Source organism: Oncorhynchus nerka, linkage group LG2 (genome assembly GCF_034236695.1).
Source record: "Oncorhynchus nerka isolate Pitt River linkage group LG2, Oner_Uvic_2.0, whole genome shotgun sequence".
Taxonomy (NCBI): Eukaryota; Metazoa; Chordata; class Actinopteri; order Salmoniformes; family Salmonidae; genus Oncorhynchus; species Oncorhynchus nerka.
Genome location: NC_088397.1, coordinates 536,337 through 597,459, shown reverse-complemented (window position 1 = coordinate 597,459; position 61,123 = coordinate 536,337). Strand labels below are relative to the sequence as shown.

Sequence of the window (61,123 nt, the reverse complement as noted above, 5' to 3'; positions counted from 1 at the left end):
TCCTGACATTGAGAGCTCTCATGGGGTGGATCTGTGCAACAGGTGCTCAGGACGTTTTAGGGGGGGCGACACCACTTCCTCCCATCCCAGCAATGCACTCTGTGATCTGTAGTAGTATACATATACATATTATGAATGCATTTTTTTCCCCTCCTTCCAATGTTCAAATGTATTTTTGTATAATTTATTAAGGGACATTGTCCACCCCAACTGGTGATTAAATAAAAGCCTTGTAGGCTGGGTGTTTGTAAAATAATATGTAGGCTCTGCTGAGGGGGATGTTGTTATATAGTATTGCCATCATTTTGACTCCACTATTAAAATATTCTTCCTATTGGTGTGATTTAGTCATTTTATGGTAAAAAAAAGTGATCTATTATCATTCTGTTGTAGTACTCATGGTTGTCCAGTTGGTGGCGCACTCGAGTCAGATACAAAAAAAAGTCTCTCTCCGTCGTCCTGACAACACCGTGTAAACTCCCAGTGCTTTCTGAGGGACCAAAACAACACACACTGGCATGTTGTCACAAGAGAAATGACTGAAAACATCAACATGTCGTCGGGTTGACTGGTTATGACTGAGTTTCGAAAAACGTTTGATATTTGAAGAAGAAAGAAAAAGAGTTTGAAGAATCGTACATAAGTATCTCTTACAGGTAAAGAGAAGATACATTGCACATAATGCTGCCGGAAGTAGATAGCTAACGTTTGATAGCTTAGCTATCGTTTCTTTTCAATGAGATTATAAGCACATTGAGTACATCCCATTAAACCCAGTTCAGTCAACTCAAAGCTGGTCAAGCTACGTTTTGGTAAACTAGGTCCAAGGATGAAGGTTTAACTAAAATAGCTAGCTAGTCACGCTGCTAACTATCTAACCAGATGGCTAGCTAAGATTCATTTGCTAATGTATTAACAGCTAGCTATCATAACATGTTACGCTAACTAACTAGCCAGCTACATCAGAAAAAGGGTGTATCAACCACATTATCTTTCGTTGTTGCTGGCGCATTAGCTACGAATTAAAACGAGACCCTCAACTAGCCTTAAATGTGATGATCTAGAAGAAGAAAACATATTGCTACGTGTGGCGCTTGTTGTAGCTATTGTAAATGCTAAGTTAGCTAGCTAGCGGCTAAACCCTCTTCTTCTTCTTCGTGTGTTTCCGGCAGACTAGACGCTGTGTTCCGTATTGTTGCCTTTTGCAGGTCAGAGTTGCGGATTGAACATTTAGGTTAAAAGGGGGGGGGGGCGAAAATTATAAATTGCATCACCATCTAACCCTGCACCAGTGGAAGCTGCTGAGGGGAGAACTGCTCATAATCAATGGCTGCAATATAGTATAATAGATGGAATGGAGTGTAATAGATGGAATGGAGTGAATGGTATCAAACCCATGAAAAACCATGTTTCTGATACCATTCCATTTACTCCATTCCAGCCATTATTATGAACCGTTCTCCCCTCAGCAGCCTCCAATGCCATACACCTATACACAGCCCCCCCCACTACTTTGTCTCTAAATGATCCTACGTCAGGCTGTTGGCCTGGGAGGATGGGCCTCCTTCTCTCAACTTCCTGTAGATCTTCAGCACTAATATTTCTCTGCTGCTGCAACGACCTCATTTATCTTCTGTGATTTCCTCTCCGTCAGTGCAGTGGATCACCATGGTAATAAAACGCAAGATATTCAACCTACCTGGATCTCTCTCTCTGTTCAGACCTCCTCACTGGGTGCAGTGCAGTGGATCACCATGGTAATAAAACGCAAGATATTCAACCTACCTGGATCTCTCTCTCTCTTCAGACCTCCTCACTGGGGTGGGCTCCCAGTCGAATCACTCGAACTTTGCCCCACTGAACCTCTCTCCCACAGTTAATAGAGCCCCAGCTGCATGGATACTCCCACAATGCTTTTCTCTGTCTCTACTTTACACTCTCTCTGACTATGCCCTCCTGCACTTTTCTTACATTGTGGAGATCTCCCTTCTACACACTGCTGCAATATGGCAGAATCCTTGGCACCTAAAGCACCGTAACGGGTTCGGAACATAGGCCCTCACAGATGAGCAAATATAACCTAACCTGACTTTATCAGATATGAAATTCTGTGCCAAAGCTCAACAAGACGGACATGGTATTCTCAGTCTCGCCCCCGGGTCTACATCTGACCAAACGGCGCGCGTCAAAAACACCAGGAATATGATGTATCGTTTGATCCGCCCCTACGCCACCCCACTGATCCTTTGAGAGGCGCCCTGCTTCGGGGGGCAAAGCACGACACAGGTTGAGCTCACTTCTTCCCTCTTCCAGCCAAGCTCCGTTCTTATGCCTTCGCGTCATCTCTCTTCTGTCTTCCAGCCAAGCGCCGTTCTTATGCCTTCGCGTCATCTCACTTCTTCCCTCTTCCAGCCAAACGCCGTTCTTATGCCTTCGCGTCATCTCTCTTCCCTCTTCCAGCCAAGCAGACAGAACCAAGCATCTCTCACCCCTTCCCTCTTCCAGCCAAGCAGATAGAGCTAAGCATCTCTCACCCCTTCTCTCTTCCAGCCAAGCAGATAGAGATAAGCATCTCTCACCCCTTCCCTCTTCCAGCCAAGCAGATAGAGATAAGCATCTCTCACCCCTTCCCTCTTCCAGCCAAGCAGATAGAGCTAAGCATCTCTCACCCCTTCCCTCTTCCAGCCAAGCAGATAGAGATAAGCATCTCTCACCCCTTCCCTCTTCCAGCCAAGCAGATAGAGATAAGCATCTCTCACCCCTTCCCTCTTCCAGCCAAGCAGATAGAGATAAGCATCTCTCACCCCTTCCCTCTTCCAGCCAAGCAGATAGAGATAAGCATCTCTCACCCCTTCCCTCTTCCAGCCAAGCAGATAGAGCTAAGCATCTCTCACCCCTTCCCTCTTCCAGCCATGCAGATAGAGCTAAGCATCTCTCACCCCTTCCCTCTTCCAGCCAAGCAGATAGAACCAAGCATCTCTCACCCCTTCCCTCTTCCAGCCAAGCAGATAGAGCTAAGCATCTCTCACCCCTTCCCTCTTCCAGCCAAGCAGATAGAGCTAAGCATCTCTCACCCCTTCCCTCTTCCAGCCAAGCAGATAGAGCTAAGCATCTCTCACCCCTTCCCTCTTCCAGCCAAGCAGATAGAGCTAAGCATCTCTCACCCCTTCCCTCTTCCAGCCAAGCAGATAGAGCTCAGCATCTCTCATCATGCTATGTGGATGTCTGTGGATACATACCTGGGGGCGTATTCATTATGTCGAATCTGTTGCAAAACGTTTCTTAAAACGGAAGCTAAAAATCAAATCACATTTTATTGGTCGCATACACATATTTATCAGATGTGATTGGTCCATATTTATCAGATGTGATTGGTCCATATTTAACAGATGTGATTGGTCCATATTTATCAGATGTGATTGGTCCATATTTATCAGATGTTATTGGTCCATATTTATCAGATGTGATTGGTCCATATTTATCAGATGTGATTGGTCCATATTTAACAGATGTGATTGGTCCATATTTATCAGATGTGATTGGTCCATATTTATCAGATGTGATTGGTCCATATTTAACAGATGTGATTGGTCCATATTTATCAGATGTGATTGGTCCATATTTAACAGATGTGATTGGTCCATATTTATCAGATGTGATTGGTCCATATTTATCAGATGTGATTGGTCCATATTTAACAGATGTGATTGGTCCATATTTATCAGATGTGATTGGTCCATATTTAACAGATGTGATTGGTCCATATTTATCAGATGTGATTGGTCCATATTTAACAGATGTGATTGGTCCATATTTATCAGATGTGATTGGTCCATATTTATCAGATGTTATTGGTCCATATTTATCAGATGTGATTGGTCCATATTTAACAGATGTGATTGGTCCATATTTATCAGATGTGATTGGTCCATACACATATTTATCAGATGTGATTGGTCCATATTTATCAGATGTTATTGGTCCATATTTATCAGATGTTATTGGTCCATATTTATCAGATGTGATTGGTCCATATTTAACAGATGTTATTGGTCCATATTTATCAGATGTGATTGGTCCATATTTATCAGATGTTATTGGTCCATATTTAACAGATGTGATTGGTCCATATTTATCAGATGTGATTGGTCCATATTTAACAGATGTGATTGGTCCATATTTATCAGATGTGATTGGTCCATATTTAACAGATGTGATTGGTCCATATTTATCAGATGTGATTGGTCCATATTTATCAGATGTGATTGGTCCATATTTAACAGATGTGATTGGTCCATACACATATTTATCAGATGTTATTGGTCCATATTTAACAGATGTTATTGGTCCATATTTATCAGATGTTATTGGTCCATATTTAACAGATGTGATTGGTCCATATTTATCAGATGTGATTGGTCCATATTTATCAGATGTGATTGGTCCATACACATATTTATCAGATGTTATTGGTCCATATTTAACAGATGTTATTGGTCCATATTTATCAGATGTTATTGGTCCATATTTATCAGATGTGATTGGTCCATATTTAACAGATGTTATTGGTCCATATTTATCAGATGTTATTGGTCCATATTTATCAGATGTTATTGGTTCATATTTATCAGATGTTATTGGTCCATATTTATCAGATGTTATTGGTCCATATTTATCAGATGTTATTGGTCCATATTTATCAGATGTTATTGGTCCATATTTAACAGATGTTATTGGTCCATATTTATCAGATGTGATTGGTCCATATTTATCAGATGTTATTGGTCCATATTTATCAGATGTGATTGGTCCATATTTAACAGATGTGATTGGTCCATATTTATCAGATGTGATTGGTCCATATTTATCAGATGTGATTGGTCCATATTTAACAGATGTGATTGGTCCATATTTATCAGATGTGATTGGTCCATATTTATCAGATGTGATTGGTCCATACACATATTTATCAGATGTTATTGGTCCATATTTATCAGATGTGATTGGTCCATATTTATCAGATGTGATTGGTCCATACACATATTTATCAGATGTTATTGGTCCATATTTATCAGATGTGATTGGTCCATATTTATCAGATGTGATTGGTCCATATTTATCAGATGTGATTGGTCCATACACATATTTATCAGATGTTATTGGTCCATATTTATCAGATGTTATTGGTCCATATTTATCAGATGTGATTGGTCCATACACATATTTATCAGATGTTATTGGTCCATATTTAACAGATGTTATTGGTCCATATTTAACAGATGTTATTGGTCCATATTTATCAGATGTTATTGGTCCATATTTATCAGATGTTATTGGTCCATATTTAACAGATGTTATTGGTCCATATTTATCAGATGTTATTGGTCCATATTTATCATATGTGATTGGTCCATATTTATCAGATGTGATTGGTCCATATTTATCAGATGTGATTGGTCCATATTTATCAGATGTGATTGCCGGTGTAGTGAAATAGATTTGTTCCGAGCTCCAGCAGTGCAGTAGTATCTAACAATACACACTCATCTAAAACGTAAAAAAGAAGGGAATTATGAAATATGGAAGAATTAGAACGAACAATGGCGGAGTCCTACCTGAATTGGTCCAATAGAAACACCCCAGGTTGTAGACTAATGACTAGGCCCTACAGCCCAGGTTGTAGACTAATGATTAGGCCCTACAGCCCAGGTTGTAGACTAATGACTAGGCCCTACACCCCAGGTTGTAGACTAATGACTAGGCCCTACACCCCAGGTTGTAGACTAATGACTAGGCCCTACACCCCAGGTTGTAGACTAATGACTAGGCCCTACACCCCAGGTTGTAGACTAATGACTAGGCCCTACACCCCAGGTTGTAGACTAATGACTAGGCCCTACACCCCAGGTTGTAGACTAATGATTAGGTCCTACACCCCAGGTAGTAGACTAATGACTAGGTCCTACACCCCAGGTAGTAGACTAATGACTAGGCCCTACACCCCAGGTAGTAGACTAATGACTAGGTCCTACACCCCAGGTTGTAGACTAATGACTAGGCCCTACACCCCAGGTTGTAGACTAATGACTAGGTCCTACACCCCAGGTAGTAGACTAATGACTAGGTCCTACACCCCAGGTAGTAGACTCATGACTAGGTCCTACACCCCAGGTTGTAGACTAATGACTAGGCCCTACACCCCAGGTTGTAGACTAATGACTAGGCCCTACACCCCAGGTTGTAGACTGATGACTAGGCCCTACACCCCAGGTTGTAGACTAATGACTAGGCCCTACACCCCAGGTTGTAGACTAATGACTAGGCCCTACACCCCAGGTTGTAGACTAATGACTAGGTCCTACACCCCAGGTTGTAGACTAATGACTAGGCCCTACACCCCAGGTTGTAGACTAATGATTAGGTCCTACACCCCAGGTAGTAGACTAATGACTAGGCCCTACACCCCAGGTAGTAGACTAATGACTAGGTCCTACACCCCAGGTAGTAGACTAATGACTAGGCCCTACACCCCAGGTAGTAGACTAATGACTAGGTCCTACACCCCAGGTTGTAGACTAATGACTAGGCCCTACACCCCAGGTTGTAGACTAATGACTAGGTCCTACACCCCAGGTAGTAGACTAATGACTAGGTCCTACACCCCAGGTAGTAGACTAATGACTAGGTCCTACACCCCAGGTTGTAGACTAATGACTAGGCCCTACACCCCAGGTTGTAGACTAATGACTAGGCCCTACACCCCAGGTTGTAGACTAATGACTAGGTCCTACACCCCAGGTTGTAGACTAATGATTAGGCCCTACACCCCAGGTTGTAGACTAATGACTAGGCCCTACACCCCAGGTTGTAGACTAATGACTAGGCCCTACACCCCAGGTTGTAGACTAATGACTAGGTCCTACACCCCAGGTTGTAGACTAATGATTAGGCCCTAAACCCCAGGTTGTAGACTAATGACTAGGTCCTACACCCCAGGTTGTAGACTAATGACTAGGCCCTACACCCCAGGTTGTAGACTAATGACTAGGTCCTACACCCCAGGTTGTAGACTAATGATTAGGCCCTAAACCCCAGGTTGTAGACTAATGACTAGGCCCTACACCCCAGGTTGTAGACTAATGACTAGGCCCTACACCCCAGGTTGTAGACTAATGATTAGGCCCTACAGCCCAGGTTGTAGACTAATGATTAGGCCCTACACCCCAGGTTTGCAGTGCACATTCAGTTGTCACACTTTTATTTCTTTGTGATGGTCTTAGCTACTATAATATATATTATATATAATATATATATTTTTATTCAACAGAGACACCCCCCCCCCCCCCCGGGAATAAGACAGAACGACAATGGGTCTGTTTGATAAACTAGCTGGCTGGTTGGGGCTGAAGAAGAAGGAAGTGAATGTTCTGTGTCTGGGATTGGACAACAGCGGCAAGACCACCATCATCAACCAACTGAAACCATCCAATGTAAGTCTACACTGGTAGCCTGGATCAATTAAGCCTACTTACTTAATGATGAGTTAGTGGTTTGCTGTGATATAGACACTTTATGATTAGAGTAAGTCAGTATAGTAACTGGTTTTCAGAGGATAAGGATTCCATCTCCTGAAGAGGGATGGTGGAGAGAGGAACAAGGAGACACCGCAGGGAGAGAGGTAGAGAGGAGGAGGAGATGGAGAGAGGTAGAGAAGAGAAGCAGGAGAGAGAGAGGAGGAGATGGAGGGAGAGAGAGGAGGAGATGGAGAGAGAGAGGATGAGATGGAGGGAGAGAGAGAGAGAGAGAGGAGGAGCTGGAGAGAAAGAGGAGGGATGGAGGGAGAGAGAGAGGTGGAGATGGGAGAGAGGAGGAGATGGAGAGAGGAGGAGATGGAGGGAGAGAGGAGGAGATGGAGGGAGAGAGAGGAGGAGATGGAGAGAGAGAGGATGAGATGGAGGGAGAGAGAGAGAGGAGGAGATGGAGGGAGAGAGAGAGGATGAGATGGAGGAGAGAGAGAGAGGAGGAGATGGAGGGAGGGAGAGAGGAGGAGATGGGGAGATGGAGGGAGAGAGGAGATGGAGGGAGAGAGGAGGAGATGGAGGAGAGAGAGATGAGGAGATGGAGAGAGAGAGGAGGAGATGGAGAGAGAGGAGGAGATGGAGAGAGAGAGGAGGAGATGGAGAGAGAGAGAGAGGAGGAGATGGAGGGAGAGAGGAGGAGATGGAGGGAGAGAGGAGGAGATGGAGAGAGAGATGAGGAGATGGAGAGAGAGGAGGAGATGGAGAGAGAGAGGAGGGAGATGGAGGGAGAGAGGAGGTGGAGATGGAGGGAGGGAGGGAGAGGATGGAGGTGGAGATAAAGGTGGAGATGAAGAAATGTTGCTACAGGAAGTGAGGTCATGGATGGAGGATCTGTAAGAGGCCATGCAACAAAGACCCGAACACACAACTTTCAATTCATTATTGAATTGTTGATTCACATTTGCTGTCCTGCTCTTCTTGTTAATTAGCTCAACTTGTCTTCCTAAAGCCTGTCTGAAGACAGTTTCAAATGGCCCTCTCTACTGTTGTATTACAAAGGTACAGGTGGTGGACCAATGAACAGAATCACCTGGATGAATGAAGGTCAACAGTATGACGATGCTCCGGTCCTAACTGCAGGAGGAGTCGCCCAATAGTCTTCTTCTATTCCCTATTCCCTAACTTGTTAGCATGTTTATCTACCCCTGTCTATCCCTGATGTCCCTCAACGCTGGTCTTCTTCTTCTTCTCTCTCTGCATCAACCACTTCCTGTCCACTCCAAACGTCTTGGAGGTCATCTATCCCTGATATCCCTCAACCCTGGTCTTCTTCTTCTTCTCTCTCTGCATCAACCACTTCCTGTCCACTCCAAACGTCTTGGAGGTCATCTATCCCTGATATCCCTCAACCCTGGTCTTCTTCTTCTTCTCTCTCTGCATCAACCACTTCCTGTCCACTCCAAATGTCTTGGAGGTCATCTATCTCTGATATCCCTCAACCCTGGTCTTCTTCTCTCTCTCTGCATCAACCACTTCCTGTCCACTCCAAATGTCTTGGAGGTCATCTATCTCTGATATCCCTCAACCCTGGTCTTCTTCTCTCTCTCTCTGCACCAACCACTTCCTGTCCACTCCAAATGTCTTGGAGGTCATCTATCCCTGATATCCCTCAACCCTGGTCTTCTTCTCTCTCTCTGCATCAACCACTTCCTGTCCACTCCAAACGTCTTGGAGGTCATCTATCCCTGATATCCCTCATCCCTGGTCTTCTTCTCTCTCTCTGCATCAACCACTTCCTGTCCACTCCAAATGTCTTGGAGGTCATCTATCTCTGATATCCCTCAACCCTGGTCTTCTTCTCTCTCTCTGCACCAACCACTTCCTGTCCACTCCAAACGTCTTGGAGACAGTCCAGAGGTTCCTAGTTGTTCCTGATGGTTTCTGATCTTGGTAAAGGCACCATGGCTCGATACACAACTGTAGTTTTTAAATATGAACCAAAAAAAACGATGTGTAACAATGGAAGGTGAATTTAACAGTAAAATAAAACATTTATTTAATAATTCCTGAAATCTATTATCTTGTTGTAGGTCACTAAGTTATGTTGCCGCTTTGGAAATTGGCCACTGGTGGGAACTGACACATAATTGTCAATAACATAATAATACTTAATAACTTAATAATACTTAATAACTTAATAATACTCAATAACTTTTTAATAATACTTAATAACTTAATAATACTCAATAACTTAATAATACTTAATAACTTAATAATACTCAATAACTTAATAATACTTAACTTAATAATACTCAATAACTTAATAATACTTAATAACTTAATAATACTCAATAACTTAATAATACTCAATAACTTAATAATACTTAATAACTTAATAATACTTAATAACTTAATAATTCTCAATAACTTAATAATACTCAATAACTTAATAATACTTAAACGTAATGGTGTACAATCAGCTACGGAACGACCAGATTAATTAATAGAAACATTAAACAGCAGAAATTGTTTTTTTTCCCTCTTGAACTGAAGTGGCCTTAATCAGTACGGTTACCCCAATCTATTCCTGTGTAATTAACCACTCCTAATCTATTCCTGTGTAATTAACCACTACTAATCTATTCCTGTGTAATTAACCACTACTAATCTATTCCTGTGTAATTAACCACTACTAATTAACGACTACTAATCTATTCCTGTGTAATTAACCACTACTAATCTATTCCTGTGTAATTAACCACTACTAATCTATTCCTGTGTAATTAACCACTACTAATCTATTCCTCTGTAATTAACCACTACTTTTTATTCATTTATTAATATATATTTTTATTTAACCAGATCGGCCAGTTGAGAACAAGTTCTCATTTACAATTGCGACCCTGACCGAGATAAAGCAAAGCAAGGCACCAGATACAACACAGAGTTACACATGGAATAAAACAAACATACAGTCAATAATACAGTAGAAAAAAATCTATATACAGTGTGTGCAAATGTAGTAAGATTAGAGAGGTAAGGCAATAAATAGGCCATAGTGGCGAAGTAATTACAATTTAGCAATTAAACACTGGACTGAATGGTAAATGTGCAAGTAGAGATACTGGGGTGCAAAGGAGCAACAACAAAAAAACAATATGGGGATGAGGTATTTGGATGAGGTATTTACAGATGGGCTATGTACAGGTACAGTGATCTGTAAGCTGCTCTGACAGCTGATGGTTAAAGTTAGTGAGGGAGATGTGAGTCTCCAACTTCAGTGATTTTTGCAATTCGTTCCAGTCATTGGCACCAGAGAACTGGAAGGAAAGGTGACCAAAGGAGGAATTGGCTTTGGGGGCGGCCAGTGAGATATACCTGCTGGGAGCACGTGCTACGGGTGGGTGTTGTTATGGTGACCAGTGAGCTGAGATAAGGCGGAGCTTTACCTAGCAGAGACTTGTAGATGACCTGGAGCCAGTGGGTTTGGCGACGAATATGAAGCGAGGGCCAGCCAATGAGAGCATACAGGTCGCAGTGGTGGGTAGTATATGGAGCTTTGGTGACGAAACGGATGGCACTGTGATAGACTGCATCCAATTAGCTGAGTAGAATATTGGAAGCTATTTTGTAAATGACATCGCCGAAGTCAAGGATTGGTAGGATGGTCAGTTTTACGAGGTTATGTTTGGCAGCATGAGTTTTTTATTTTTTTTTATTTTTTTACCTTTATTTAACCAGGCAAGTCAGTTAAAACCTCTTACCTCTACCTGGGACGCTTGCGTCCCAACTAGAGCTCTGGAAATGCAAATGCGCTACGCTAAATGCTAATAGTATTAGTTAAAACTCAAAAGTTCATTAAAATACACATGCAGGGTATCAAATTAAAGCTACACTCGTTGTGAATCCAGGCAACAAGTCAGATTTTTAAAATGCTTTTCGGCGACAGCATGAGAAGCTATTATCTGATAGCATGCACCAATACACTACAACAGAAAAGCACAGCAGGGGACGTAAACAAAATAATTAGCATTTCGGCGTTACACAAACCGCACAATAAAATAGAAAACAGTCATTACCTTTCACCATCTTCTTTGTTGGCACTCCTAGATGTCCCATAAACACTATTGGGTCTTTATTTCGATTAAATCGGGCCATATAAAGCCAAGATATCGTTATATGTAGACTGTGTGATAAACGAAAAAAACAGCGATTTCACAACGTAACGTCATTTTTTAAAATTCAAAAAGTAGACGATAAACTTTCACAAAACACTTCGAAATACGTTTGTAATGCTACTTTAGGTATTAGTAAACGTTAATAAGCGATAAAAATCATCCGTAGGCGATGTACATATCATTAGCTGTCGTCTTGGAAAAAATTTCAGGAGAGAGCTCTTCCGGAATGATCTGACGTCGTGCCCCTCTTTCGGTTCAACCAAGAATCAAAGAGGATTAAATTCACAAGATACTCGACTACATGGGGATGCTGTGGGAGTTGAATGCTCGGTCTTATCTAATTCGGCTCACTGTTAACAATGGCTGGAAGTGGCGCAAGGATATTTATTTCCATTTTCTGTGATCAGGTTTTCCTGCGCTTTCCGATGTAACGCACGTTATGTAATAGCCACAGTCGTGATTTAACCAGTTTTAAAAACGTCCGAGGGTTTCCTATACACACATTCTAACCATATGAACGTACTATATTCCTGGCATGAGTAGCAGGGCGCTGAAATGTTGCGCGATTTTTAACAAAATGTTCAAAAAAGTAGAGGGTAGGAGCAACTAGTTAAGAACACATTCTTATTTTCAATGACGGTCTGGGAACAGTGGGTTAACTGCCTGTTCAGGGGCAGAACGACAGATTTGTCAGCTCGGGGGTTTGAACCCGCAACCTTCCGGTTACTAGTCCAACGCTCTAACCACTAGGCTACGCTGCCGCTAGCCTAGTGAAGGATGCTTTGTTGTGAAATAGGAAGCCAATTCTAGATTTAATTTTGGATTGGAGATGTTTAATATGAGTCTGATGGAGAGTTTACAGTCTAACCAGACACCAAGATATTTGTAGTTGTCCACATATTCTAAGTCAGAGCCGTCCAGAGTAGTGACACCAGTCTAATCTATTCCTGTGTCATGCAGGCCCAGACACAAGACATCGTCCCGACCATTGGCTTCAGCATCGAGAAGTTCAAGACATCAAGGTAATCAATAAGACAATAATGGATGACTGTACGATGGTCAGATGTTCTGAACTATACCTTGAAGGTTGTTGGGGAACGTTGTCTGAACGTTACCACTACGATGTCCTTAATGGCATCCCATTTCCAATATAGTGCACTACTTTTCTCCCCAGTCTTCTAAATCCTCCACTTCTCTCAAGTCTTCTAAATCCTCCTCTCTCTCCAGTCTCCAAATCCCCCTCTTCTCTCCAGTCTTCTAAATCCTCCTCTCTCTCCAGTCTCTAAATCCTCCTCTTCTCTCCAATCATCTAAATCCTCCTCTTCTCTCCAGTCTTCTAAATCCTCCTCTTCTCTCCAGTTCTAAATCTTCCTCTTCTCTCCAGTCTTCTAAATCCTCCTCTTATGTCCAGTCTTCTAAATCCTCCTCTTCTCTCCAGTCTTCTAAATCCTCCTCTTCTCTCCAGTCTCTAAATCCTCTTCTTCTCTCCAGTCTTCTAAATCCTCCTCTCTCTCCAGTTCTAAATCCTCCTCTTCTCTCCAGTCTTCTAAATCCTCCTCTTCTCACCAGTCTTCTAAATCCTCCTCTTCTCTCCAGTCTCCAAATCCTCCTCTTCTCTCCAGTCTTCTAAATCCTCCTCTCTCTCCAGTCTCTAAATCCTCCTCTCTCTCCAGTCTCCAAATCCTCCTCTTCTCTCCAGTCTCCAAATCCTCCTCTTCTCTCCAGTCTTCTAAATCCTCCTCTTCTCTCCAGTGTTCTAAATCCTCTTCTTCTCTCCAGTCTTCTAAATCCTCCTCTTCTCTCCAGTCTTCTATATTCTCCTCTTCTCTCCAGTCTTCTAAATCCTCCTCTTCTCTCCAGTGTTCTAAATCCTCTTCTTCTCTCCAGTTCTAAATCCTCCTCTTCTCTCCAGTCTTCTAAATCCTCCTCTTCTCTCCAGTCTTCTAAATCCTCCTCTTCTCTCCAGCCTTCTAAATCCTCCTCTTCTCTCCAGTCTTCTAAATCCTCCTCTTATGTCCAGTCTTCTAAATCCTCCTCTTCTCACCAGTTTTCTAAATCCTCCTCTTCTCTCCAGTCTTCTAAATCCTCCTCTTCTCTCCAGTCTCCAAATCCTCCTCTTCTCTCCAGTCTTCTAAATCCTCCTCTCTCTCCAGTCTCTAAATCCTCCTCTCTCTCCAGTCTCCAAATCCTCCTCTTCTCTCCAGTCTCCAAATCCTCCTCTTCTCTCCAGTGTTCTAAATCCTCCTCTCTCTCCAGTTCTAAATCCTCCTCTTCTCTCCAGTCTTCTAAATCCTCCTCTTCTCTCCAGTCTTCTAAATCCTCCTCTCTCTCCAGTCTTCTAAATCCTCCTCTTCTCACCAGTCTTCTAAATCCTCCTCTTCTCTCCAGTCTCCAAATCCTCCTCTTCTCTCCAGTCTTCTAAATCCTCCTCTCTCTCCAGTCTCTAAATCCTCCTCTCTCTCCAGTCTCCAAATCCTCCTCTTCTCTCCAGTCTCCAAATCCTCCTCTCTCTCCAGTGTTCTAAATCCTCCTCTCTCTCCAGTCTCCAAATCCTCCTCTCTCTCCAGTCTCCAAATCCTCCTCTTCTCTCCAGTTCTAAATCCTCCTCTTCTCTCCAGTCTTCTAAATCCTCCTCTTCTCTCCAGTCTCTAAATCCTCCTCTTCTCTCCAGTCTTCTAAATTGTCCTCTTCTCTCCAGTCTTCTAAATCCTCCTCTTCTCTCCAGTTCTAAATCCTCCTCTTCTCTCCAGTTCTAAATCCTCCTCTCTCTCCAGTCTCTAAATCCTCCTCTTCTCTCCAGTCTTCTAAATCCTCCTCTCTCTCCAGTCTCCAAATCCTCCTCTTCTCTCCAGTCTTCTAAATCCTCCTCTTCTCTCCAGTCTTCTAAATCCTCCTCTCTCTCCAGTCTTCTAAATTGTCCTCTTCTCACCAGTCTTCTAAATCCTCCTCTTCTCTCCAGTCTTCTAAATCCTCCTCTTCTCTGCAGTCTCTCCTTCACAGTGTTCGACATGTCTGGCCAAGGGCGATACAGAAACCTCTGGGAACATTACTACAAGTGAGTCTGTTCAGACACACACACACACACACACACACACACACACACACACACACACGGTAGGTAGTACTGACAGTGAATCATGTTGACCCTTGCCCCCTCTCTCCCACCAGGGAGGGTCAAGCCATCATCTTTGTGGTGGACAGTGGAGACAAGTTGAGGATGGTGGTCGCTAAAGAGGAACTGGACACCCTCCTGAACCACCCAGGTGAATCATCTTCCTCCTTATACACTCCTGAACCACCCAGGTGAATCATCTTCCTCATTATACACTCCTGAACCACCCAGGTGAATCATCTTCCTCCTTATACACTCCTGAACCACCCAGGTGAATCATCTTCCTCATTATACACTCCTGAACCACCCAGGTGAATCATCTTCCTCATTATACACTCCTGAACCACCCAGGTGAATCATCTTCCTCATTATACACTCCTGAACCACCCAGGTGAATCATCTTCCTCATTATACACTCCTGAACCACCCAGGTGAATCATCTTCCTCATTATACACTCCTGAACCACCCAGGTGAATCATCTTCCTCATTATACACTCCTGAACCACCCAGGTGAATCATCCTCCTCCTAGTCTTTTTAACGTAATGTAACGTAATGTCCCTTTACCTCCACAGTTAACGCCACAGTTAACGCCTGGTCTTTTTAACGTAATGTCCCTTTATCTCCACAGTTAAACGCCTGGTCTTTTTAACGTAATGTCCCTTTATCTCCACAGTTAACGCCTGGTCTTTTTAACGTAATGTCCCTTTACCTCCACAGTTAACGCCTGGTCTTTTTAACGTAATGTCCCTTTATCTCCACAGTTAAACGCCTGGTCTTTTTAACGTAATGTCCCTTTATCTCCACAGTTAACGCCTGGTCTTTTTAACGTAATGTCCCTTTATCTCCACAATTAAACGCCTGGTCTTTTTAACGTAATGTCCCTTTATCTCCACAGTTAACGCCTGGTCTTTTTAACGTAATGTCCCTTTATCTCCACAGTTAACGCCTGGTCTTTTTAACGTAATGTCCCTTTATCTCCACAGTTAACGCCTGGTCTTTTTAACGTAATGTCCCTTTATCTCCACAGTTAAACGCCTGGTCATGTCCCTTTATCTCCACAGTTAACGCCTGGTCTTTTTAACGTAATGTCCTTTATCTCTGGTCTTTTAACGTAATGTCCCTTTATCTCCATAAACGCCTGGTCTTTTAACGTAATGTCCCTTTATCTCCACAGTTAAACGCCTGGTCTTTTAACGTAATGTTTATCTCCACAGTTAACGCCTGGTCCCGTAATGTCCCTTTATCTCCACAGTTAACGCCTGGTCTTTTTAACGTAATGTCCCTTTATCTCCACAGTTAAACGCCTGGTCTTTTTAACGTAATGTCCCTTTATCTCCACAGTTAACGCCTGGTCTTTTTAACGTAATGTCCCTTTATCTCCACAATTAAACGCCTGGTCTTTTTAACGTAATGTCCCTTTATCTCCACAGTTAACGCCTGGTCTTTTAACGTAATGTCCCTTTATCTCCACAGTTAACGCCTGGTCTTTTTAACGTAATGTCCCTTTATCTCCACAGTTAACGCCTGGTCTTTTTAACGTAATGTCCCTTTATCTCCACAGTTAAACGCCTGGTCTTTTTAACGTAATGTCCCTTTATCTCCACAGTTAACGCCTGGTCTTTTTAACGTAATGTCCCTTTATCTCCACAGTTAAACGCCTGGTCTTTTTAACGTAATGTCCCTTTATCTCCACAGTTAAACGCCTGGTCTTTTTAACGTAATGTCCCTTTATCTCCACAGTTAAACGCCTGGTCTTTTTAACGTAATGTCCCTTTATCTCCACAGCTAACGCCTGGTCTTTTTAACGTAATGTCCCTTTATCTCCACAGTTAACGCCTGGTCTTTTTAACGTAATGTCCCTTTATCTCCACAGTGAAACGCCTGGTCTTTTAACGTAATGTCCCTTTATCTCCACAGTTAAACGCCTGGTCTTTTTAACGTAATGTCCCTTTATCTCCACAGCTAACGCCTGGTCTTTTTAACGTAATGTCCCTTTATCTCCACAGTTAACGCCTGGTCTTTTTAACGTAATGACCCTTTATCTCCACAGTGAAACGCCTGGTCTTTTTAACGTAATGTCCCTTTATCTCCACAGTTAAACGCCTGGTCTTTTTAACGTAATGTCCCTTTATCTCCACAGTTAACGCCTGGTCTTTTTAACGTAATGTCCCTTTATCTCCACAATTAAACGCCTGGTCTTTTTAACGTAATGTCCCTTTATCTCCACAGTTAACGCCTGGTCTTTTTAACGTAATGTCCCTTTATCTCCACAGTTAACGCCTGGTCTTTTTAACGTAATGTCCCTTTATCTCCACAGTTAACGCCTGGTCTTTTTAACGTAATGTCCCTTTATCTCCACAGTTAAACGCCTGGTCTTTTTAACGTAATGTCCCTTTATCTCCACAGTAACGCCTGGTCTTTTAACGTAATGTCCCTTTATCTCCACAGTTAAACGCCTGGTCTTTTAACGTAATGTCCCTTTATCTCCACAGTTAACGCCTGGTCTTTTAACGTAATGTCCCTTTATCTCCACAGTTAAACGCCTGGTCTTTTAACGTAATGTCCTTTATCTCCACAGTTAACGCCTGGTCTTTTAACGTAATGTCCCTTTATCTCCACAGTTAACGCCTGGTCTTTTTAACGTAATGACCCTTTATCTCCACAGTGAAACGCCTGGTCTTTTTAACGTAATGTCCCTTTATCTCCACAGTTAAACGCCTGGTCTTTTTAACGTAATGTCCCTTTATCTCCACAGTTAACGCCTGGTCTTTTTAACGTAATGTCCCTTTACCTCCACAGTTAACGCCTGGTCTTTTTAACGTAATGTCCCTTTATCTCCACAGTTAACGCCTGGTCTTTTTAACGTAATGTCCCTTTATCTCCACAGTGAAACGCCTGGTCTTTTTAACGTAATGTCCCTTTATCTCCACAGTTAAACGCCTGGTCTTTTTAACGTAATGTCCCTTTATCTCCACAGTTAACGCCTGGTCTTTTTAACGTAATGTCCCTTTACCTCCACAGTTAACGCCTGGTCTTTTTAACGTAATGTCCCTTTATCTCCACAGTTAAACGCCTGGTCTTTTTAACGTAATGTCCCTTTATCTCCACAGTTAAACGCCTGGTCTTTTTAACGTAATGTCCCTTTATCTCCACAGTTAACGCCTGGTCTTTTTAACGTAATGTCCCTTTACCTCCACAGTTAACGCCTGGTCTTTTTAACGTAATGTCCCTTTATCTCCACAGTTAACGCCTAGTCTTTTTAACGTAATGTCCCTTTATCTCCACAGTTAACGCCTGGTCTTTTTAACGTAATGTCCCTTTATCTCCACAATTAAACGCCTGGTCTTTTTAACGTAATGTCCCTTTATCTCCACAGTTAACGCCTGGTCTTTTTAACGTAATGTCCCTTTATCTCCACAGTTAACGCCTGGTCTTTTTAACGTAATGTCCCTTTATCTCCACAGTTAACGCCTGGTCTTTTTAACGTAATGTCCCTTTATCTCCACAGTTAAACGCCTGGTCTTTTTAACGTAATGTCCCTTTATCTCCACAGTTAACGCCTGGTCTTTTTAACGTAATGTCCCTTTATCTCCACAGTTAAACGCCTGGTCTTTTTAACGTAATGTCCCTTTATCTCCACAGTTAAACGCCTGGTCTTTTTAACGTAATGTCCCTTTATCTCCACAGTTAAACGCCTGGTCTTTTTAACGTAATGTCCCTTTATCTCCACAGTTAACGCCTGGTCTTTTTAACGTAATGTCCCTTTACCTCCACAGTTAACGCCTCGTCTTTTTAACGTAATGTCCCTTTATCTCCACAGTTAAACGCCTGGTCTTTTTAACGTAATGTCCCTTTATCTCCACAGTTAACGCCTGGTCTTTTTAACGTAATGTCCCTTTATCTCCACAATTAAACGCCTGGTCTTTTTAACGTAATGTCCCTTTATCTCCACAGTTAACGCCTGGTCTTTTTAACGTAATGTCCCTTTATCTCCACAGTTAACGCCTGGTCTTTTTAACGTAATGTCCCTTTATCTCCATAGTTAACGCCTGGTCTTTTTAACGTAATGTCCCTTTACCTCCACAGTTAACGCCTGGTCTTTTTAACGTAATGTCCCTTTATCTCCACAGTTAACGCCTGGTCTTTTTAACGTAATGTCCCTTTATCTCCACAGTTAAACGCCTGGTCTTTTTAACGTAATGTCCCTTTATCTCCACAGTTAACGCCTGGTCTTTTTAACGTAATGTCCCTTTATCTCCACAGTTAAACGCCTGGTCTTTTTAACGTAATGTCCCTTTATCTCCATAGTTAAACGCCTGGTCTTTTTAACGTAATGTCCCTTTATCTCCACAGTTAAACGCCTGGTCTTTTTAACGTAATGTCCCTTTATCTCCACAGTTAACGCCTGGTCTTTTTAATGTCCCTTTATCTCCACAGTTAACGCCTGGTCTTTTTAACGTAATGTCCCTTTATCTCCACAATTAAACGCCTGGTCTTTTTAACGTAATGTCCCTTTATCTCCACAGTTAACGCCTGGTCTTTTTAACGTAATGTCCCTTTATCTCCACAGTTAACGCCTGGTCTTTTTAACGTAATGTCCCTTTATCTCCACAGTTAACGCCTGGTCTTTTTAACATAATGTCCCTTTATCTCCACAGTTAAACGCCTGGTCTTTTTAACGTAATGTCCCTTTATCTCCACAGTTAACGCCTGGTCTTTTTAACGTAATGTCCCTTTATCTCCACAGTTAAACGCCTGGTCTTTTTAACGTAATGTCCCTTTATCTCCACAGTTAAACGCCTGGTCTTTTTAACGTAATGTCCCTTTATCTCCACAGTTAAACGCCTGGTCTTTTTAATGTAATGTCCCTTTATCTCCACAGCTAACGCCTGGTCTTTTTAACGTAATGTCCCTTTATCTCCACAGTTAACGCCTGGTCTTTTTAACGTAATGTCCCTTTATCTCCACAGTTAAACGCCTGGTCTTTTTAACGTAATGTCCCTTTATCTCCACAGTTAAACACCTGGTCTTTTTAACGTAATGTCCCTTTATCTCCACAGTTAAACGCCTGGTCTTTTTAACGTAATGTCCCTTTATCTCCACAGTTAAACGCCTGGTCTTTTTAACGTAATGTCCCTTTATCTCCACAGTTAACGCCTGGTCTTTTTAACGTAATGTCCCTTTATCTCCACAGTTAAACGCCTGGTCTTTTTAACGTAATGTCCCTTTATCTCCACAGTTAAACGCCTGGTCTTTTTAACGTAATGTCCCTTTATCTCCACAGTTAAACGCCTGGTCTATTTAACGTAATGTCCCTTTATCTCCACAGTCAACGCCTGGTCTATTTAACGTAATGTCCCTTTATCTCCACAGTTAAACGCCTGGTCTTTTTAACGTAATGTCCCTTTATCTCCACAGTTAACGCCTGGTATTTTGTTGTGTTGATCTGTAGATTAACACTGTTATACCCACATGGTCCCTATCAAGGGCACAGCTATTAACCACAGACTGTACAGTACCTGAGAGACCTTACAAATAATTGTATGTGTTGTCATTTAACAAAAAGCATTATTTACTATTGGGGGGTATTAGGGGGTATTGTGTGAAGGTCAGTGACCCCCCCCTAAAAATCTGAATTGATTCCATTTTAAATTCCACCCTGTAACACAACTTTCTGAATGTTTGTGTGCCTGATTCTACGCAACGACGGATCCCCCTGATTCTAACCTTGTCTCTGTAGATGTAAAGCACCACCTGATTCTAACCTTGTCTCTGTAGATGTAAAGCACCGCCTGATTCTAACCTTGTCTCTGTAGATGTAAAGCACCGCCTGATTCTAACTGTGTCTCTGTAGATGTAAAGCACCGCCTGATTTTAACCTTGTCTCTGTAGATGTAAAGCACCCCCTGATTCTAACCTTGTCTCTGTAGATGTAAAGCACCCCCTGATTCTAACCTTGTCTCTGTAGATGTAAAGCACCCCCTGATTCTAACCTTGTCTCTGTAGATGTAAAGCACCCCCTGATTCTAACCTTGTCTCTGTAGATGTAAAGCACCCCCTGATTCTAACCTTGTCTCTGTAGATGTAAAGCACCGCCTGATTCTAACCTTGTCTCTGTAGATGTAAAGCACCGCCTGATTCTAACCTTGTCTCTGTAGACGTATAGCACCGCCTGATTCTAACCTTGTCTCTGTGGATGTAAAGCACCACCTGATTATAACCTTGTCTCTGTGGATGTAAAGCACCGCCTGATTCTAACCTTGTCTCTGTAGATGTAAAGCACCGCCTGATTCTAACCTTGTCTCTGTGGATGTAAAGCACCCCCTGATTCTAACTTTGTCTCTGTAGATGTAAAGCACCGCCTGATTCTAACCTTGTCTCTGTAGATGTAAAACACCGCCTGATTCTAACCTTGTCTCTGTAGATGTAAAGCACCGACAGATCCCCCTGATTCTAACCTTGTCTCTGTAGACATATAGCACCGCCTGATTCTAACCTTGTCTCTGTAGATGTAAAGCACCGGCAGATCCCCCTGATTCTAACCTTGTCTCTGTAGATGTAAAGCACCGCCTGATTCTAACCTTGTCTCTGTAGACGTAAAGCACCGCCTGATTCTAACCTTGTCTCTGTAGACGTAAATCACCCCCTGATTCTAACCTTGTCTCTGTAGATGTAAAGCACCGGCAGATCCCCCTGATTCTAACCTTGTCTCTGTAGATGTAAAGCACCCCCTGATTCTAACCTTGTCTCTGTAGATGTAAAGCACCACCTGATTCTAACCTTGTCTCTGTAGACGTTATAGCACCCCCTGATTCTAACCATGTCTCTGTAGACGTATAGCACCCCCTGATTCTAACCTTGTCTCTGTAGATGTAAAGCACCCCCTGATTCTAACCTTGTCTCTGTAGATGTAAAGCACCCCCTGATTCTAACCTTGTCTCTGTGGATGTAAAGCACCGCCTGATTCTAACCTTGTCTCTGTAGATGTAAAGCACCCCCTGATTCTAACCTTGTCTCTGTAGATGTAAAGCACCGCCTGATTCTAACCTTGTCTCTGTAGATGTAAAGCACCGCCGGATCCCCCTGCTGTTCTTTGCCAACAAGATGGACGTGAGAGACGCCCTGTCTTCAGTCAAGGTCTCCCAGCTCCTCTGTCTGGAGAACATCAAGGACAAGCCCTGGCACATCTGGTAGATTACTGCACCTGTACATAGCCCACCTATAATTTAGCCCAAACAACTACCTCTTTCCCAACTGTATTTATTTATTTTGCTCCTTTGCACCCCATTATTTTTATTTCTACTTTGCACATTCTTCCACTGCAAATCTACCATTCCAGTGTTTTACTTGCTATATTGTATTTACTTTGCCACCTTGGCCTTTTTGATGCCTTTACCTCCCTTATCTCACCTCATTTGCTCACATCTTATATAGACTTATTTTTCTACTGTATTATTGACTGTATGTTTGTTTTACTCCATGTGTAACTCTGTGTCGTTGTATCTGTCGAACTGCTTTGCTTTATCTTGGTCAGGGTCACAGTTGTTAATGAGAACTTGTTCTCAACTAGCCTACCTGGTTAAATAAAGGTGTTCTCAACTGGCCTCCCTGATTAAATAAAGGTGTTCTCAACTGGCCTACCTGGTTAAATAAAGGTGTTCTCAACTAGCCTACCTGGTTAAATAAAGGTGTTCTCAACTGGCCCTACCTGGTTAAATAAAGGTGTTCTCAACTGGCCTCCCTGATTAAATAAAGGTGTTCTCAACTGGCCTACCTGGTTAAATAAAGGTGTTCTCAACTAGCCTACCTGGTTAAATAAAGGTGTTCTCAACTGGCCTACCTGGTTAAATAAAGGTGTTCTCAACTAGCCTACCTGGTTAAATAAAGGTGTTCTCAACTGGCCCTACCTGGTTAAATAAAGGTGTTCTCAACTGGCCTACCTGGTTAAATAAAGGTGTTCTCAACTGGCCTACCTGGTTAAATAAAGGTGTTCTCAACTGGCCTACCTGGTTAAATAAAGGTGTTCTCAACTAGCCTACCTGGTTAAATAAAGGTGTTCTCAACTGGCCTACCTGGTTAAATAAAGGTGTTCTCAACTGGCCTACCTGGTTAAATAAAGGTGTTCTCAACTGGCCTACCTGGTTAAATAAAGGTGTTCTCAACTGGCCTCCCTGGTTAAATAAAGGTGTTCTCAACTGGCCTACCTGGTTAAATAAAGGTGTTCTCAACTGGCCTACCTGGTTAAATAAAGGTGTTCTCAACTAGCCTACCTGGTTAAATAAAGGTGTTCTCAACTGGCCTACCTGGTTAAATAAAGGTGTTCTCAACTGGCCCTACCTGGTTAAATAAAGGTGTTCTCAACTGGCCCTACCTGGTTAAATAAAGGTGTCCTCAACTGGCCTACCTGGTTAAATAAAGGTGTTCTCAACTGGCCCTACCTGGTTAAATAAAGGTGTTCTCAACTGGCCCTACCTGGTTAAATAAAGGTGTTCTCAACTAGCCTACCTGGTTAAATAAAGGTGAAATATATATATATATATATTTAAAGATAGATGAGTTCTAAAACACCCAGAATCCTTGTTGGCATATTTCATGTTTCTAGACCAGCACCACTACGATTCAGTCCGTTATAGCGCATTAGATTTCATCGGGTCTGTTTTTTAGTCCAACCTCCAGAACAGGCCTTTTTGGTTATATGACAAAACGTTGCCTTTTCTAATCGTTGTTGAACCGTTTGGTTTTCACTGACCTGCTCTCTTTTGTGTCTGTTTCAGTGCCAGCGATGCTGTGAAAGGAGAAGGTTTACCTGAAGGCGTTGATTGGCTGCAAGGTGCGGCAGACTCTCTCTCTCTCTCGTGGTTTCAGCACCACTAAATGTGTTTGATTTGATTTTTCTCCAAAGTTATGTGATATGTAGAAACTAATAGCTTCATTTAAAATTAAATTAAATTATTTCCATTTGACTTCCGTCTGTAGATGAAATGTCACTGTGAGTATTTGACGTCATTAGTGTTTAGTGTAGTAGACTGGCAGTAGAACCCCATAATGAACCTCTAGTCCACGTCATTAGTGTAGTAGACTGGCAGTAGAACCCCATAATGAACCTCTAGTCCACGTCATTAGTGTTTAGTGTAGTAGACTGGCAGTAGAACCCCATAATGAACCTCTAGTCCACGTCATTAGTGTAGTAGACAGGCAGTAGAACCCCATAATGAACCTCTAGTCCACGTCATTAGTGTTTAGTGTAGTAGACTGGCAGTAGAACCCCATAATGAACCTCTAGTCCAAATCATTAGTGTTTAGTGTAGTAGACTGGCAGTAGAACCCCATAATGAACCTCTAGTCCACGTCATTAGTGTTTAGTGTAGTAGACTGGCAGTAGAACCCCATAATGAACCTCTAGTCCACGTCATTAGTGTTTAGTGTAGTAGACTGGCAGTAGAACCCCATAATGAACCTCTAGTCCACGTCATTAGTGTTTAGTGTAGTAGACTGGCAGTAGAACCCCATAATGAACCTCTAGTCCACGTCATTAGTGTTTAGTGTAGTAGACTGGCAGTAGAACCCCATAATGAACCTCTAGTCCACGTCATTAGTGTTCAGTGTAGTAGACTGGCAGTAGAACCCCATAATGAACCTCTAGTCCACATCATTAGTGTTCAGTGTAGTAGACTGGCAGTAGAACCCCATAATGAACCTCTAGTCCACGTCATTAGTGTTTAGTGTAGTAGACTGGCAGTAGAACCCCATAATGAACCTCTAGTCCACGTCATTAGTGTTTAGTGTAGTAGACTGGCAGTAGAACCCCATAATGAACCTCTAGTCCAAATCATTAGTGTTTATTGTAGTGGACTGGCAGTAGAACCCCATAATGAACCTCTAGTCCACGTCATTAGTGTTTAGTGTAGTAAACTGGCAGTAGAACCCCATAATGAACCTCTAGTCCACGTCATTAGTGTTTAGTGTAGTAGACTGGCAGCAGAACCCCATAATGAACCTCTAGTCCACGTCATTAGTGTAGTAGACTGGCAGTAGAACCCCTTAATGAACCTCTAGTCCACGTCATTAGTGTTTAGTGTAGTAGACTGGCAGTAGAACCCCATAATGAACCTCTAGTCCACGTCATTAGTGTTTAGTGTAGTAGACTGGCAGTAGAACCCCATAATGAACCTCTAGTCCATGTCATTAGTGTTTAGTGTAGTAGACTGGCAGTAGAACCCCTTAATGAACCTCTAGTCCACATCATTAGTGTTTATTGTAGTAGACTGGCAGTAGAACCCCATAATGAACCTCTAGTCCATGTCATTAGTGTTTAGTGTAGTAAACTGGCAGTAGAACCCCATAATGAACCTCTAGTCCACGTCATTAGTGTAGTAGACTGGCAGTAGAACCCCATAATGAACCTCTAGTCCACGTCATTAGTGTAGTAGACTGGCATTAGAACCCCATAATGAACCTCTAGTCCACGTCATTAGTGTTTAGTGTAGTAGACTGGCAGTAGAACCCCATAATGAACCTCTAGTCCACATCATTAGTGTTCAGTGTAGTAGACTGGCAGTAGAACCCCATAATGAACCTCTAGTCCACGTCATTAGTGTTTAGTGTAGTAGACTGGCAGTAGAACCCCATAATGAACCTCTAGTCCACGTCATTAGTGTTTAGTGTAGTAGACTGGCAGTAGAACCCCATAATGAACCTCTAGTCCACGTCATTAGTGTAGTAGACTGGCAGTAGAACCCCATAATGAACCTCTAGTCCATGTCATTAGTGTAGTAGACTGGCAGTAGAACCCCATAATGAACCTCTAGTCCACGTCATTAGTGTAGTAGACTGGCAGTAGAACCCCATAATGAACCTCTAGTCCATGTCATTAGTGTAGTAGACTGGCAGTAGAACCCCATAATGAACCTCTAGTCCACGTCATTAGTGTTCAGTGTAGTAGACTGGCAGTAGAACCCCATAATGAACCTCTAGTCCACGTCATTAGTGTTCAGTGTAGTAGACTGGCAGTAGAACCCCATAATGAACCTCTAGTCCACGTCATTAGTGTAGTAGACTGGCAGTAGAACCCCATAATGAACCTCTAGTCCACGTCATTAGTGTTTAGTGTAGTAGACTGGCAGTAGAACCCCATAATGAACCTCTAGTCCACGTCATTAGTGTAGTAGACTGGCAGTAGAACCCCATAATGAACCTCTAGTCCACGTCATTAGTGTTTAGTGTAGTAGACTGGCAGTAGAACCCCATAATGAACCTCTAGTCCACGTCATTAGTGTAGTAGACTGGCAGTAGAACCCCATAATGAACCTCTAGTCCACGTCATTAGTGTTTAGTGTAGTAGACTGGCAGTAGAACCCCTTAATGAACCTCTAGTCCACGTCATTAGTGTTTAGTGTAGTAGACTGGCAGTAGAACCCCATAATGAACCTCTAGTCCACGTCATTAGTGTTTAGTGTAGTAGACTGGCAGTAGAACCCCATAATGAACCTCTAGTCCACGTCATTAGTGTAGTAGACTGGCAGTAGAACCCCATAATGAACCTCTAGTCCACGTCATTAGTGTTTAGTGTAGTAGACTGGCAGTAGAACCCCATAATGAACCTCTAGTCCACGTCATTAGTGTTTAGTGTAGTAGACTGGCAGTAGAACCCCATAATGAACCTCTAGTCCACGTCATTAGTGTTTAGTGTATTAGACTGGCAGTAGAACCCCATAATGAACCTCTAGTCCACGTCATTAGTGTTTAGTGTAGTAGACTGGCAGTAGAACCCCATAATGAACCTCTAGTCCACGTCATTAGTGTTTAGTGTAGTAGACTGGCATTAGAACCCCATAATGAACCTCAAGTCCACGTCATTAGTGTTTAGTGTAGTAGACTGGCAGTAGAACCCCATAATGAACCTCTAGTCCACGTCATTAGTGTTTAGTGTAGTAGACTGGCAGTAGAACCCCATAATGGACCTCTAGTCCACGTCATTAGTGTAGTAGACTGGCAGTAGAACCCCATAATGAACCTCTAGTCCACGTCATTAGTGTTTAGTGTAGTAGACTGGCAGTAGAACCCCATAATGAACCTCTAGTCCACGTCATTAGTGTAGTAGACTGGCAGTAGAACCCCATAATGAACCTCTAGTCCATGTCATTAGTGTTTAGTGTAGTAGACTGGCAGTAGAACCCCTTAATGAACCTCTAGTCCACGTCATTAGTGTTTAGTGTAGTAGACTGGCGGGAAAGAACCCCATAATGAACCTCTAGTCCACGTCATTAGTGTTTAGTGTAGTAGACTGGCAGTAGAACCCCATAATGAACCTCTAGTCCACGTCATTAGTGTAGTAGACTGGCAGTAGAACCCCTTAATGAACCTCTAGTCCACGTCATTAGTGTTTAGTGTAGTAGACTGGCAGTAGAACCCCATAATGAACCTCTAGTCCACGTCATTAGTGTTTAGTGTAGTAGACTGGCAGTAGAACCCCATAATGAACCTCTAGTCCACGTCATTAGTGTAGTAGACTGGCAGTAGAACCCCATAATGAACCTCTAGTCCATGTCATTAGTGTAGTAGACTGGCAGTAGAACCCCATAATGAACCTCTAGTCCACGTCATTAGTGTAGTAGACTGGCAGTAGAACCCCATAATGAACCTTTAGTCCACGTCATTAGTGTTTAGTGTAGTAGACTGGCAGTAGAACCCCATAATGAACCTCTAGTCCACGTCATTAGTGTTCAGTGTAGTAGACTGGCAGTAGAACCCCATAATGAACCTCTAGTCCACGTCATTAGTGTTCAGTGTAGTAGACTGGCAGTAGAACCCCTTAATGAACCTCTAGTCCACATCATTAGTGTTTAGTGTAGTAGACTGGCAGTAGAACCCCATAATGAACCTCTAGTCCACGTCATTAGTGTTTAGTGTAGTAGACTGGCAGTAGAACCCCATAATGAACCTCTAGTCCACGTCATTAGTGTAGTAGACTGGCAGTAGAACCCCATAATGAACCTCTAGTCCACGTCATTAGTGTTTAGTGTAGTAGACTGGCAGTAGAACCCCATAATGAACCTCTAGTCCACGTCATTAGTGTTTAGTGTAGTAGACTGGCAGTAGAACCCCATAATGAACCTCTAGTCCACGTCATTAGTGTAGTAGACTGGCAGTAGAACCCCATAATGAACCTCTAGTCCACGTCATTAGTGTTTAGTGTAGTAGACTGGCAGTAGAACCCCATAATGAACCTCTAGTCCACGTCATTAGTGTAGTAGACTGGCAGTAGAACCCCATAATGAACCTCTAGTCATGGTTACCTTTCTCCCTTTGTCACGTGTCTCTAGATCCCTATAAACCTCCCACCTGTTCATAGGTCTTCTTATGACCTCTTATAACCCTCCCCTTCTTAGAGAACAATTTGAGATCTGATTGTTCCTCTGTTTTTTGTTGTTGCCCCCCCAATACAGATCAAATCAGAACGATGAGAACCTGAGAGGTTGAGAGAACGACGATGGGGAGGGGGGTGAGAAGGGGGGAAATGCCATCGTCTGGGTGGCGTCATGGCAACACTGGAGTCCCTCGGCCGTTGACCCCCCCCAATGGTGTAAATTCTCAACATGACTCCTACCACCATCCAACCATACACACACACACAACCACACACACGCCTCAGAAGAGTTGGAGCCAGCTATGACCTCCGACCTTTAAAGATCAACCAGTAGGATGGAGGACTAGCCTTTCCAACGGCCCCTGGAAATAGATAGTCTTTTCTTCAGATCATTCACACATCTTCCCACCAGTTTCTCTGTTCACCCTCATTTCAAATGACCCAATAAACCAGTTTTAAATGGAGTATTGTTTTGTATTGGACTGATATATTACAGTAATGTTTTGGACTGATGTATTACAGTAATGTTATGGACTGATATTCTACAGTAATGTTATGGACTGATATTCTACAGTAATGTTATGGACTGATATATTACAGTAATGTTTTGGACTGTTATATTACAGTAATATTTTGGACTGATATATTACAGTAATGTTATGGACTGATATATTACAGTAATGTTATGGACTGATATTCTACAGTAATGTTTTGGACTGATATATTACAGTAATGTTATGGACTGATATATTACAGTAATGTTATGGACTGATATTCTACAGTAATGTTATGGACTGATATATTACAGTAATGTTATGGACTGATATTCTACAGTAATGTTTTGACTGATATATTACAGTAATGTTATGGACTGATATTCTACAGTAATGTTATGGACTGATATATTACAGTAATGTTATGGACTGATATATTACAGTAATGTTTTGGACTGATATATTACAGTAATGTTATGGACTGATATAATACAGTAATGTTATGGACTGATATATTACAGTAATGTTATGGACTGATATTCTACAGTAATGTTATGGACTGATATATTACAGTAATGTTATGGACTGATATATTACAGTAATGTTTTGGACTGATATTCTACAGTAATGTTATGGACTGATATTCTACAGTAATGTTATGGACTGATATATTACAGTAATGTTTTGGACTGATATTCTACAGTAATGTTATGGACTGATATATTACAGTAAAGTTTTGACTGATATATTACAGTAATGTTATGGACTGATATTCTACAGTAATGTTATGGACTGATATTCTACAGTAATGTTTTGGACTGATATATTACAGTAATGTTATGGACTGATATTCTACAGTAATGTTTTGGACTGATATATTACAGTAATGTTATGGACTGATATATTACAGTAATGTTATGGACTGATATATTACAGTAATGTTATGGACTGATATATTACAGTAATGTTTTGGACTGTTATATTACAGTAATATTTTGGACTGATATATTACAGTAATGTTATGGACTGATATATTACAGTAATGTTATGGACTGATATTCTACAGTAATGTTTTGGACTGATATATTACAGTAATGTTATGGACTGATATATTACAGTAATGTTATGGACTGATATTCTACAGTAATGTTATGGACTGATATATTACAGTAATGTTATGGACTGATATTCTACAGTAATGTTTTGACTGATATATTACAGTAATGTTATGGACTGATATTCTACAGTAATGTTATGGACTGATATATTACAGTAATGTTATGGACTGATATATTACAGTAATGTTTTGGACTGATATATTACAGTAATGTTATGGACTGATATAATACAGTAATGTTATGGACTGATATATTACAGTAATGTTATGGACTGATATTCTACAGTAATGTTATGGACTGATATATTACAGTAATGTTATGGACTGATATATTACAGTAATGTTTTGGACTGATATATTACAGTAATGTTATGGACTGATATAATACAGTAATGTTTTGGACTGATATTCTACAGTAATGTTATGGACTGATATTCTACAGTAATGTTATGGACTGATATATTACAGTAATGTTTTGGACTGATATTCTACAGTAATGTTATGGACTGATATATTACAGTAAAGTTTTGACTGATATATTACAGTAATGTTATGGACTGATATTCTACAGTAATGTTATGGACTGATATTCTACAGTAATGTTTTGGACTGATATATTACAGTAATGTTATGGACTGATATTCTACAGTAATGTTTTGGACTGATATATTACAGTAATGTTATGGACTGATATATTACAGTAATGTTATGGACTGATATATTACAGTAATGTTATGGACTGATATATTACAGTAATGTTTTGGACTGTTATATTACAGTAATATTTTGGACTGATATATTACAGTAATGTTATGGACTGATATATTACAGTAATGTTATGGACTGATATTCTACAGTAATGTTTTGGACTGATATATTACAGTAATGTTATGGACTGATATATTACAGTAATGTTATGGACTGATATTCTACAGTAATGTTATGGACTGATATATTACAGTAATGTTATGGACTGATATTCTACAGTAATGTTTTGACTGATATATTACAGTAATGTTATGGACTGATATTCTACAGTAATGTTATGGACTGATATATTACAGTAATGTTATGGACTGATATATTACAGTAATGTTTTGGACTGATATATTACAGTAATGTTATGGACTGATATAATACAGTAATGTTATGGACTGATATATTACAGTAATGTTATGGACTGATATTCTACAGTAATGTTATGGACTGATATATTACAGTAATGTTATGGACTGATATATTACAGTAATGTTTTGGACTGATATATTACAGTAATGTTATGGACTGATATAATACAGTAATGTTATGGACTGATATATTACAGTAATGTTTTGGACTGATATTCTACAGTAATGTTATGGACTGATATTCTACAGTAATGTTATGGACTGATATATTACAGTAATGTTTTGGACTGATATTCTACAGTAATGTTATGGACTGATATATTACAGTAAAGTTTTGACTGATATATTACAGTAATGTTATGGACTGATATTCTACAGTAATGTTATGGACTGATATTCTACAGTAATGTTTTGGACTGATATATTACAGTAATGTTATGGACTGATATATTACAGTAATGTTATGGACTGATATATTACAGTAATGTTATGGACTGATATATTACAGTAATGTTTTGGACTGTTATATTACAGTAATATTTTGGACTGATATATTACAGTAATGTTATGGACTGATATATTACAGTAATGTTATGGACTGATATTCTACAGTAATGTTTTGGACTGATATATTACAGTAATGTTTTGGACTGATATATTACAGTAATGTTATGGACTGATATAATACAGTAATGTTTTGGACTGATATTCTACAGTAATGTTATGGACTGATATTCTACAGTAATGTTATGGACTGATATATTACAGTAATGTTTTGGACTGATATTCTACAGTAATGTTATGGACTGATATATTACAGTAAAGTTTTGACTGATATATTACAGTAATGTTATGGACTGATATTCTACAGTAATGTTATGGACTGATATTCTACAGTAATGTTTTGGACTGATATATTACAGTAATGTTATGGACTGATATTCTACAGTAATGTTTTGGACTGATATATTACAGTAATGTTATGGACTGATATATTACAGTAATGTTATGGACTGATATATTACAGTAATGTTATGGACTGATATATTACAGTAATGTTTTGGACTGTTATATTACAGTAATATTTTGACTGATATATTACAGTAATGTTATGGACTGATATATTACAGTAATGTTATGGACTGATATTCTACAGTAATGTTTTGGACTGATATATTACAGTAATGTTATGGACTGATATATTACAGTAATGTTATGGACTGATATTCTACAGTAATGTTATGGACTGATATATTACAGTAATGTTATGGACTGATATTCTACAGTAATGTTTTGACTGATATATTACAGTAATGTTATGGACTGATATTCTACAGTAATGTTATGGACTGATATATTACAGTAATGTTATGGACTGATATATTACAGTAATGTTTTGGACTGATATATTACAGTAATGTTATGGACTGATATAATACAGTAATGTTATGGACTGATATATTACAGTAATGTTATGGACTGATATTCTACAGTAATGTTATGGACTGATATATTACAGTAATGTTATGGACTGATATATTACAGTAATGTTTTGGACTGATATATTACAGTAATGTTATGGACTGATATAATACAGTAATGTTATGGACTGATATATTACAGTAATGTTTTGGACTGATATTCTACAGTAATGTTATGGACTGATATTCTACAGTAATGTTATGGACTGATATATTACAGTAATGTTTTGGACTGATATTCTACAGTAATGTTATGGACTGATATATTACAGTAAAGTTTTGACTGATATATTACAGTAATGTTATGGACTGATATTCTACAGTAATGTTATGGACTGATATTCTACAGTAATGTTTTGGACTGATATATTACAGTAATGTTATGGACTGATATTCTACAGTAATGTTTTGGACTGATATATTACAGTAATGTTATGGACTGATATTCTACAGTAATGTTATGGACTGATATATTACAGTAATGTTATGGACTGATATATTACAGTAATGTTATGGACTGATATATTACAGTAATGTTTTGGACTGATATATTACAGTAATGTTTTGGACTGATATATTACAGTAATGTTATGGACTGATATATTACAGTAATGTTTTGGACTGATATTCTACAGTAATGTTATGGACTGATATTCTACAGTAATGTTATGGACTGATATATTACAGTAATGTTATGGACTGATATATTACAGTAATGTTATGGACTGATATATTACAGTAATGTTATGGACTGATATTCTACAGTAATGTTATGGACTGATATATTACAGTAATGTTATGGACTGATATATTACAGTAATGTTATGGACTGATATTCTACAGTAATGTTATGGACTGATATATTACAGTAATGTTTTGGACTGATATATTACAGTAATGTTTTGGACATGTTCATGTTGGATTCTCCTGGTAATCAACCGTAAACAACCAGAACGCTAGTTTATTATGTCCTGTTCATGTTGGATTCTCCTGGTAATCAACCGTAAACAACCAGAACACTAGTTTATTAATATGTCCTGTTCATGTTGGATTCTCCTGGTAATCAACCGTAAACAACCAGAACGCTAGTTTATTATGTCCTGTTCATGTTGGATTCTCCTGGTAATCAACCGTAAACAACCAGCGGGGAAACTATGTATTGGACAACAACGATTGGTTACTGTAAAATGTTTGTGGGTTTAAATATACCGTGTGTGTTGTTGTTGTAGCTTAGGCGTTTGCCAGGCTCATAGCACGACAACAGGAATAATATGATTTGTGTAATTCTTCTTCAAAATTATATATATTTTTTTTATACTACAGATCATATGACTCAAATGGTTGTACATTTAGACGTTGAAAAAAGGCCCAAGAAGTTGTAAAATACGAAAACTCAAGACCCACAAGTTTTATCACAGCACACCTATGAATTAGTCCTTATTTATCTAACGTGGATGTCGAGTTTCTCTTCTCCAACTGAGTCTTCACGTAGTGTTTCCAACGGTTCTGAGACGTCCATTTATTTGCATTGTACTGTTGAAGGTATGAGCAGAATTTGCGTGTATTTGACTGTGTTGTATCTGGTGAGGACAGATGGTATGTTGTCAGAGTATTAGTCTTCTACATGGTGTATCTAGTGAGGACAGATGGTATGTTGTCAGAGTATTAGTATTCTACATGGTGTATCTGGTGAGGACAGATGGTATGTTGTCAGAGTATTAGTCTTCTACATGGTGTATCTAGACAGATGGTATGTTGTCAGAGTATTAGTCTTCTACATGGTGTATCTAGACAGATGGTATGTTGTCAGAGTATTAGTCTTCTACATGGTGTATCTAGTGAGGACAGATGGTATGTTGTCAGAGTATTAGTCTTCTACATGGTGTATCTAGACAGATGGTATGTTGTCAGAGTATTAGTCTTCTACATGGTGTATCTGGTGAGGACAGATGGTATGTTGTCAGAGTATTAGTCTTCTACATGGTGTATCTGGTGAGGACAGATGGTATGTTGTCAGAGTATTAGTATTCTACATGGTGTATCTGGTGAGGACAGATGGTATGTTGTCAGAGTATTAGTCTTCTACATGGTGTATCTGGTGAGGACAGATGGTATGTTGTCAGAGTATTAGTCTTCTACATGGTGTATCTAGTGAGGACAGATGGTATGTTTTATTGATCTACCTTCTGTGATACATGGGAGAATGATAGATTAAAGAAATGTAGTCTCTCTCTCCTCTCTGTCTCCTCTCTGTCTCTCTCTGTCTGTCGGTCTGTCTGTCTCTCTCCTCTCTCTCTCCTCTCTGTCTCTCTCTCTGTCTCCTCTCTGTCTGTCTCTCTCCTCTCTCTCTCTCTGTCTGTCTCTCTGTCTGTCTCCTCTCTGTCTCCTCTCTCTGTCTCTCTCTCTGTCTCTCTCTGTCTCCTGTCTCTCTCTCTCCTCTCTGTCTCCTCTGTGTCTCTCTGTCTGTCTCCTCTCTGTCTCCTCTGTGTCTCTCTCTGTCTCTGTCTGTCTCCTCTCTCGCTCTCTCTCTCTCTCTGTGTCTCTCTCTCTCTCTGTCTCTCTCTCTTTCTCTCCCTCTCCTCTCTCTCTCTCTGTATCTCTCTCTCTCTCTCTCTCTCTCTCTCTCTCTCTCTCTGTCTCTCTCTCTCTCTCTCTCTGTCTCTCTGTCTCTCTCTCTCTCTCTCTCTCTCTCTCTGTCTCTCTCAACAACAATATTAATCAGAACAACAACACATTAAAGGTAGTAGACCAGTGTCAACATGACTGAGAAGACACATGACCTGGTAGTAGACCAGTGTCAACATGACTGAGAAGACACATGACCTGGTAGTAGACCAGTGTCAACATGACTGAGAAGACACATGACCTGGTAGTAGACCAGTGTCAACAAGACTGAGAAGACACATGACCTGGTAGTAGACCAGTGTCAACATGACTGAGAAGACACATGACCTGGTAGTAGACCAGTGTCAACATGACTGAGAAGACACATGACCTGGTAGTAGACCAGTGTCAACATGACTGAGAAGACACATGACCTGGTAGTAGACCAGTGTCAACATGACTGAGAAGACACATGACCTGGTAGTAGACCAGTGTCAACATGACTGAGAAGACACATGACCTGGTAGTAGACCAGTGTCAACAAGACTGAGAAGACACATGACCTGGTAGTAGACCAGTGTCAACAAGACTGAGAAGACACATGACCTGGTAGTAGACCAGTGTCAACAAGACTGAGAAGACACATGACCTGGTAGTAGACCAGTGTCAACATGACTGAGAAGACACATGACCTGGTAGTAGACCAGTGTCAACAAGACTGAGAAGACACATGACCTGGTAGTAGACCAGTGTCAACATGACTGAGAAGACACATGACCTGGTATGAAAGACAAAACAAACAAGGTGGGAAATATTATCGACATTACTTTTCACTGGCTGTCCAGTCCATTCTTCATCTTTTATAGTTCCAAATGCTTTGTATTGAATTATAATTTTGGGAAATAAATATTATCTTAAGGTCTGAGTATTTGTCACAGTGTAATAGGAAATGCAGCTCTGTCTCTACCTCGCCCTTCTCTCCTTCTCTCTTTCCCTCTCTGTCTCTGTCTCTCTCTCTCTAAACACTCTCTCAGTACTCCATCCCTAGGTGACCTCGGGCCTGTAACTCATCCCTTCCTCACTCCACTCCTCTCCTACCTCCTCCTTTCTCTCTTCTCTTCTCTCGGGGTTATGCCTGCACCTTTGTGCTCCTCAATCAGTTCTAATGGATCCTCTGGCTCCGTCTCATATCAGTCCTCCCTCCTCTGGCTCTGTCTCATATCAGTCCTCCCTCCTCTGGCTCCGTCTCATATCAGTCCTCCCTCCCTCCTCTGGCTCCGTCTCATATCAGTCCTCCCTCCCTCCTCTGGCTCCGTCTCAGATCAGTCCTCCCTCCTCTGGCTCCGTCTCATATCAGTCCTCCCTCCTCTGGCTCCGTCTCATATCAGTCCTCCCTCCTCTGGCTCCGTCTCATATCAGTCCTCCCTCCCTCCTCTGGCTCCGTCTCATATCAGTCCTCCCTCCTCTGGCTCCGTCTCATATCAGTCCTCCCTCCCTCCTCTGGCTCCGTCTCATATCAGTCCTCCCTCCTCTGGCTCCGTCTCATATCAGTCCTCCCTCCCTCCTCTGGCTCCGTCTCATATCAGTCCTCCCTCCCTCCTCTGGCTCCTCTCAGATCAGTCCTCCCTCCTCTGGCTCCGTCTCATATCAGTCCTCCTCCCTCCTCTGGCTCCGATCAGTCCTCCCTCCTCTGGCTCCGTCTCATATCAGTCCTCCCTCCCTCCTCTGGCTCCGTCTCATATCAGTCCTCCCTCCCTCCTCTGGCTCCGTCTCATATCAGTCCTCCCTCCTCTGGCTCCGTCTCATATCAGTCCTCCCTCCTCTGGCTCCGTCTCATATCAGTCCTCCCTCCTCTGGCTCCGTCTCATATCAGTCCTCCCTCCCTCCTCTGGCTCCGTCTCAGATCAGTCCTCCCTCCCTCCTCTGGCTCCGTCTCATATCAGTCCTCCTCCTCTGGCTCCATCTCATATCAGTCCTCCCTCCTCTGGCTCCGTCTCATATCAGTCCTCCCTCCTCTGGCTCTGTCTCATATCAGTCCTCCCTCCCTCCTCTGGCTCCGTCTCATATCAGTCCTCCCTCCTCTGGCTCCGTCTCATATCAGTCCTCCCTCCTCTGGCTCCGTCTCATATCAGTCCTCCCTCCTCTGGCTCCGTCTCAAATCAGTCCTCCCTCCTCTGGCTCCGTCTCAGATCAGTCCTCCCTCCTCTGGCTCTGTCTCATATCAGTCCTCCCTCCTCTGGCTGGCTCTGTTCTGTCTCATATCAGTCCTCCCTCCCTCCTCTGGCTCTGTCTCATATCAGTCCTCCCTCCTCTGGCTCTGTCTCATATCAGTCCTCCCTCCTCTGGCTCTGTCTCAGATCAGTCCTCCCTCCTCTGGCTCCGTCTCATATCAGTCCTCCCTCCTCTGGCTCCGTCTCATATCAGTCCTCCCTCCCTCCTCTGGCCCGTGTCATATCAGTCCTCCCTCCTCTGGCTCCGTCTCATATCAGTCCTCCCTCCTCTGGCTCCGTCTCATATCAGTCCTCCCCTCCTCTGGCTCCGTCTCATATCAGTCCTCCCTCCCTCCTCTGGCTCCGTCTCATATCAGTCCTCCCTCCCTCCTCTGGCTCCGTCTCATATCAGTCCTCCCTCCTCTGGCTCCGTCTCATATCAGTCCTCCCTCCTCTGGCTCCGTCTCATATCAGTCCTCCCTCCTCTGGCTCCGTCTCATATCAGTCCTCCCTCCTCTGGCTCCGTCTCATATCAGTCCTCCCTCCCTCCTCTGGCTCCGTCTCATATCAGTCCTCCCTCCTCTGGCTCCGTCTCATATCAGTCCTCCCTCCCTCCTCTGGCCCTCTCATATCAGTCCTCCCTCCTCTGGCTCCGTCTCATATCAGTCCTCCCTCCCTCCTCTGGCTCCTCATATCAGTCCTCCCTCCCTCCTCTGGCTCCGTCTCAGATCAGTCCTCCCTCCTCTGGCTCCGTCTCATATCAGTCCTCCCTCCTCTGGCTCCGTCTCATATCAGTCCTCCCTCCTCTGGCTCCGTCTCATATCAGTCCTCCCTCCCTCCTCTGGCTCCGTCTCATATCAGTCCTCCCTCCTCTGGCTCCGTCTCATATCAGTCCTCCCCTCCCTCCTCTGGCTCCGTCTCATATCAGTCCTCCCTCCTCTGGCTCCGTCTCATATCAGTCCTCCCTCCCTCCTCTGGCTCCGTCTCATATCAGTCCTCCCTCCCTCCTCTGGCTCCGTCTCAGATCAGTCCTCCCTCCTCTGGCTCCGTCTCATATCAGTCCTCCCTCCCTCCTCTGGCTCCGTCTCATATCAGTCCTCCCTCCTCTGGCTCCGTCTCATATCAGTCCTCCCTCCCTCCTCTGGCTCCGTCTCATATCAGTCCTCCCTCCCTCCTCTGGCTCCGTCTCATATCAGTCCTCCCTCCTCTGGCTCCGTCTCATATCAGTCCTCCCTCCTCTGGCTCCGTCTCATATCAGTCCTCCCTCCTCTGGCTCCGTCTCATATCAGTCCTCCCTCCCTCCTCTGGCTCCGTCTCAGATCAGTCCTCCCTCCCTCCTCTGGCTCCGTCTCATATCAGTCCTCCCTCCTCTGGCTCCATCTCATATCAGTCCTCCCTCCTCTGGCTCCGTCTCATATCAGTCCTCCCTCCTCTGGCTCTGTCTCATATCAGTCCTCCCTCCCTCCTCTGGCTCCGTCTCATATCAGTCCTCCCTCCTCTGGCTCCGTCTCATATCAGTCCTCCCTCCTCTGGCTCCGTCTCATATCAGTCCTCCCTCCTCTGGCCCGTCTCAAATCAGTCCTCCCTCCTCTGGCTCCGTCTCAGATCAGTCCTCCCTCCTCTGGCTCTGTCTCATATCAGTCCTCCCTCCTCTGGCTGGCTCTGTTCTGTCTCATATCAGTCCTCCCTCCCTCCTCTGGCTCTGTCTCATATCAGTCCTCCCTCCTCTGGCTCTGTCTCATATCAGTCCTCCCTCCTCTGGCTCTGTCTCAGATCAGTCCTCCCTCCTCTGGCTCCGTCTCATATCAGTCCTCCCTCCTCTGGCTCCGTCTCATATCAGTCCTCCCTCCCTCCTCTGGCTCCGTGTCATATCAGTCCTCCCTCCTCTGGCTCCGTCTCATATCAGTCCTCCCTCCTCTGGCTCCGTCTCATATCAGTCCTCCCTCCTCTGGCTCCGTCTCATATCAGTCCTCCCTCCCTCCTCTGGCTCCGTCTCATATCAGTCCTCCCTCCTCCTCTGGCTCCGTCTCATATCAGTCCTCCCTCCTCTGGCTCCGTCTCATATCAGTCCTCCCTCCTCTGGCTCCGTCTCATATCAGTCCTCCCTCCTCTGGCTCCGTCTCATATCAGTCCTCCCTCCTCTGGCTCCGTCTCATATCAGTCCTCCCTCCCTCCTCTGGCTCCGTCTCATATCAGTCCTCCCTCCTCTGGCTCCGTCTCATATCAGTCCTCCCTCCCTCCTCTGGCTCCGTCTCATATCAGTCCTCCCTCCTCTGGCTCCGTCTCATATCAGTCCTCCCTCCCTCCTCTGGCTCCGTCTCAGATCAGTCCTCCCTCCTCTGGCTCCGTCTCATATCAGTCCTCCCTCCCTCCTCTGGCTCCGTCTCATATCAGTCCTCCCTCCTCTGGCTCCGTCTCATATCAGTCCTCCCTCCCTCCTCTGGCTCCGTCTCATATCAGTCCTCCCTCCCTCCTCTGGCTCCGTCTCATATCAGTCCTCCCTCCTCTGGCTCTGTCTCATATCAGTCCTCCCTCCTCTGGCTCCGTCTCATATCAGTCCTCCCTCCTCTGGCTCCGTCTCATATCAGTCCTCCCTCCCTCCTCTGGCTCCGTCTCATATCAGTCCTCCCTCCTCTGGCTCCGTCTCATATCAGTCCTCCCTCCCTCCTCTGGCTCCGTCTCATATCAGTCCTCCCTCCCTCCTCTGGCTCCGTCTCAGTTCAGTCCTCCCTCCTCTGGCTCCGTCTCATATCAGTCCTCCCTCCTCTGGCTCCGTCTCATATCAGTCCTCCCTCCCTGTTAGAGAGGTTAAAGACACTGAGACACTTCTGAGGAGAGGAGAGCGAGGAAAGGTGAGGGCGAGGAGGCTGGGGAGAGGAGAGCGAGGAAAGGTGAGGGCGAGGAGGCTGGGGAGAGGAGAGCGAGGAAAGGTGAGGGCGAGGAGGCTGGGGAGAGGAGAGCGAGGAAAGGTGAGGGCGAGGAGGCTGGGGAGAGGAGAGCGAGGAAAGGTGAGGGCGAGGAGGCTGCGGAGAGGAGAGCGAGGAAAGGTGAGGGCGAGGAGGCTGGGGAGAGGAGAGCGAGGAAAGGTGAGGGCGAGGAGGCTGGGGAGAGGAGAGCGAGGAAAGGTGAGGGCGAGGAGGCTGGGGGGAGAGGAGAGCGAGGAAAGGTGAGGGCGAGGGAGGCTGGGGAGAGGAGAGCGAGGAGGCTGGGGGAGAGGAGAGCGAGGAAAGGTGAGGGCGAGGAGGCTGGGGAGAGGAGAGCGAGGAAAGGTGAGGGCGAGGAGGCAGGGGAGAGAGGGAAGTGGAGAGCAAAATGAGGATGACATGCATTTTGATGAAGTAGGTACAATGACCCTCGTAACGTTGTCTTCCTGACGTCATCGTCTTCTGTTTCCTCTCTCTGCGTTCCCTGCCGCCGTCCAATCAAACGGAAACTTCTACTGGTTGGTTTTCATACTGCTCCACCCCAAATATTGTTACCTTGTATCAAGGATGGGAGAAAATACATATTTTACTACGGTGAAGTCTCCTGGGGGTAGAGGGGTTAGGGTATTGTAGAGGGGGTTAGGGTGTTGTAGAGGGGGTTAGGGTATTGTAGAGTAGGGGGTAGAGGGGGTTAGGGTATTGTAGAGTAGGGAGGTAGAGGGGGTTAGGGTATTGTAGAGGGGGTTAGGGTATTGTAGAGTAGGGAGGTAGGGGGTTAGGTATTGTAGAGGGGTTAGGGTATTGTAGAGGGGGTTAGGGTATTGTAGAGTAGGGAGGTAGAGGGGGTTAGGTATTGTAGAGGGGTTAGGGTATTGTCGAGGGGTTAGGGTATTGTAGAGGGGTTAGGGTATTGTAGAGGGGGTTAGGGTATTGTAGAGGGGTTTGGGTATTGTAGAGTAGGGAGGTAGAGGGGGTTAGGGTATTGTAGAGGGGGTTAGGGTATTGTAGAGTAGGGAGGTAGAGGGGTTAGGGTATTGTAGAGTAGGGAGGTAGAGGGGTTAGGGTATTGTAGAGGGGTTAGGGTATTGTAGAGTAGGGAGGTAGAGGGGTTAGGGTATTGTAGAGGGGGTTAGGGCATTGTAGAGGGGTTAGGGTATTGTAGAGGGGTTAGGGTATTGTAGAGGGGTTAGGGTATTGTAGAGGGGTTAGGGTATTGTAGAGGGGTTAGGTATTGTAGAGGGGGGGGTGTAGAGGGTATTGTAGAGGGGGTTAGGGTATTGTAGAGGGGTTAGGGTATTGTAGAGGGGGTTAGGGTATTGTAGAGGGGTTAGGGTATTGTAGAGTAGGGAGGTAGAGGGGGTTAGGGTATTGTAGATGGGGGGTTAGGGTATTGTAGAGGGGGTTAGGGTATTGTAGAGTAGGGGGTAGGGGGTTAGGGTATTGTAGAGGGGTTAGGGTATTGTAGAGTAGGGAGGTAGAGGGGGGTTAGGGTATTGTAGAGGGGGTTAGGTATTGTAGAGTAGGGAGGTAGAGGGGGTTAGGGTATTGTAGAGGGGTTAGGGTATTGTAGAGTTAGGGATTGTAGAGGGGGTTAGGTATTGTAGAGGGGGTTAGGGTATTGTAGAGGGGGTAGAGGGGGTTAGGGTATTGAGGGGTATTTAGGGTATTGTAGAGGGGTTAGGGTATTGTAGAGAGGGAGTTAGAGGGGTTATTGTAGAGGGGTTAGGGATTGGGTAGAGGGGGTTAGGGTTAGGGTATTGTAGAGGGGTTAGGGAGGTAGAGGTAGAGGGAGTAGGTATTGTAGAGGGGTTAGGGTAGAGGGGGGTTAGGGGTATTGCAGAGTAGGGAGGTAGAGGGGGTTAGGGTATTGTAGAGGGGGTTAGGGTATTGTAGAGTAGGGAGGCAGAGGGGTTAGGGTATTGTAGAGGGGTTAGGGTATTGTAGAGTAGGGAGGTAGAGGGGTTAGGGTATTGTGGGGTTAGGGCATTGTAGAGGTTAGGGGATTGCAGGGGGTTAGGGTATTGTAGAGGGGTTAGGGTATTGTAGAGGGTTAGGGTATTGTAGAGTAGGGAGGTAGGGGGGTTAGGGTATTGTAGAGGGGGTTAGGGTATTGTAGAGTAGGGAGGTAGAGGGGTTAGGGTATTGTAGAGGGGTTAGGGTATTGTAGAGTAGGGAGGTAGAGGGGTTATGGTATTGTAGAGTAGGGAGGTAGAGGGGTTAGGGTATTGTAGAGTAGGGAGGTAGAGGGGGGGTATTGTAGAGGGGTTAGGGGTATTGTAGAGTAGGGGAGGTAGAGGGGGTTAGGGTATTGTAGAGGGGTTAGGGGTAGAGTAGGGAGGTAGAGGGGGTTAGGGTATTGTAGAGTAGGGAGGTAGAGGGGGTTATTGGGTATTGTAGAGTAGGGAGGTAGAGGGGGTTAGGGTATTGTAGAGTAGGGGGGAATTGTAGAGGGGGTTAGGGTATTGTAGAGTAGGGGGTAGAGGGGTTAGGTATTGTAGAGTAGGGGTTAGGGTATTGTAGAGTTAGGGGAGGTAGAGGGGGTTAGGGTATTGTAGAGTAGGGAGGTAGAGGGGTTAGGGTATTGTAGTAGGGGGTAGAGGGGGTTAGGTATTGTAGAGTAGGGAGGTAGAGGGGGTTAGGGTATTGTAGAGTAGGGAGTAGAGGGGTTAGGGTATTGTAGAGTAGGGAGGTAGAGGGGGTTAGGGTATTGTAGAGTAGGGAGGTAGAGGGGTTAGGGTATTGTAGAGTAGGGAGGTAGAGGGGGTTAGGGTATTGTAGAGTAGGAGGTAGAGGGGGTTATGGTATTGTAGAGTAGGGAGGTAGAGGGGTTAGGGTATTGTAGAGTAGGGAGGCAGAGGGGGTTAGGGTATTGTAGAGAGGGAGGTAGAGGGGTTAGGGTATTGTAGAGGGGTAGGGAGGTAGAGGGGTTAGGGTATTGTAGAATAGGAGGTGGAGGGGTTAGGGGTAGAGGGGTTAGGGTATTGTAGAGGGGTTAGGGTATTGTAGAATAGGGAGGTAGAGGGGGTTAGGGTATTGTAGGGGGAGTAGGGAGGTAGAGGGGTTAGGGTATTGTAGAGTAGGGAGGTAGAGGGGGTTAGGGTATTGTAGAGGAGTAGGGGAGGGGTAGAGGGGGTTAGGGTATTGTAGAGTAGGGAGGTAGAGGGGTTAGGGTATTGTAGAGTAGGGAGGTAGAGGGGGTTAGGGTATTGTAGAGTAGGGGCTAGAGGGGTTAGGGTATTGTAGAGTAGGGAGGTAGAGGGGGTTAGGGTATTGTACAGTAGGGAGGTAGGGGGGTTATGGTATTGTAGAGTAGGGAGGTAGAGGGGGTGGTATTGTACAGTAGGGAGGTAGAGGGGTTAGGGTATTGTAGAGTAGGGAGGTAGAGGGGTTAGGGTATTGTACAGTAGGGAGGTAGAGGGGGTTAGGGGTATTGTAGAGGGGGTTAGGGATTGTAGAGGGGGTTAGGTATTGTAGAGTAGGGAGGTAGAGGGGGTTAGGTATTGTAGAGGGGTTAGGGTATTGTAGAGTAGGGAGGTAGAGGGGTTAGGGTATTGTAGAGTAGGGAGGTAGAGGGGTTAGGGTATTGTAGAGTAGGGAGGTAGAGGGGGTTAGGGTATTGTAGAGTAGGGGGTAGAGGGGTTAGGTATTGTAGTAGGGGGAGAGGGGTTAGGGTATTGTAGAGGGGGTTAGGTATTGTAGAGTAGGGAGGTAGAGGGGTTAGGGTATTGTAGAGTAGGGGTAGAGGGTTAGTAGAGGGGTTAGGGTAGAGTAGGAGGTAGAGGGGGTTAGGGTATTGTAGAGTAGGGAGGTAGAGGGGTTATGGTATTGTAGAGTAGGGAGGTAGCGGGGTTAGGTATTGTAGAGTAGGGAGGTAGAGGGGGTTAGGGTATTGTAGAGTAGGGAGGTAGAGGGGGTTAGGGTATTGTAGAGTAGGGAGGTAGAGGGGGTTAGGGTATTGTAGAGTAGGGAGGTAGAGGGGTTATGGTATTGTAGAGTAGGGAGGTAGAGGGGTTAGGGTATTGTAGAGTAGGGAGGTAGAGGGGTTAGGGTATTGTAGAGTAGGGAGGTAGAGGGGTTATGGTATTGTAGAGTAGGGAGGTAGAGGGGTTAGGGTATTGTAGAGTAGGGAGGTAGAGGGGGTTAGGGTATTGTAGAGGGGTTAGGGTATTGTAGAGGGGGGTTAGGGTATTGTAGAATAGGGAGGTAGAGGGGGTTAGGGTATTGTACAGTAGGGAGGTAGAGGGGGTTAGGGTATTGTAGAGTAGGGAGGTAGAGGGGTTAGGTATTGTAGAGTAGGAGGTAGAGGGGTTATGGTATTGTAGAGTAGGGAGGTAGAGGGGGTTAGGGTATTGTAGAGTAGGGAGGTAGAGGGGGTTAGGGTATTGTAGAGTAGGGAGGTAGAGGGGGTTAGGGTATTGTAGAGTAGGGAGGTAGAGGGGGTTAGGGTATTGTAGAGTAGGGAGCTAGAGGGGGTTAGGGTATTGTAGAGTAGGGAGGTAGAGGGGGTTAGGGTATTGTACAGTAGGGAGGTAGAGGGGGTTATGGTATTGTAGAGTAGGGAGGTAGAGGGGTTATGGTATTGTACAGTAGGGAGGTAGAGGGGGTTAGGGTATTGTACAGTAGGGAGGTAGAGGGGTTAGGGTATTGTAGAGGGGAGGTAGTAGAGGGGGTTAGGGTATTGTAGAGTAGTGAGGTAGAGGGGGTTAGGGTATTGTAGAGTAGGGAGGTAGAGGGGGTTAGGGTATTGTAGAGTAGGGAGGTAGGGGGTTAGGGTATTGTAGAGTAGGGAGGTAGAGGGGGTTATGGTATTGTAGAATAGGGGGTAGAGGGGGTTAGGGTATTGTAGAGTAGGGAGGTAGAGGGGTTATGGTATTGTAGAGGGGTTAGGGTATTGTACAGTAGGGAGGTAGAGGGGGTTAGGGTATTGTAGAGTAGGGAGGTAGAGGGGGGTTATGGTATTGTAGAGTAGGGAGGTAGAGGGGGGTTAGGGTATTGTACAGTAGGGAGGTAGAGGGGGTTAGGTATTGTAGAGTAGGGAGGTAGAGGGGGTTAGGTATTGTAGGGGGTTAGGGTATTGTACAGTAGGGAGGTAGAGGGGCTAGGGTATTGTAGAGTAGGGAGGTAGAGGGGGTTAGGGTATTGTAGAGGGGTTAGGGTATTGTAGAGTAGGGAGGTAGAGGGGTTAGGGTATTGTAGAGTAGGGAGGTAGAGGGGTTAGGGTATTGTAGAGTAGGGAGGTAGAGGGGGTTAGGGTATTGTAGAGTAGGAGGTAGAGGGGGTTAGGGTATTGTAGAGTAGGGAGGTAGAGGGGGGTTAGGGTATTGTACAGTAGGGAGGTAGAGGGGGTTAGGGTATTGTAGAGTAGGGAGGTAGAGGGGTTAGGGTATTGTAGAGTAGGGAGGTAGAGGGGGTTAGGTATTGTACAGTAGGGAGGTAGAGGGGGTTAGGGTATTGTAGAGGGGTTAGGGTATTGTACAGTAGGGAGGTAGAGGGTTAGGTAGGTAGTGGTATTGTAGAATAGGGGTAGGGGGTTAGGGTATTGTAGAATAGGGGAGGTAGAGGGGGTTAGGGTATTGTAGAGTAGGGAGGTAGAGGGGTTAGGGTATTGTACAGTAGGAGGTAGAGGGGTTAGGTATTGTAGAGGAGGGTTAGGGTATTGTAGGTAGGGAGGTAGAGGGTTAGGGTATTGTAGAGTAGTGAGGTAGAGGGGGTTAGGGTATTGTAGGGAGGTAGAGGGGTTATGGTATTGTAGAGTAGGGAGGTAGAGGGGTTAGGGTATTGTAGAGTAGGGAGGTAGAGGGGTTAGGATTGTAGAATAGGGGGTAGAGGGGTTAGGGTATTGTACAGTAGGGAGGTAGAGGGGGTTAGGTATTGTAGGGGTTAGGGTATTGTAGAGTAGGGAGGTAGAGGGGTTAGGGTATTGTACAGTAGGGAGGTAGAGGGGGTTAGGGTATTGTACAGTAGGGAGGTAGAGGGGTTAGGGATTGTAGAGGGGTTAGGGTATTGTAGAGTAGGGAGGTAGAGGGGGTTAGGGTATTGTAGAGGGGGTTAGGGGGTTTAGAGTAGGGAGGTAGAGGGGTTAGGGTATTGTAGAGGGGGTTAGGTATTGTAGAGTAGGGAGGTAGAGGGGTTAGGTATTGTACAGTAGGGAGGTAGAGGGGGTTAGGGTATTGTACAGTAGGGAGGTAGAGGGGGTTAGGGTATTGTAGAGTAGGGAGGTAGAGGGGTTAGGGTATTGTAGAGGGGTTAGGGTATTGTAGAGTAGGGAGGTAGAGAGGGGTTAGGTATTGTACAGTAGGGAGGTAGAGGGGGTTAGGGTATTGTACAGTAGGGAGGTAGAGGGGTTAGGGTATTGTAGAGTAGGGGGAGGTTAGTATTGTAGAGGGGTTAGGGTATTTAGAGTAGGGAGGTAGAGGGGGTTAGGGTATTGTAGAGGGGTTAGGGTATTGTAGAGTAGGGAGGTAGAGAGGGGTTAGGGTATTGTAGAGGGGTTAGGGTATTGTAGAGTAGGGAGGTAGAGGGGTTAGGGTATTGTACAGTAGGGAGGTAGAGGGGGTTAGGGTATTGTACAGTAGGGAGGTAGAGGGGGTTAGGTATTGTACAGTAGGGAGGTAGAGGGGTTAGGGTATTGTAGAGAGTAGAGAGGGTTGGGGTATTGTAGAGTAGGGGGTAAATGGGTTAGGGTATTGTAGAGTAGAGAGGATTGGGGTATTGAAGAGAAGGGGTTTAGGGTATTGTACTAGGGAGGACCCTAGAGAGGGGAATAAGTAGGGGATAAAGGGGGTAGGGTATTGTAGAGAGGACGGGGGTAGAGATTCAGTCTTAACAGTTCCCTAATTTCAGGTTATGGAAAAGTGTCCCCTATACTGAGGACCCTAGAGAATCCTATTCTGAGGACCCTAGAGAATCCCCCTATTCTGAGGACCCTAGAGAATCCCCCTATCTGAGGACCCTAGAGAATCCCCCCTATTCTCAGGACCTAGAGAATCCCCTATTCTGAGGACCCTGGAGAATCCCCTATTCTGAGAACCCTAGAGAATCACCCTATTCTGAGGACCCTAGAGAATCCCCTATACTGAGGACCCTAGAGAATCCTATACTGAGGACCCTAGAGAATCCCCCTATACTGAGGACCCTAGAGAATCCCCCTATTCTGAGAACCCTAGAGAATCCCTCTCCTCTCAATCCTCTGCTCCGATTGTGTGTGTGTGTGTGTGTGTGTTGTGTGTGTGTGTGTGTGTGTGTGTGTGTGTGTGTGTGTGTGTGTGTGTGTGTGTGTGTGTGTGTGTGTGTGTGTGTGTGTGTGTGTAACACAGCTCTATACTCTGCTCTGAGAGGACAGATAAGGCTCGTTTGGCCGCTCATCTAATTTAGTAAGTCTTTGTTTTTTATTGATACAAATGGATGGACGTGGGGTGTGTGTGTGTGTGTGTGTGTGTGTGTGTGTGTGTGTGTGTGTGTGTGTGTGTGTGTCTGTGTGTGTGTCTGTGTGTGTGTGTTCTTGTGTGTGTGTGTGTGTGTGTGTGTGTGTGTGTGTTCTTGTGTGTGTGTATCTGTGTGTGTGTTCTTGTGTGTGTGTGTGTGTGTGTGTGTGTGTGTGTGTGTTCTTGTGTGTGTGTGTTCTGTGTTCTGTGTGTGTGTGTGTGTGTGTGTGTGTGTGTGTGTGTGTGTTCTTGTGTGTGTGTATCTGTGTGTGTGTTCTTGTGTGTGTGTATCTGTGTGTGTGTGGGGGAACTTGTTCTTTGTTCTTTCTCTCTCCTATTTTTCACTGACTACAACTTCATCTCCCCGTCTCTCTATTCTCTCCTTTACCCTCCCTCCCTCCCTCCCTGTCCCCATTTCTCAATTATATATCTTGCAATTACATAATGAGGGACATCACTTATAGCAGCCTATAAATAGTCTCAGGGGCGTTGCCTCGCTCTCTCTCTCTCCCTGCCTTTTTATCTCTCCCTCCCTGCTTCTCTCTCCTCTCTCTCTCTCCCTCCCTGTCTCTCTCTCCCCTCTCTCTCTCCTCCCTGCTTCTCCTCCCTTGCCTCTTTCTCCCTCCCTGCTTCTCTCTCCTTCCCCGTCTCTCCCTCCCTGCCTCTCTCCCCTCCCTGTCTCTCTCTCCCTGCCTTTTTATCTCCCCCTCCTGTCTCTCTCTCCTTCCCCGTCTCTCCCTCTCTCTCTCTCCCTCCCTGCTTCTCTCTCTCTCTCTCTCTCTCTCCCTCCCTGCTTTCTCTCCTTCCCCGTCTCTCCCTCCCTGCCTCTCTCCCCTCCCTGCCTCTCTCCCCTCCCTGTCTCTCTCTCCCTGCCTTTTTATCTCCCCCTCCCTGTCTCTCTCTCCTTCCCCCGTCTCTCCCTCTCTCTCTCTCCCTCCCTGCTTTTTTTATCTCCCCCTCCCTGTCTCTCTCTCCTTCCCCGTCTCTCCCTCTCTGTCTCTCTCTCCTCCCTGCCTTTTTATCTCTCCCTCTCTGCCTCTCTCTCCCTCTCTCTCTCCCTCCCTGCCCTCTCTCTCCCTCTCTCTCTCTCCCTCCCTGTCTCTCTCCCTCTCTCTCTCCTCCCTGCCTCTCTCTCCCTCTCTCTCTCCCTCCCCTGCCTCTCTCTCTTCTCCTCTCTCTCTCTCCCTCCCTGTCTCTCTCTCTCCCTCCCTGCCTCTCTCTCCCTCTCTCTCTCCCTCCCCTGTCTCTCTCCCTCTCTCTCTCTCCCTCCCTGCCTCTCTCTCCCTCTCTCTCTCCCTCCCTGTCTCTCCCTCCCTGTCTCTCTCCCTCCCCTGCCTTTTATCTCTCTCTCCCTGCCTTTTTATCTCTCCCTCCCTGCCTCTCTCTCCTCTCTCTCTCCCTCCCTGTCTCTCTCTCTCTCTCTCTCTCTCTCCCTCCCTGCCTTTTTATCTCTCTCCCTGCCTTTTATCTCTCCCTCCCTGTCTCTCTCTCCCTCTCTCTCTCTCTCCCTCCCTGCTTCTCTCTCCCTCCCTGCCTCTTTCTCCCTCCCTGCCTCTCTCTCCCTCTCTCTCTCTCTCCCTCTCTCTCTCTCTCCCTCCCTGCTTCTCTCTCCCTCCCTGCCTCTTTCTCCCTCCCTGCTTCTCTCTCCTCTCTCTCTCTCTCCCTCCTCCTTTCTCTCTCTCCCTCTCTGTCTCTCTCTCCCTCCCTGTCTCTCTTTCCCTCCCTGTCTCTCTCCCTGTTCACTTTATCATCTTGTTCACTTTATCATATTGTTCACTTTATCATCTTGTTCACTTTATCATCTTGTTCACTTTATCATATTGTTCACTTTATCATCTTGTTCACTTTATCATCTTGTTCACTTTATCATATTGTTCACTTTATCATCTTGTTCACTTTATCATCTTGTTCACTTTATCATATTGTTCACTTTATCATCTTGTTCACTTTATCATCTTGTTCACTTTATCATCTTGTTCACTTTATCATCTTGTTCACTGACTGTATTGTTCACTTTATCATCTTGTTCACTGACTGTATTGTTCACTTTATCATATTGTTCACTTTATCATCTTGTTTACTTTATCATCTTGTTCACTTTATCATCTTGTTCACTGACTGTATTGTTCACTTTATCATCTTGTTCACTTTATCATCTTGTTCACTTTATCATCTTGTTCACTTTATCATCTTGTATGTTTCACAGTCTTGGAATTGAATAGTTCCAGTGAATACCAGGGCTCTGCTCTGGGGTAGATCAGACTTGTTGTGACAGTTTTCAGTCCTGACGGGGTCCTGGGATGGAACCAGGGGGGTCACAGAGGTGGTATGGGGGGGCATCCATGCAGTGTCAAGTCCCCGTCTCAGACTCGACAGCCAACCCCCCCCTCCTCTCCTATACCCTGCCCTTCCCCAAACACCCCCTGTCAGAAAGAGTCCTGCAGGGAGGGGGTTGAAGAAAAGGAAACACAACTGGTAATAGATGTGACAGTCCTGCTCTGTTCGTTTCACGACTGTTTCATCCCATCAAAACATCTCTGTCTCAACACAATAACCAAGGGAAGGAGATGAGGAAAGGAAGCCGTATCAGACTATTGATACATGTCCCTGAGGCTTCTATCCAGAGATATGAGATGTCTCTGCTACATTAGGAGATGAGGAAAGGAAGCAGTATCAGACTATTGAGACATGTCCCTGAGTCTTCTACCCAGAGATGTGAGATGTCTCTGCTACATTAGGAGATGAGGAAAGGAAGCCGTATCAGACTATTGAGACATGTCCCTGAGTCTTCTACCCAGAGATGTGAGATGTCTCTGCTACATTAGGAGATGAGGAAAGGAAGCAGTATCAGACTATTGAGACATGTCCCTGAGTCTTCTATCCAGAGATATGAGATGTCTCTGCTACATTAGGAGATGAGGAAAGGAATCCGTATCAGACTATTGAGACATGTCCCTGAGTCTTCTACCCAGAGATGTGAGATGTCTCTGCTACATTAGGAGATGAGGAAAGGAAGCAGTATCAGACATGTCCCTGAGTCTTCTACCCAGAGATGTGAGATGTCTCTGCTACATTAGGAGATGAGGAAAGGAAGCAGTATCAGACTATTGAGACATGTCCCTGAGTCTTCTACCCAGAGATATGAGATGTCTCTGCTACATTAGGAGATGAGGAAAGGAAGCAGTATCAGACATGTCCCTGAGTCTTCTACCCAGAGATGTGAGATGTCTCTGCTACATTAGGAGATGAGGAAAGGAAGCAGTATCAGACTATTGAGACATGTCCCTGAGTCTTCTACCCAGAGATGTGAGATGTATCTGCTACATTAGGAGATGAGGAAAGGAAGCAGTATCAGACATGTCCCTGAGTCTTCTACCCAGAGATGTGAGATGTCTCTGCTACATTAGGAGATGAGGAAAGGAAGCCGTATCAGACTATTGAGACATGTCCCTGAGTCTTCTACCCAGAGATATGAGATGTCTCTGCTACATTAGGAGATGAGGAAAGGAAGCAGTATCAGACATGTCCCTGAGTCTTCTACCCAGAGATGTGAGATGTCTCTATTACATTAAAAGATGCCAATCTTCATCAGAGTCAGTCTCATCTCCTCGTCCCGTATGTCCGCCTGTGTCATGTAGGGGAACTACGATAAAGTGCTCTGATGGGATGCAGGAGTCCAGCTCCCAGACTGCCCCATTATCTCCTCAGGTTTAAAACAGGAAACTGATCAGATCACAGCTGATTACAAGCCATCTCCTGCTACAGGAGGGGAGGAGGGATACCTAGTCCATATCTACAGGTCCTTCATTTAAAACTATCTGTCTCTCGCTCTCTCTCTTTCTCTGTCTTTCGTTCTCTCTCTGTCTGTCTATCTGTCTCTCGCTCTGCCTCTCTCTATCTATCTATCTCTCTCTGTCTCTCTATCTGTCTCTCGCTCTGTCTCCCTCTGTCTGTCGCTCTGTCTCTGTCTGTCTCTCTATCTGTCTCTCTCTGTCTCTCTCTCTTTCTGTCTCTATCTGTCTCTCTCTCTCTCAAAGTCCTAGAAACAACCCTGGAGTCCTGAGAGTAAAATAGATTCCTCTTCAACAGATGAAAGACACGATCACACATGGGATTGTTCCTACCTGGTCATGGTTTGGCACGTTGACATGGTACTTCAATGTATCCCCTGAGACACACCGTTTGGATAAGGTGATCTATGTTGGGGGTAGGTAAGGTCCTAGGAGAGGTTGAACAAGGTCCAGCCGGCCAGTTGATTGATCCAGGACAATGGGACGTTGGGGGGCACATGGAAGAGGTGGCTACTACGAGGCTAAGCCTGTTAACTAGTCATTCTATTCCACATCCTTGTGAGTTGAATATATTCTGGAAAAGCACATGGAAGAGGTGGCTACTACGAGGCTAAGCCTGTTAACTAGTCTGTAAGTGGGTGGGGTTATAATAAAGTGGGTGGGGTTATAATAAAGTGGGTGGGGTTATAAGAGGTGGCTACTACGACGCTAAGCCTGTTAACTAGTCTGTAAGTGGGTGGGGTTATAATAAAGTGGGTGGGGTTATAAGAGGTGGCTACTACGAGGCTAAGCCTGTTAACTAGTCTGTAAGTGGGTGGGGTTATAATAAAGTGGGTGGGGTTATAATAAAGTGGGTGGGGTTATAAGAGGTGGCTACTACGACGCTAAGCCTGTTAACTAGTCTGTAAGTGGGTGGGGTTTAATAAAGTGGGTGGGGTTATAAGAGGTGGCTACTACGAGGCTAAGCCTGTTAACTAGTCTGTAAGTGGGTGGGGTTATAATAAAGTGGGTGGGGTTATAAGAGGTGGCTACTACGAGGCTAAGCCTGTTAACTAGTCTGTAAGTGGGTGGGGTTATAAGAAAGTGGGTGGGGTTATAAGAGGTGGCTACTACGACGCTAAGCCTGTAAGTGGGTGGGGTTATAAGAAAGTGTGTGGGGTTATAAGAAAGTGGGTGGGGTTATAAGAGGTGGCTACTACGCCGCTTCATTACACCTCTTCTGAAAGACGCCAACGTCACGTCACAAAGACCTTTTAAATACGTCCAAGACGTCAACGACACAAGGACCTTTTTTAAATACGTCCAAGACGTCAACGACACGTCGCCAAGACGACCTTTTAAATACGCCCAAGACGTCAACGACACGTCACAAGCGACCTTTTAAATACGTCCAAGACGCCAACGACACGTCACAAGGACCTTTTAAATACGTCCAAGACGCCAACGACACGCCACAAGGACTTTAAATACGCCCAAGACGTCAACGACACGTCACAAGGACCTTTTTAAATACGCAGAGGCCAAGACGTCAACCTTTAAACACGACACATCACAAGGACCTTTTAAATACGCCCAAGACGTCAACGACACGTCGCCCAAGGACCTTTAAATACGCCCAAGACGACAACGACCTTTTAAATACGTCACGACACAAGGACCTTTTAAATACGCCCAAGACGTCAACGACATACGTCACAAGGAACTTTTAAATACGCCCAAGACGCTCAACGACACGTCACAAGGACCTTTTTAAATACGCCCAAGACGCCTTTTAAAACGCCAAGACGTCAACACACGTCACAAGGAACTTTTAAATACGCCCAAGACGTCAACGACACGTCACAAGGCGACTTTTAAATACGTCCAAGACGTCAACGACACGTCACAAGGAACTTTAAATACGTCCAAGACGTCAACAACAAGGAACTTTTAAATCGTCCAAGGCGTCACGTCCAGGACTTTTAAATCGTCCAACGTCACAAGGACCTTTAAATACGCCCAAGACGTCACAAGGACCTTTTAAATCGTCCAAGGCGCCACGACACAAGGAACTTTTAAATACGCCCAAGACGCCAACGACACGCCACAAGACGTCAACAAGGAACTTTTAAATACGCGTCAAGACGCGTCCAACGACACGTCACAAGGAACTTTTAAATACGCCCAAGACGCCACGACACGTCACAAGGAACTTTTAAATACGCCCAAGACGTCAACCCATACACGTCACAAGGAACTTTTAAATACGCCCAAGACGCCAACGACACTCACAAGGAACTTTTAAATACGCCCAAGACGTCAAGACGTCACGCCATCGTCCGACACGTCACAAGGAACTTTTAAATACGTCAAGACGCCAACGACGTCACAAGGAAGGAGGAACTTTTAAATACGCCCCAAGACGTCAGACGACGTCACAAGGAACTTTTAAATACGCCCAAGACGTCAACGACACGTCACAAGGACCTTTTAAATACGCCCAAGACGTCAACGACACGTCGCCAGGACCTTTAAATACGTCCAAGACGTCAACACACGACACGTCACAAGGACCTTTTAAATACGCGTCCAAGACGTCAACGACACGCCGCCAGGACCTTTTAAATACGCCCAAGTTTAAAACATCCATGAATGAATCTGTATTTTTGCTATTTTTCCTCCAACATCAAGAAAGGAGAGCCAAGCCGGACATCATGAACCCTCTTCGTCCCCCTCCCCCTTCCTCCCATTCCCCCTCCCCCCTTCCTCCCATTCCCTTCTCCCCCTCCCCTTTCCTCCTCCCCCTTTCCCCTCCCCCTTCCTCCCATTCCCCTTCATTCCCACTACCAGAGAATAAGTGGATTGACTTTTGGCTGAGTTTTCCCCTGTCATAATGGTTCATTATGGTGAGTGCACTCTGCTGTTCCTTTGTGAATGAACCTCTCTGGCTGGCGTGTCTTTATGGGACTGGGTCCCGGAGCCCAAGGACACAGCGGAGGACACAGGGGGAGGGGAGAAGGTAGGGTGGCTGGGACAAGAGAGTGTTTGTGGGGCCTTTGCGTCATCCCCTCAGGGGCGACGGCTCTAACAGGCTACATTAACCCCTCCCCCCAACTCCTCTACCCCCCCCCCCCCCTTCCGTACCAGACGAGTGCAGCACTTAAGGTAATATAACTAACAGGATCTATTTTAAGACCACAGGTCTTTTATCTGATGGATAAAGACACAAGCCGAGCGTTGTAATTTTTGTCACGTTTTCGGATTGTGTTCTCTTTCTCTCCGCCCACCAGAAGCTGGTTATCAGAGTCGCCCTACCAATCGACACGGTTATCAGAGTCACCTACCAATCGATGTTGGTTATCAGAGTCACCTACCAATCGATGCTGGTTATCAGAGTCACCTACCAATCGATGCTGGCTATCAGAGTCACCTACCAATCGACGCTGGCTTCCAGAGTCCCCTACCAATCGACGCTGGTTATCAGAGTCGCCCTACCAATCGATGCTGGTTATCAGAGTCACCTACCAATCGATGCTGGCTATCAGAGTCACCTACCAATCGACGCTGGCTTCCAGAGTCCCCTACCAATCGATGCTGGTTATCAGAGTCACCTACCAATCGATGCTGGTTATCAGAGTCACCTACCAATCGATGCTGGCTATCAGAGTCACCTACCAATCGACGCTGGCTTCCAGAGTCCCCTACCAATCGACGCTGGTTATCAGAGTCGCCCTACCAATCGATGCTGGTTATCAGAGTCACCTACCAATCGATGCTGGCTATCAGAGTCACCTACCAATCGACGCTGGCTTCCAGAGTCCCCTACCAATCGATGCTGGTTATCAGAGTCACCTACCAATCGATGCTGGTTATCAGAGTCACCTACCAATCGATGCTGGCTATCAGAGTCACCTACCAATCGACGCTGGCTTCCAGAGTCCCCTACCAATCGACGCTGGTTATCAGAGTCGCCCTACCAATCGATGCTGGTTATCAGAGTCACCTACCAATCGATGCTGGCTATCAGAGTCACCTACCAATCGACGCTGGCTTCCAGAGTCCCCTACCAATCGATGCTGGTTATCAGAGTCACCTACCAATCGATGCTGGCTATCAGAGTCACCTACCAATCGACGCTGGCTTCCAGAGTCCCCTACCAATCGATGCTGGTTATCAGAGTCACCTACCAATCGATGCTGGTTATCAGAGTCACCTACCAATCGATGCTGGCTATCAGAGTCACCTACCAATCGACGCTGGCTTCCAGAGTCCCCTACCAATCGACGCTGGTTATCAGAGTCGCCCTACCAATCGATGCTGGTTATCAGAGTCACCTACCAATCGATGCTGGCTATCAGAGTCACCTACCAATCGACGCTGGCTTCCAGAGTCCCCTACCAATCGATGCTGGTTATCAGAGTCACCTACCAATCGATGCTGGTTATCAGAGTCACCTACCAATCGATGCTGGCTATCAGAGTCACCTACCAATCGACGCTGGCTTCCAGAGTCCCCTACCAATCGATGCTGGTTATCAGAGTCGCCCTACCAATCGATGCTGGTTATCAGAGTCACCTACCAATCGATGCTGGCTATCAGAGTCACCTACCAATCGACGCTGGCTTCCAGAGTCACCTACCAATCGACGCTGGCTTCCAATGTCACCTACCAATCGACGCTGGCTTCCAGAGTCCCCTACCAATCGACGCTGACTATCAGAGTCACCCTACCAATCGACACTGGCTTCCAGAGTCGCCTACCAATCGACGCTGGTTATCAGAGTCACCTACCAATCGATGCTGGCTTCCAGAGTCACCTACCAATAGACGCTGGCTTCCAATGTCACCTACCAATCGACGCTGGCTTCCAGAGTCCCCTACCAATCGACGCTGACTATCAGAGTCACCCTACCAATCGACACTGGCTTCCAGAGTCGCCTACCAATCGACGCTGGTTATCAGAGTCACCTACCAATCGACGCTGGCTTCCAGAGTCACCTACCAATAGACGCTGGCTTCCAATGTCACCTACCAATCGACGCTGGCTTCCAGAGTCCCCTACCAATCGATGCTGGCTTCCAGAGTCCCCTACCAATCGATGCTGGCTATCAGAGTCACCTACCAATCGATGCTGGCTTCCAATGTCACCTACCAATCGATGCTGGCTTCCAATGTCACCTACCAATCGACGCTGGTTATCAGAGTCACCTACCAATCGATGCTGGCTATCAGAGTCACCTACCAATCGATGCTGGCTATCAGAGTCACCTACCAATCGACACTGGCTTCCAGAGTCACCTACCAATCGATGCTGGCTTCCAGAGTCACCTACCAATCGACGCTGACTATCAGAGTCACCCTACCAATCGACAATGGCTTCCAGAGTCGCCTATAATCGACGCTGGTTATCAGAGTCACCACCAATCGACGCTGGTTATCAGAGTCACCTACCAATCGACGCTGGCTTCCAGAGTCGCCTACCAATCGATGCTGGTTATCAGAGTCACCTACCAATCGACACTGGCTTCCAGAGTCACCTACCAATCGACACTGGCTTCCAGAGTCCCCTACCAATCGATGCTGGCTTCCAGAGTCCCCTACCAATCGATGCTGGCTATCAGAGTCACCTACCAATCGATGCTGGCTATCAGAGTCACCTACCAATCGACGCTGGCTTCCAGAGTCACCTACCAATCGACGCTGGCTTCCAATGTCACCTACCAATCGACGCTGGCTTCCAGAGTCCCCTACAAATCGATGCTGGCTTCCAGAGTCCCCTACCAATCGACACTGGCTTCCAATGTCACCTACCAATCGACCCTGGCTTCCAGAGTCCCCTACCAATCGATGCTGGCTTCCAGAGTCCCCTACCAATCGACACTGGCTTCCAAGGTCCCCTACCAATCGATGCTGGCTTCCAGAGTCCCCTACCAATCGATGCTGGCTTCCAGAGTCGCCTACCAATAGACGCTGGCTTCCAGAGTCGCCTACCAATAGACGCTGGCTTCCAGAGTCCCCTACCAATCGATGCTGGCTTCCAAAGTCTCCTACCAATAGACGCTGGCTTCCAGAGTCCCCTACCAATCGATGCTGGCTATCAGAGTCCCCTACCAATCGATGCTGGCTTCCAGAGTCACCTACCAATCGACACTGGCTTCCAGAGTCCCCTACCAATCAGTGACAGGACTCAACTATAGTTAACAGGAGGGTAGCCATTAGTCTTCTCTCTCTCCTCAGTGACAGGACTATAGTTAACAGGAGGGTAACCATTAGAGAGTCTTCTCTCTCTCCTCAGTGACAGGACTAGACTATAGTTAACAGGAGGGTAACCATTAGTCTTCTCTCCTCAGTGACAGGACTAGACTATAGTTAACAGGAGGGTAGCCATTAGTCTTCTCTCTCTCCTCAGTGACAGGACTAAACTATAGTTAACAGGAGGGTAACCATTAGTCTTCTCTCTCTCCTCAGTGACAGGACTAGACTATAGTTAACAGTCTTCTCTCTCTCCTCAGTGACAGGACTAGACTATAGTTAACAGGAGGGTAACCATTAGTCTTCTCTCTCTTCTCAGTGACAGGACTAGACTATAGTTAACAGGAGGGTAACCATTAGAGAGTCTTCTCTCTCTCCTCAGTGACAGGACTAGACTATAGTTAACAGGAGGGTAACCATTAGTCTTCTCTCTCTCCTCAGTGACAGGACTAGACTATAGTTAACAGGAGGGTAGCCATTAGTCTTCTCTCTTTCCTCAGTGACAGGACTAGACTATAGTTAACAGGAGGGTAACCATTAGTCTTCTCTCTCTCCTCAGTGACAGGACTAGACTATAGTTAACAGGAGGGTAACCATTAGTCTTCTCTCCTCAGTGACAGGACTAGACTAAAGTTAACAGGAAGGTAGCCATTAGTCTTCTCTCTCTCCTCAGTGACAGGACTAGACTATAGTTAACAGGAGGGTAACCATTAGTCTTCTCTCTCTCCTCAGTGACAGGACTAGACTATAGTTAACAGGAGGGTAACCATTAGTCTTCTCTCTCTCCTCAGTGACAGGACTAGACTATAGTTAACAGGAGGGTAGCCATTAGTCTTCTCTCTCTCCTCAGTGACAGGACTAGACTATAGTTAACAGTCTTCTCTCTCTCCTTAGTGACAGGACTAGACTATAGTTAACAGGAGGGTAACCATTAGTCTTCTCTCTTCTCAGTGACAGGACTAGACTATAGTTAACAGTCTTTCTCTCCTCAGTGACAGGACTAGACTATAGTTAACAGGAGGGTAACCATTAGTCTTCTCTCTTCTCAGTGACAGGACTAGACTATAGTTAACAGGAGGGTAACCATTAGAGAGTCTTCTCTCTCTCCTCAGTGACAGGACTAGACTATAGTTAACAGGAGGGTAACCATTAGTCTTCTCTCTCCTCAGTGACAGGACTAGACTATAGTTAACAGGAGGGTAAGCCATTAGTCTTCTCTCTTCCTCAGTGACAGGACTAGACTATAGTTAACAGGAGGGTAACCATTAGTCTTCTCTCCTCAGTGACAGGACTAGACTATAGTTAACAGGAGGGTAACCATTAGTCTTCTCTCTCCTCAGTGACAGGACTAGACTATAGTTAACAGGAGGGTAACCATTAGTCTTCTCTCTCCTCAGTGACAGGACTAGACTATAGTTAACAGGAGGGTAACCATTAGTCTTCTCTCTCCTCAGTGACAGGACTAGACTATAGTTAACAGGGAAGGTAGGACCAACTATAGAGAGTCTTCTCTCTCCTCAGTGACAGGACTAGACTATAGTTAACAGGAGGGTAGCCATTAGTCTTATCTCTCTCCTCAGTGACAGGACTCAACTATAGTTAACAGGAGGGTAGCCATTAGTCTTCTCTCTCTCCTCAGTGACAGGACTAGACTATAGTTAACAGGAGGGTAGCCATTAGTCTTCTCTCCTCAGTGACAGGACTAGACTATAGTTAACAGGAGGGTAACCATTAGTCTTCTCTCCTCAGTGACAGGACTAGACTATAGTTAACAGGAGGGTAACCATTAGTCTTCTCTCTCTCCTCAGTGACAGGACTAGACTATAGTTAACAGGAGGGTAGCCATTAGTCTTCTCTCTCTCCTCAGTGACAGGACTAGACTATAGTTAACAGGAGGGTAGCCATTAATCTTCTCTCTCTCCTCAGTGACAGGACTTGACTATAGTTAACAGGAGGGTAGCCATTAGTCTTCTCTCTCTCCTCAGTGACAGGACTGGACTATAGTTAACAGGGGGGTAACCATTAGTCTTCTCTCCTCAGTGACAGGACTAGACTATAGTTAACAGGAGGGTAACCATTAGTCTTCTCTCTCTCCTCAGTGACAGGACTAGACTATAGTTAACAGGAGGGTAACCATTAGTCTTCTCTCTCTCCTCAGTGACAGGACTCAACTATAGTTAACAGGAGGGTAGCCATTAGTCTTCTCTCTCCTCAGTGACAGGACTAGACTATAGTTAACAGGAGGGTAGCCATTAGTCTTCTCTCTCTCCTCAGTGACAGGACTAGACTATAGTTAACAGGAGGGTAACCATTAGTCTTCTCTCTCTCCTCAGTGACAGGACTAGACTATAGTTAACAGGAGGGTAACCATTAGTCTTCTCTCTCTCCTCAGTGACAGGACTAGACTATAGTTAACAGGAGGGTAACCATTAGTCTTCTCTCTCTCTCTCTTCAGTGACAGGACTCGACTATAGTTAACAGGAGGGTAGCCATTAGTCTTCTCTCTCTCCTCAGTGACAGGACTAGACTATAGTTAACAGGAGGAGTCTTTCTCTCTCCTCGGTGACAGGACTAGACTATAGTTAACAGGAGGGTAACCATTAGTCTCTTCTCTCCTCAGTGACAGGACTAGACTATAGTTAACAGGAGGGTAACCATTAGTCTTTCTCTCTCCTCAGTGACAGGACTAGACTATAGTTAACAGGAGGGTAACCATTAGTCTTCTCTCTCCTCAGTGACAGGACTAGACTATAGTTAACAGGAGGGTAACCATTAGTCTTCTCTCTCTCCTCAGTGACAGGACTAGACTATAGTTAACAGGAGGTAACCATTAGTCTTCTCTCTCCTCTGTGACAGGACTAGACTATAGTTAACAGGAGGGTAACCATTAGTCTTCTCTCTCTCCTCAGTGACAGGACTAGACTATAGTTAACAGGAGGGTAACCATTAGTCTTCTCTCTCTCCTCAGTGACAGGACTAGACTATAGTTAACAGGAGGTAACCATTAGTCTTCTCTCTCCTCAGTGACAGGACTAGACTATAGTTAACAGGAGGGTAACCATTAGTCTTCTCTCTCTTCAGTGACAGGACTCGACTATAGTTAACGGGAGGGTAACCATTAGTCTTCTCTCTCTCTTCAGTGACAGGACTAGACTATAGTTAACGGGAGGGTAACCATTAGTCTTCTCTCTCTCTTCAGTGACAGGACTAGACTATAGTTAACAGGAAGGTAACCATTAGAGAGAGTCTTATCTGTCTCCTCAGTGACAGGACTTGACTATAGTTAACAGGAGGGTAACCATTAGTCTTCTCTCTCTTCAGTGACAGGACTCGACTATAGTTAACAGGGAGGGTAACCATTAGTCTTCTCTCTCTTCAGTGACAGGACTAGACTATAGTTAACGGGAGGGTAACCATTAGTCTTCTCTCTCTCTTCAGTGACAGGACTAGACTATAGTTAACAGGAAGGTAACCATTAGAGAGAGTCTTATCTGTCTCCTCAGTGACAGGACTTGACTATAGTTAACAGGAGGGTAACCATTA

The 61,123-nt window shown here is 44.8% G+C and overlaps 1 protein-coding gene across 1 annotated transcript; it reads left to right on the top strand.

The window, feature by feature from the left end:
• Positions 1-466: 466 nt before the first annotated feature.
• LOC135573096 (ADP-ribosylation factor-like protein 6) lies at positions 467-28,642 on the top strand. Its single transcript, XM_065022099.1, has 8 exons — positions 467-656; positions 7,328-7,490; positions 12,659-12,720; positions 14,685-14,753; positions 14,867-14,961; positions 21,873-22,002; positions 23,587-23,642; positions 28,258-28,642. The coding sequence occupies exons 2-8, from the start codon at positions 7,368-7,370 to the stop codon at positions 28,281-28,283; spliced, it is 561 nt and encodes a 186-aa protein (XP_064878171.1). The 5' UTR covers positions 467-656; positions 7,328-7,367; the 3' UTR covers positions 28,284-28,642.
• Positions 28,643-61,123: the final 32,481 nt, after the last annotated feature.

Coding starts and splice junctions, on each gene's coding strand:
- LOC135573096 (XM_065022099.1), top strand. CDS start 7,368: ATGGGTCTGTTTGATAAACTAGCTGGCTGGTTGGGGCTGAAGAAGAAG. Junction 12,721..14,684: donor GAGAAGTTCAAGACATCAAG/GTAATCAATAAG, acceptor TCTTCTCTGCAG/TCTCTCCTTCACAGTGTTCG. Junction 14,962..21,872: donor CACCCTCCTGAACCACCCAG/GTGAATCATCTT, acceptor TTGTCTCTGTAG/ATGTAAAGCACCGCCGGATC.